The sequence below is a fragment of the Lolium perenne genome, chromosome 2, assembly GCF_019359855.2.
Source record: "Lolium perenne isolate Kyuss_39 chromosome 2, Kyuss_2.0, whole genome shotgun sequence".
In the NCBI taxonomy this organism is placed as follows: domain Eukaryota; kingdom Viridiplantae; phylum Streptophyta; class Magnoliopsida; order Poales; family Poaceae; genus Lolium; species Lolium perenne.
In genome coordinates, this window is record NC_067245.2 from 80,605,979 (window position 1) to 80,678,067 (window position 72,089).

Below are 72,089 nucleotides of genomic sequence, written 5' to 3' on the forward strand. Positions count from 1 at the left end.
GGATTTGCGACCCAATCGGTGTGGATAACTTCTATTACAAAACCTGCCTCTAGTAACTTAGCTAGTTCCATTCCTATGGCACGGCGCTTCTTATCTCCAAAGCGTCGCATAGCTTGCTTCACCGGTTTAGCCCCCGGATTTATGTTGAGGTAGTGCTCGGCGAGTTCCCTAGGTACTCTGGACATGTCAGAAGGTTGCCATGCGAAGATATCCATGTTAGCACGGAGGAACTCGACGAGCGCGTCTTCCTATTTGGGGTCCATGTTGGCTCCGACTGAAACCTGCTTAGAAGGGTCGCCTTTGATGAGGTCGTGCTTCTTGGTTTCTATCGCGGCCTTGAAGGAGGTCTTCTGTTCGGAGATCTGCTTCTTGGTGGTCTGCATCTCAGTCGGATCCACCGCGGCTCTGTAGCCTTGTAGCTCCTCTCCAGATATCACAGACTCTGCGAAGGCGGCTTCGCCTAACTCGCACTCATGAGCCTTTTTGTAGTCTCCGGATACGGTAATCATACCTTTAGGACCCGGAATCTTGAGCTTGTTGTAGATGTAGCACGCTCTTGCGTGGAACTTGTGGTAGGTGGGCCTGCCGAAGATGACGTGGTAGGAGCTCTTGAAGGGCACAACTTCAAACATGATCTTCTCTTCGCGGAAATTATGAACATCGCCAAAAGCCACGGGAAGTGTGATGCTGCCGAGGGAATTCGCCTTCTTACCCGGAACCACGCCATGAAACTCAGTGTTGCTGTGTTTGAGCTGTTCCTTGGTGAGGTTCATCCGCTCTAGAGTCTCCAGGTACATGATGTTCAAGCTGGCTCCACCATCCATGAGGCACTTGGAGAAGTCATACCCGTCTATGCGGGGACTTACAACCAAGGCGTAGCATTCTTTTGGCACAATGGCAGGGTGATCCTTCCTATCAAATGTGCACGGGATTTCCGACCACCTGACATATCATGCCACAGCGTAATCGTGGGCGTTCAGGATCCGGGTAGCTGACTTGGCAGCGCGGACTGTTGGGGTTCCGAGGAAAGTGTGGTAAGCCCCCACGCTCTTTTTCTCGAATGGGTTGGATTTACCTGCGGATCCTGCCTTGGGATCCGGCGAGTTATCATCCTCATCCATCGCCTCGGAACTATCTTCCTCTTTGTCCTTGTTCTTGCCCTTGCCTCCCTTGCCGCGTGGGTGGTGCTTCCGGGCTCGCTTGTATCCTGCCTCCGGGTCGTTCTTTAGATCATTGACCCACTTGCAGTTGCGGTTGGTGTGAGTTGACTTCCCTGTAACCGGATCCAGGTGGGCCAGACAGGGCATGTCTCTGTACTCCTCGTAGGTTTGCGGGGCGAGGGATCCGCCAGCTGTGACCTCAGTGGCATGCTGCTGACCCCTGCCGGCTCCGCCTCCACGGCCGCGTCCTCTTCCGCCTCCTGAACCTCTGCATTGAAACTCCATGGCGACCATCTCGGATCCGCCACTCTTCTGGTCATCAGGGTTCTTGCGCTTATGGCTGCTGCTGTTGCCGTTATCACGGTTCTTCTTTTGTTGATGTAGGGGGATTGCTGTAGCTGCGAGATCACCGCCTGCGTCATCATCGGCGGCAGTATGATCACTGGCAATGGAGATCATCTCATCCAAAGTCAGCTTGTTTGAGTTAGCCAAACGAGTGAGCGTATGCCTCAGCAATCCTCCCCTCTGCAGTCCACCAATGAAAGCGTACATGGCGGTGGTGTGGTCGACGTTTTCGCACTCGTTCCTGCATGCCAACCATCGTGTGAGGTAGTGTCTTGAGGTTTCTCCCTTCTTCTGGATGCAGGCTTGCAGGTCGCTTGCCGTGGCAGGTCTTTTGTAGGTGCCTCTGAAGTGTTTCTCGAAAGCGGTCTTCAGGTCGAACCAGCAAAAGATGGAGTTCTTCTCGAGGTCGCTGAGCCAGATCCGGGCTGGACCTACAAGGTACAACTGGAGCATGCGGCAGGCGATGTTAGGGGTTCCTCCGGCAAAGGTTACTGCATCATAGTAATCCTCAATCCAGGTATCCGGCCTTTCGGTGCCATCATAATGCTTCAGGTTTCCGGGTAGCTTGAGGTTCATCCTTGGCTTTGGTTCCTCTCGAATCATCCTGCCAAAGCACTTCGGGCCGATGTAGTCGGTTCTGTATTCGTTAAGGCGTTCCCGTGCGTCGCGCGGGCCGTGGCGAGGAGATTGTGAGCGAGAGCGAGATCTCCGGCCGTCGCCTCCGCCTCCACCTCCGCCGCCACCGCTAGGTGGTGGTGAGGGAGACCTGCGAGGTGGTCGGTCCGATTTCTTGCTTCCGCCGTCTGATTCTCCTCGGCCTTCCCGGTGCTGACTCTGGCTTCTGTGGCTGCCTTCGCCATGGCGCTGGCTGCCCTGGTCGTTCCGGCTCCGGCGAGGCTCCGGGTTGCGGCTCCAGCGAGGCTCTGGGTCGCGGCTCCGGCGAGGCTCCGGGTCGCGCTCCTCATTCCGACTCCTCCTAGGCTCGGGCTCACGAACATTGTTCTGGTTCCGGCGAGGTTCCGGCGAGCGCTCCCTGTTTCTGTTTCTTGGCAGCACGTTGTCGCGGATAACAATCCCACCATGCCCTGGGGGCCTGGTGTTTCCGGCTGGACTACGGCGGCGAGGGGGTCGCGGGTAACCATTAGGCGGAGGAGAGGGGTTGCGATATTTGTCTCGTCCAGAATACATTGCATCCTTTCCCTTTCTTGGATCTGACGAAGGCGTCTTTGACGGAACGGGGATCGGATTTGGGTGTTCCCTGGTTCTTCTTCTGCGCTCCGAGGATCCGGTGTGTGATTCATCATCGGGATGCCGATCGGCGCGGGCGTCCTTCTGCGCGGTAGATACACAGTTATCCGGATTGGATTCTAACCTGCGCGAAGTATCCGCCTTGCTTTGCTGCTGCATTGCTGAAGCGACAAGTTTGCGGAGGTAGTTGATATCAACCTCTTCATCCTTCTTCTTCAATAGCTCCGCAGCTTTTAGCATGTTGTCCTTTGGGGTTTCCAGCGGCTGCTGCTCTGCGGGCGTGGCGAAGTTGATTCTGCGAGGTGGAATTGCTTCTCTAACAATTCGATCGGCCTCCGCCTGCGCATAGGTCATCTTTACTTCCCACTCTTGCACCATGCTCTTGACATGCTCGAGTGTGGCAGCAATTTCGCGATCCTGTCTGTCGAATTGGTCCATCAAACCTGCAGCTTCTTCCCTTTCATCCCTTAATGCGGCTGCGGTACTGGCGAGCTTCTTGGCTGTGGCCAGCATTTCCTTCCTAGTGGCCTCTAGAGCCTCCGGATCTGTGGTGTCGCCCGAGGTTATAGGTTTGTTAAGAACTGCTCGTGCAACCATCTCTTCAGGTGACAGGAGTTCCTCCGAGGAAGAATCCCTGCGGGGTCGCTCCCGTGACATTGGAGATCCTTGGCGGGATGGCTGAGGGTCAGATTGGTTGGTTGCCTCTTCTGATCCAGGTTGTCCCAGCGCTGCTACGGTTGCGAGAACTTGCTTAGGCTAGGCGGGGTCGACTTCAGGCTGATCACCGAAACCATACTCCCCTAGCTTGCGGTTAAACTCATCAGTATCCATGGAGGGGGTATCTCCGGAAATTGGGCTCAGATTGCCCAAAATCGACTCTTCAGCCGGAGTTTCGCTTTCTCCGACAGGCTCAGCCTGATCCGGATCCGCGTCGTTTTTCGGTGCCTCTACCTGCTCAGGGCCAGCTCCGTCTTCTTGAGGGGCGGTTCCGGCGGTATGGGCCAAGAAGTGTACGAAGTGACACCTCTGCTTTTCTAACACCTGGGAGACCCAGGCGGATCTGCATTGGTCTTCCACCGTTGTTTCCTGCTCAGGGGCGGATTGGGTGGGCTTTGAAAATTCCAGATCCGAGGCGGAATCTTCCTTGGGAAGCTCCTGCATCTCAGATCGGATCTTCGCGACAGCGTCCAGCTCTGCGGCGGTCGCGTCTGCGTTACTTACCAGTGGGTTTCCGTCGGAATCGACGGTTTCCCCGATGAAGATGTGTATGCCGCCAATTGGGACGATGGAGAGCTTGACGGGGTTTGTCCTAGCCGGAATCCAACACTCATCCGGAGGGACGATTGGCAGACTTCCGGCGTAGAGGACGCGTCCCACAGCGATGGTGTCGTCGTAGCTTCCCACGGCGGAACCCTCCCGGTTCCGGCCTCCAGACGCCACAGGCCCCACGGTGGGCGCCAACTGTCGTTGCCTAATCGACGGTACCTCGGAGGAGGGATCCTCACGAGGGGGAGAAGAAGTAGGGGCCATAGGGCGGAGTGCTCTCGGGACGGTGGTACGCGAGTTACTTAGCTTCGGAACACCTGCACGATGACAGGGCCTACTGCTGCTTGTCTGGAATTATCTGGGCGCTTTCGCGTTGTTACAATGAGTTGTGGTTGTGCCTCTAGGGCTCCCGGGATCCGGCTTATATAGGCGCACAGATCTAGGGTTTACATGGAGAGTCCTAGCCAGAATACAAGTTGCCTAACTACGGTACAATGTCTTGCCGTGTACGTCAAGGATCCGCCTTCCTTCTCTGCCGTGCTGGATCCGGATACTTTATGGGCCTCCACGAATCCGGCCTCCTTCGTAGGCCGGTTAGGATCCGGCTCCTCGTTCCTGGGCTGGACTTCATCCTTCATGATCTACAGCAACTGGGCCACCCGATGGGCCACATGCCTCACCACCAACTATGGGCCACCCGGGCTTGCCGGATTTAGGCCCTGCCGTTGATATACCCATAAAGTATACCCACAATAGCCTACAAGTTGTAGACTAGGGTTTCGCGGAAAGTAGAGGGCAAGTAGATCTCGAAGGTTCAGCCGAAACATGTGCTCGACTATGAAAACTAGAGTTTGTGTTGACAATGATTCGATCATTTCTTTGTCCCTCGGCTCCCCTTTATATAGGAGGTGGAGCCGAGGGTTTTGTATCGCCCAAGTAACAAAGTTCGGGAGGTTACACGAGTCCTTCCCGTATTACAACAAGACTATTCCTAATATATCTATTTTCCATATCGATGCTTGTTGGGCTTCCGGGCTTCATAATCTTCGGATCGTGGGCCTCCAGCCATCCTCGGGTACCTTATTCGGCAGGCCCATTCGGGATGCCTATGTCAGCGTGTTTTGTACAATATAATTTATATTGGGCTACATCAAATTATTTGCAATTCAAATATACATTAGTGTGACAATTATGGCCTCATTTAGACAAACTATGTTTTGGGGAAGATGTTTTGCAAAGGGGTTTGAGTGGAAAACCATGCATCTTCATAGCTACTAGTGATTCTGAGAAGTGGTAATTTGTGGTAAAACTTGATGGGTTTTCTATTTCCGTGCCCTCGGGTCCTTAGTTGTACTCAGTTTTCCCCAGCTCCTTAGTTTTTCCTCAGTTTTCCCCAATCCCTTGTCTGAAACCCGAAGAAGGAGCTCGGACGGAGGATTTCCGTTTAGTTGACGTTGGTTGGTGCTGGCAAGTGGGGCCGCTGTTGGTGCCCCGCAATGGACACATCTCCACTTATCCAGATCATCGTGGGACCCACAACTTGTCCACATTAGCGCGCCAGACCCTGATGGCGCGTGATGCACACGTCCGTTGGGAACCCCAAGAGGAAGGTGTGATGCGCACAGCAGTAAGTTTTCCCTCAGAAAGAAACCAAGGTTATCGAACCAGTAGGAGATGAAGGCCACGTGAAGGTTGTTGGTGGAGGAGTGTAGTGCGGCGCAACACCAGGGATTCCGGCGCCAACGTGGAACCTGCACAACACAATCACAATACTTTGCCCCAACTTAACAGTGAGGTTGTCAATCTCACCGGCTTGCTGTAAAGAAAGGATTAAACGTATGGTGTGGAGAATGATGTTTGTTTGCGAAGAACAACAGAGAACAGAGATTGCAGTAGATTGTATTTCAGATGTAAAAGAATGGACCGGGGTCCACAGTTCACTAGTGGTGTCTCTCCAATAAGATGAATAGCATGTTGGGTGAACAAATTACAGTTGGGCAATTGACAAATAGAGAGGGCATAACAATGCACATACATATCATGATGACTGATACGTCTCCGACGTATCGATAATTTCTTATGTTCCATGCCACATTATTGATGTTATCTACATGTTTTATGCACACTTTATGTCATATTCGTGCATTTTCTGGAACTAACCTATTAATAAGATGCCGAAGTGCCAGTTGCTGTTTTCTGCTGTTTTTGGTTTCAGAAATCCTAGTAAGGAAATATTCTCGGAATTGGACGAAATCAAAGCCCAGGGGCCTATTTTTCCACGGAGCTTCCAGAAGACCGAAGAACACACGAAGTGGGGCCACGAGGTGGCGACACCACGTGGCGGCGCGGCCCAGGGGGGGCCCGCGCCGCCCTATGGTGTGGCCCCTCGTGCGGCCCCCCGACTCTGCCCTTCCGCCTACAAATAGCCTCCGTGACGAAAACCCCGATCGAGAACCACGATACGGAAAACCTTCCAGAGACGCCGCCGCCGCCGATCCCATCTCGGGGGATCCAGGAGATCGCCTCCGGCACCCTGCCGGAGAGGGGAATCATCTCCCGGAGGACTCTACGCCGCCATGGTCGCCTCCAGCGTGATGTGTGAGTAGTCTACCCCTGGACTATGGGTCCATAGCAGTAGCTAGATGGTTGTCTTCTCCCCATTGTGCTATCATTGTCGGATCTTGTGAGCTGCCTAACATGATCAAGATCATCTATCTGTAATCCTATATGTTGCGTTTGTTGGGATCCGATGAATAGAGAATACTTGTTATGTTGATTATCAAAGTTATGCTTATGTGTTGTTTATGATCTTGCATGCTCTCCGTTACTAGTAGATGCTCTGGCCAAGTAGATGCTTGTAACTCCAAGAGGGAGTACTTATGCTCGATAGTGGGTTCATGCCTGCATTGACACCTGGGACAGTGACAGAAAGTTCTAAGGTTGTGTTGTGCTGTTGCCACTAGGGATAAAACATTGATGCTATGTCTAAGGATGTAGTTGTTGATTACATTACGCACCATACTTAATGCAATTGTCTGTTGCTTGCAACTTAATACTGGAGGGGGTTCGGATGATAACCTGAAGGTGGACTTTTTAGGCATAGATGCAGTTGGATGGCGGTCTATGTACTTTGTCGTAATGCCCAATTAAATCTCACTATACTCATCATGATATGTATGTGCATGGTCATGCTCTCTTTATTTGTCAATTGCCCAACTGTAATTTGTTCACCCAACATGCTGTTCGTCTTATGGGAGAGACACCTCTAGTGAACTGTGGACCCCGGTCCAATTCTCTTACTGAAATACAATCTACTGCAATACTATTTTACTGTTTTCTGCAAACAATCATCTTCCACACAATACGGTTAATCCTTTGTTACAGCAAGCCGGTGAGATTGACAACCTCACTGTTTCGTTGGGGCAAAGTACTTTGGTTGTGTTGTGCAGGTTCCACGTTGGCGCCGGAATCCCTGGTGTTGCGCCGCACTACATCTCGCCGCCATCAACCTTCAACGTGCTTCTTGGCTCCTCCTGGTTCGATAAACCTTGGTTTCTTTCTGAGGGAAAACTTGCTGCTGTGCGCATCATACCTTCCTCTTGGGGTTGCCCAACGAACGTGTGAAATACACGCCATCAAGCTCTTTTTCTGGCGCCGTTGCCGGGGAGATCAAGACACGCTGCAAGGGGAGTCTCCACTTCTCAATCTCTTTACTTTGTTTTTGTCTTGCTTAGTTTTATTTACTACTTTGTTTGCTGCACTAAATCAAAATACAAAAAAATTAGTTGCTAGTTTTACTTTATTTGTTATCTTGTTTGCTATATCGAAAACACAAAAAAATTAGTTACTTGCATTTACTTTATCTAGTTTGCTTTATTTACTACTACTAAAATGAGTAATCCTGAAGTTGAAGTTCGTACGTTTAAGCAACGAGGGGGAGAATGTTTGAGAGATGCTTGGTATAGAATTAGCGATGCTCATAATAGATGCACTAAGAAGCACTCCACTATTATTTTACTCAGGAATTTTTATGTTGGTATCTCTAGTTGGAATAGATATGTTCTTGATAGTCTCGCAAAAGGTGACTTCTTAAGTACCCCTGCATTAGAAGCTAGTTGCATTATTGAGAGTTTATTTGGAATACCCTCTGTTGATAAAGTTAAAACTGAAATCTCTCTTGAAGATGTTATGAAAAAATTGGAAACCATAGAGAAAAATTTTCCAAGTATTGAAGCTAAATTGGAAATATTACTTGATAAAACTGATGAACTTGATAAATCCTTAGGAGGAATTGATGAAAGAATTAGTGTCCTAGGAACTAATGCTGTCCATGATGATCAAATCAATAGGATTGACGAACTTGAAAAAGCTATGGGAACCTTGGGTTCAACATTTTCTTCTCTTAAATATAAGGAGAAAGCTTATGTGGGTAAGGAGCAAAAGTTTATGTATGTCTCTAAAGTGCCTAGACCAAAGAAGTATTATTATAGGCCTAAAATTGACAAAGCCCTTAGTACCACTATGGATGGGGGAGCTCATGATAACGATGCACCACCCTTTGATAATACTTGATGCACACTTTCTGCGCCTAGCTGAAAGGCGTTAAAGAAAAGCGCTTATGGGAGACAACCCATGTTTTTACCTACAGTACTTTGTTTTTATTTTGTGTCTTGGAAGTTGTTTACTACTGTAGCAACCTCTCCTTATCTTAGTTTTGTGTTTTGTTGTGCCAAGTTAAGCCGTTGATAGAAAAGTAAGTACTAGATTTGGATTACTGCACAGTTCCAGATTTCTTTGCTGTCACGAATCTGGGTCCACCTCCCTGTAGGTAGCTCAGAAAATTAAGCCAATTTACGTGCATGATCCTCAGATATGTACGCAACTTTCATTCAATTTGAGCATTTTCATTTGAGCAAGTCTGGTGCCATTTTAAAATTCGTCAATACGAACTGTTCTGTTTTGACAGATTCTGCCTTTTATTTCGCATTGCCTCTTTCGCTATGTTGGATGAATTTCTTTGATCCACTAATGTCCAGTAGCATTATGCAATGTCCAGAAGTGTTAAGAATGATTGTGTCACCTCTGAATATGTCAATTTATAATGTGCACTAACCCTCTAATGAGTTGTTTCGAGTTTGGTGTGGAGGAAGTTTTCAAGGATCAAGAGAGGAGTATGATGCAACATGATCAAGGAGAGTGAAAGCTCTAAGCTTGGGGATGCACCCGGTGGTTCACCCCTGCATATATCAAGAAGACTCAAGCGTCTAAGCTTGGGGATGCCCAAGGCATCCCCTTCTTCATCGACAACATTATCAGGTTCCTCCCTGAAACTATATTTTTATTCCATCACATCTTATGTGCTTTTTCTTGGAGCGTCGGTTTGTTTTTGTTTTTGTTTTGTTTGAATAAAATGGATCCTAGCATTCACTTTATGGGAGAGAGACACGCTCCGCTGTAGCATATGGACAAGTATGTCCTTGGTTTCTACTCATAGTATTCATGGCGAAGTTTCTCCTTCGTTAAATTGTTATATGGTTGGAATTGGAAAATGATACATGTAGTAATTGCTATAAATGTCTTGGGTAATGTGATACTTGGCAATTGTTGTGCTCATGATTAAGCTCTTGCATCATATGCTTTGCACCCATTAATGAAGAAATACATAGAGCATGCTAAAATTTGGTTTGCATATTTGGTTTCTCTAAGGTCTAGATAATTTCTAGTATTGAGTTTGAACAACAAGGAAGATGGTGTAGAGTCTTATAATGTTTTCAATATGTCTTTTATGTGAGTTTTGCTGCACCGGTTCATCCTTGTGTTTGTTTCAAATAAGCCTTGCTAGCCTAAACCTTGTATCGAGAGGGAATACTTCTCATGCATCCAAAATACTTGAGCCAACCACTATGCCATTTGTGTCCACCATACCTACCTACTACATGGTATTTTCCAGCCATTCCAAAGTAAATTGCTTGAGTGCTACCTTTAAAATTCCATCATTCACCTTTGCAATATATAGCTCATGGGACAAATAGCTTAAAAACTATTGTGGTATTGAATATGTAATTATGCACTTTATCTCTTATTAAGTTGCTTGTTGTGCGATAACCATGTTTACTGGGGAACGCCATCAACTCATTGTTGAATTTCATGTGAGTTGCTATGCATGTTCGTCTTGTCTCAAGTAAGGGCGATCTACTCTGAGTTGAATGGTTTGAGCATGCATATTGTGAGAGAAGAACATTGGGCCGCTAACTAAAGCCATGTTCCATGGTGGAAGTTTCAGTTTTGGACAAACATCCTCAAATCTCTAATGAGAAAAGAATTAATTGTTGTTGAATGCTTAAAGCATTAAAAGAGGAGTCCATTATCTGTTGTCTATGTTGTCCCGGTATGGATGTCTAAGTTGAGAATAATCAAAAGCGAGAAATCCAAATGCGAGCTTTCTCCTTAGACCTTTGTACAGGCGGCATAGAGGTACCCCTTTGTGATACTTGGTTAAAGCATATGTATTGCGGTGATAATCCAGGTAGTCCAAGCTAATTAGGACAAGGTGCGGGCACTATTAGTACACTATGCATGAGGCTTGCAACTTATAAGATATAATTTACATGATGCATATGCTTTATTACTACCGTTGACAAAATTGTTTCATGTTTTCAAAATCAAAGCTCTAGCACAAATATAGCAATCGATGCTTTTCCTCTATGAGGACCATTCTTTTACTTTCAATGTTGAGTCAGTTCACCTATTTCTCTCCACCTCAAGAAGCAAACACTTGTGTGAACTGTGCATTGATTCCTACATACTTGCTTATTGCACTTATTATATTACTCTATGTTGACAATATCCATGAGATATACATGTTACAAGTTGAAAGCAACCGCTGAAACTTAATCTTCTTTTGTGTTGCTTCAATACCTTTACTTTGAATTATTGCTTTATGAGTTAACTCTTATGCAAGACTTATTGATGCTTGTCTTGAAGTGCTATTCATGAAAAGTCTTTGCTATATGATTCACTTGTTTACTCATGTCATACACATTGTTTTGATCGCTGCATTCACTACATATGCTTTACAAATAGTATGATCAAGATTATGATGGCATGTCACTCCGTAAATTATCCGTGTTATCGTTTTACCTCGGGACGAGCAGAACTAAGCTTGGGGATGCTGATACGTCTCCGACGTATCGATAATTTCTTATGTTCCATTCCACATTATTGATGTTATCTACATGTTTTATGCACACTTTATGTCATATTCGTGCATTTTCTGGAACTAACCTATTAACAAGATGCCGAAGTGCCAGTTGCTGTTTTCTGCTGTTTTTGGTTTCAGAAATCCTAGTAAGGAAATATTCTCGGAATTGGACGAAATCAAAGCCCAGGGGCCTATTTGTCCACGGAGCTTCCAGAAGACCGAAGAACACACGAAGTGGGGCCACGAGGTGGCGACACCACGTGGCGGCGCGCCCAGGGGGCCCGCCGCCCTATGGTGTGGCCCCTCGTCTGGCCCCGACTCTGCCCTTCCGCCTACAAATAGCCTCCGTGACGAAAACCCCAGTACCGAGAACCCCGATACGGAAAACCTTCCAGAGACGCCGCCGCCGCCGATCCCATCTCGGGGGATCCAGGAGATCGCCTCCGGCACCCTGCCGGAGAGGGGAATCATCTCCCGGAGGACTCTACGCCGCCATGGTCGCCTCCGGTGTGATGTGTGAGTAGTCTACCCCTGGACTATGGGTCCATAGCAGTAGCTAGATGGTTGTCTTCTCCCCATTGTGCTATCATTGTCGGATCTTGTGAGCTGCCTAACATGATCAAGATCATCTATCTGTAATCCTATATGTTGCGTTTGTTGGGATCCGATGAATAGAGAATACTTGTTATGTTGATTATCAAAGTTATGCTTATGTGTTGTTTATGATCTTGCATGCTCTCCGTTACTAGTAGATGCTCTGGCCAAGTAGATGCTTGTAACTCCAAGAGGGAGTACTTATGCTCGATAGTGGGTTCATGCCTGCATTGACACAGGACGATGTGAGAAAGTTCTAAGGTTGTGTTGTGCTGTTGCCACTAGGGATAAAACATTGATGCTATGTCTAAGGATGTAGTTGTTGATTACATTACGCACCATACTTAATGCAATTGTCTGTTGCTTGCAACTTAATACTGGAAGGGGTTCGGATGATAACCTGAAGGTGGACTTTTTAGGCATAGATGCAGTTGGATGGCGGTCTATGTACTTTGTCATAATGCCCAATTAAATCTCACTATACTCATCATGATATGTATGTGCATGGTCATGCTCTCTTTATTTGTCAATTGCCCAACTGTAATTTGTTCACCCAACATGCTGTTCGTCTTATGGGAGAGACACCTCTAGTGAACTGTGGACCCCGGTCCAATTCTCTTACTGAAATACAATCTCTTGCAATCTTTTACTGTTTTCTGCAAACAATCATCTTCCACACAATACGGTTAATCCTTTGTTACAGCAAGCCGGTGAGATTGACAACCTCACTGTTTCGTTGGGGCAAAGTACTTTGGTTGTGTTGTGCAGGTTCCACGTTGGCGCCGGAATCCCTGGTGTTGCGCCGCACTACATCTCGCCGCCATCAACCTTCAACGTGCTTCTTGGCTCCTCCTGGTTCGATAAACCTTGGTTTCTTTCTGAGGGAAAACTTGCTGCTGTGCGCATCATACCTTCCTCTTGGGGTTGCCCAACGAACGTGTGAAATACACGCCATCAATGACTACTATGAGATTTACTTAGGGCATTACGACAAAGAACATAGACCGCTATCCAGCATGCATCTATGCCTAAAAAGTCCACCTTCGGGTTAGCATCCGCACCCCTTCCAGTATTAAGTTGCAAACAACAGACAATTGCATTAAGTACTGTGCGTAATGTAATCAACACAAATATTCTTAGACAAAGCATTGATGTTTTATCCCTAGTGGCAACAGCACATCCACAACCTTAGAATTTTATGTCACTGTCCCAGATTCAATGGAGGCATGAACCCACTATCGAGCATAAATACTCCCTCTTGGAGTTACAAGTATCAACTTGGACAGAGCCTCTACTAGCAACGGAGAGCATGCAAGAACATAAACAACACATATATGATAGATCAATAATCAACTTGACATAGTATTCCATATTCATCGGATCCCAACAAACACAGCATGTAGCATTACAAATAGATGATCTTGATCATGATAGGCAGCTCACAAGATCTAAACATGATAGCACAAGAGGAGAAGACAACCATCTAGCTACTGCTATGGACCCATAGTCCAAGGATGAACTACTCACGCATCAATCCGGAGGCGGGCATGATGATGTAGAGTCCTCCGGTGATGATTCCCCTCTCCGGCAGGGTGCCGGAGGCGATCTCCCGAATCCCCCGAGATGGGATTGGCGGCGGCGGCGGCTCAGTATGTTTTCTCGTATCGTGGCTCTCGGTGATAGGGTTTTCACGACGGGGAGATTATATAGGCGAAGGGGCAGAGTCGGGGGACGCTCGAGGGGCCCTGTCAACACCCGGATTTTTAAGTCCAGATGCCTATTATGTCATTCATCGCAATCCCAGGATAATGTTGTTGTGAGGCATAATAGTCGAATATCACAGTCATTATTTATTACAAGCCATAATGTCATACAATCTTGAATCACATGATTCATCTTACATAAATAGTTGATCCTTCAATCAACATACATACACAAGTTCATACATCGCGGAAGCGTAACTATAGATGGACTCTCTAGTCCACAGGCCAACATCTGACGTCAGAAACCCCTAGTTGTCGTAGGCGTCCTGCTGGTCATCCTCGTGATAATTCTGTTCATCATCGTACTCTGGCCATTTGAATAGCCAGGGACAAAGCCGTAAGTACTTTAAGTACTTGCAAACTAATACTAGTGTAAAAATGCTCACTAAAGGTATTCAAGCTCTAGCTTAACTTGCATAAGCCAAATTTTAGTTCACAAGCTTGAATCATGTGCTAACTAACTCAAGTGGGAACATTAGTGTCATTCCCACATCATTGGTAATATTTCAACAAGTCACCACATCACCATTCACATTCACTAAGGTTTTCAAAATATCTGACACCGGAAACTGTATGGCCCTTCCAACCGTCCGTAACCGTGGACACGGCTATTCGAATAGATTTACACTCTGCAGAGGTTGCACACTTGTGCCACAACATTTGATTCCATCCGCCGGAATAACTCCGAGTCACCGTAACACAGTACGTGGATCATCAACCATAACCTTTCACTTACACATCCTAGTATGAGCACCTCTCCCCATGAGCTTGGCCTCCCAGTGAAAACCAACTGTTAACCTGGGAACTGCACAGGGCTTGGCCGTACAATTTCACCTCAATTCACATCATATCTTAACAACGGAGGCAGCCTCGGCATAACCCCTATGACGTGTGTTCAGAGGGAACTCATACGAAAATCTATAAACTTCCAGTTAAGCCCTACCCATAATCAGGTATTGTGGGGGTACTCCAAAAATTGGAAAGGTATCGCATTCAAACCAATATCAGGGTTTTATCAAAAATCACTATCTTCTCTTGTTCACCTTCAACTTCACATCATTCAATGGAATGCTTCACCATTCCAAGGTTTCAAATTCAACAAATCATATGTTCCCATCTAGAGTAGTCAAGTTTTAGTATTTTAGCACTAGCACTAATCATGAGGGGTGCTACATTGCTTTGCTAACTTTGCTACTCTAGTAGTTGTATTCACTATACCATTTGATATCAACTCTTTGAAAACACAACAAGTAAAACTGGTATGGTATAAATGTAGGATAGGATGGTATGAAGAAAGATAAGAATCATGGTGCCTTGCCCAAGGAGGGCTTTGCACTTTGCAAGAATATTAGCTTGCCTTGGTAGTTCTCTAGGTTTTCTTCTTCCTCTTCGGGGTAGAATTCTCCTTCCTCTTGGTAATCTCCGGTGCTAGCGTCTAAATTTGAATACGAGGTATAATCACTAAACAAGCTCAGAGGCTATGCTAAGTATATCATTACTTCACACAAACTATGCTAAGCACACACATAAAATAATTAGGTGCATTGGTTTTCTTTATTAAAGAAAAGTGATTTCCTTTCATGGCATAAGTAGTTAATAAATTTCCATTTAGTTCTTGAGGAAACTAATTTCCTCTCATTGAAATCTTCTTAAGATTTAACTTCTCAAATAACCATACTTGAATTCATATTGACCAAAGTCAACATTCATTATTAGTATTTGAGAAAATGATTTAAATGAGGTAGGTCACCTCATACCATTTTATAATTCTATAAATGATTTAAATCTCCAAATATTCATATAGGAGTGTTTGGACCAGGGGTACAAACATCACATGAATTCATTTGGGACAAGATTTAATTGAAGTAAAATACTTCATATGCATTACATAATAGTTTTGGACAATATCACTTAGCTAAACTAGCCATATATTCCATTAATTAATCTAGGGCATGATCATGCAAAGTGACCACACCATTTTCTTGCAGAAACAATTAGTGTAAGTCAAATGTGAGCTATTGGTGTTGGAATTAATTAAATATCTATTTTAGTTGATTTTTAATAATTATTTGAATATGAAAAATTCCCTGCCTTCTTCTTTTTATCATTTTATTTCTACAACAAATCTCGAGGTGAGACCAGTGGCATATTGTAGATCTTTTTGCTAGCTTTCCAAACATATAAAGTTTGTTAAATTTGGCCAAGCCAAACAGATTCTATGAATTTTCAAAGTTGGGTTCTGTATTGAATTCAAACTAAATTTATTAAACGAATTTTGAATTAAACGGGCTGGCGGGAAAACTACTGGGCTCAAATGTTTAAAAACGGCCCAAGGCCAGCCCACCACGCATCTGTGCACGCGCGGGCCGCCTGACAGTGGGCTCCACCCATCAGCGACACTTAACTGCCGAAGCGGTATGGATCAACGAGGCGCGTTGGATTAGAATAGGATCTAACGGCGCACAGACATCGCCGTCGACGGCGAGAGAGGGGCTCGCCGGCGGCGCAGGTAGGGGGTCGGAGGCTCACCGTGGCTCTAGCTAGGGTCAGGCAATGTGCGCGGTGAAGTTGTGGACGACGGCGAAGCTCCTGGTACCGGTGGCAGCTCCAGGGGCGGCGTCCTTCTCCGGCGATCGTCGGCTACTGTGGGCAGCGGCGATCTTGCAATTGGGAGCTTCTGGTGGCTAATCGAGCATGGTGAGGTGCTGAGGCGGTCGAGGAAGGAGAGGGGAGTGTGCTGGTGTGAAGAGATGGTCGAGGCGAGGCCTCCTTTTATAGGCGCGATGGTGGCTGTGGTGCTGCGGCGAGGTCGACAAGGGCGCGGCTTCTCCGGGGGTCTAGGGAGCTAGGCGGCGACGCGGTCATGTTCACGACGTCACCGCGGTCCTCGGAGCATCAACGGCGTGGTTAATGGTGGCGTACGGTGGTCGGGCGGGCGCGTGTACTGTCGCGGCCGTGGCAGGCGCGTTCGTCCTCTCCGGCGGCCGTGGTCGCCAAGGCATGACGTCGGTGTGTCTGGCGAGCTCCGCATGGCGAGAAGGGTACCACGGCGCGCGGATATGGTCGGGGTACGGCGAGATTTGGCGGGCGCCACGTGGCCGGGTCGCGCGCGTCCGTGCGCCAGTGACGTCGCCCATGCCGCTCGCGGCGTACCTGGGCGTACCTGGGCGCGTGCTGTCCGGGGCTTGTCAGCGTCCTCGCGATCGATGGTGAGTACGGGCGATCTCAGCAGGGCGTGGGCTACGTGGGGGACATGGTGGCCGTGGCGATGGTGAAGAGAAAAAGGGGGAGGCGTGTCGAGGGCGACGTGGCCGGCATGGCCATGGCTGGCCATGATCTGGTCGTGTCCATGGCGTGCTCTGGCATGGGCTAGGTAGAGGGATGTCCAGGGGACTTGGTTGAGCCAAGAAATGGTCAAGGGACAGCAAGGTTTGATCAACATTTGAAAATTGAGATTGTTGAATCTGTTTCAATGTCTCATCTTGGCATGCTTATATCTTGTGATTAAAAATGAATTTGGTATCATGATCTTTACAAAAGTTGTTCATCTTGTTGTGTACTTGGATGACATGCCAAGAGTTGGATTTGTTTAGTTTAGAAATTTTGAAATAGAGAGGCTCAAAGTGGTGACCAGACTATAAAAGTCAGAAATGACCATTATCATATGTGATCATATTTTCAAATTTGAATTTGGTTTAATTGGTATATCTTTGATTCTCAAAGTTGTAATCACTCTTTAATATCATATTACAACTATTGGTGAAGATCAAATGGGTCTAGGGTCAAATTTAATTAAATGACATAGACCATATGTTAGGGTTTTTAGGGTTTTTATAATATTTGATTTCTTTCTCTTTGTGATGGATTTGATTTATGATGATCACTTGATCACTCTAGGGTTTTGGAGTTCATTACATAAACAAAATAACAATCATCATGGCATATCACTCAAAATGCACAAGTCCTATGCAGGGTACTATATGCAAAGTAAAATTTTTTGTTGGTTCTGATTTTTGGATATTTGGAATTGTTCTTCTTCCTTTATTTGAAATTTGGGATGTTACAAACCCTTCCCCCTTACAAAAGATCTCGTCCCGAGATCTTAAAGAAAAATTTAGGTGCTAAAGAGATTTGGGTATTCCTTCTTCATGTCTTCCTCTCGCTCCCAAGTGGCTTCATCTTCGGTATGATTGCTCCACTGTATCTTCAGGAACTTGATGCTTCTGGTGCGAGTGGTTCTGTATGCCTCTTCCAAGATGCGAATCGGCACTTCGCGGTATGTCAGATCTTGGTTGATATCCACCGAACGGTGATCGATGTTCTTGAACACTTCGGTCTTCTCAGGAACTTCAAGGCACTTCCGAAGGAGTGAGATGTGAAACACGTCGTGTACAGCCGACATTTCTTCGGGCAACTCCAGTTGAAAGGATACTTCTCCTCGGCGACTCAGAACTTTGAAGGGTCCGACATATCGGGGTGCAAGTTTTCCTTTCAGCTGAAATCTCTGCATTCCTTTCAGGGGGGATACTTTGAGACAGACAAAATCTCCGATCTCAAAGGTCATCTCTCGGCGTCTCTTGTCAGCGTAACTCTTCTGCCTGGATTGCGCTGTCTTGAGGTACTCTCGAATCTTGTGTACCTTCTCTTCGGCTTCACAAAGTACATCAGGTCCAAAGACTTGACTTTCTCCGACTTCCGACCAATTCAGGGGGGTACGGCACTTTCTTCCGTACAGAGCTTCAAAGGGGGCCATCTGTAAACTGGCTTGGTAACTGTTGTTGTACGAAAACTCTGCATACGGCAAACAGTCTTCCCACTTAGATCCATATTCCAGTACACATGCTCTCAGCATGTCCTCCAAGATTTGGTTGACTCTCTCAGTCTGTCCATCGGTCTGAGGGTGATAGGCGGTGCTAAAATTTAGCCGAGTTCCGAGTCCTTCATGCACCTTCTGCCAGAATCTTGAGGTGAATTGTGATCCTCTATCTGACACTATCGACTTCGGGGTTCCGTGCAGGGCGACAATTCTGGAGATGTACAGCTCAGCTAACTTTGGGCCTTGGTAGGTGGTCTTGACAGCAATGAAATGGGCTACCTTGGTCAATCTATCGACAACTACCCATATGGAGTCATTTCCTTTGCTGGATTTGGGCAAACCGGTGATAAAGTTCATTCCTACAGAGTCCCACTTCCATTCTGGAATCTGTAGTGGTTGCAGCAGTCCTGCGGGTCGCTGATGTTCTGCCTTGACTCGCTGACAGATATCACACTTGGCGATGTAGCTTCCGATCTCCCTCTTCATGCCATGCCACCAGAACTGTTCCTTCAAGTCCTGATACATCTTGGTACCTCCGGGGTGAATAGAGTATAAGGTGTCATGGGCTTCCTTCAGAATAACTTGCTTCAACTCTGAGTCTGACGGTACACACAGGCGTCCGTTGTACCAAAGGACTCCTTCTTCATCTACGGTGAAACCCGGTGCTTTTCCGGCGGCTATCTGGGTCTTGATTCCTGATACGTCTCCGACGTATCGATAATTTCTTATGTTCCATGCCACATTATTGATGTTATCTACATGTTTTATGCACACTTTATGTCATATTCGTGCATTTTCTAGAACTAACCTATTAACAAGATGCCGAAGTGCCAGTTCCTGTTTTCTGCTGTTTTTGGTTTCAGAAATCCTAGTAACGAAATATTCTCGGAATCGGACGAAATCAACGCCCAGGTTCCTATTTTGCCCGGAAGCATCCAGAACACCCGAGAGCCGCCAGAGAGGGGGCACAGGCCCACCAAACCCTAGGCCGGCGCGGCCAGGGGGGCCCGCGCCACCCTATGGTGTGGGCACCCCTTCGACCCTCTGGCGCCGCCTCTTCGCCTATTTAAAGCCTCCGTTGCGAAAACCCTGATACGTTCGACGAAACCCACAGAAACCTTCCAGAGCCGCCGCCATCGCGAGGCCAAGATCTGGGGGACAGGAGTCTCTGTTCCGGCACGCCGCCGGAATGGGGAAGTGCCCCCGGAAGGCTTCTCCATCGACACCGCTGCCATCTCCACCGCCATCTTCATCACCGCTGCTGCTCCCATGAGGAGGGAGTAGTTCTCCATCGAGGCTCGGGGCTGTACCGGTAGCTATGTGGTTCATCTCTCTCCTATGTACTTCAATACAATAATCTCATGAGCTGCCTTACATGATTGAGATTCATATGATGATGCTTGTAATCTAGATGTCATTATGCTAGTCAAGTGAGTTTTACTTATGTGATCTCCAGAGACTCCTTGTCCCACGTGTGTAAAGGTGACACTGTGTGCACCGTGTGGGTCTCTTAAGCTATATTTCACAGAATACTTATTCACTGTTATGAATGGCATAGTGAAGTGCTTATTTATATCTCTTTATGATTGCAATGTGTTTTGTATCACAATTTATCTATGTGCTACTCTAGCAATGTTATTAAAGTAGTTTTATTCCTCCTGCACGGTGTAATGGTGACAGTGTGTGCATCCGTGTTAGTACTTGGTTTATGCTATGATCATGATCTCTTGTAGAATATGAAGTTAACTATTGCTATGATGGTATTGATGTGATCTATTCCTCCTACTTAGCATGAAGGTGACAGTGTGCATGCTACGTTAGTACTTGGTTTAGTCGAATTGATCTTTCATGCACTCTAAGGTTATTTAAATATGAACATTGAATTGTGGAGCTTGTTAACTCCGGCATTGAGGGTTCGTGTAATCCTACGCAATGTGTTCATCATCCAACAAGAGTGTAGAGTATGCATTTATCTATTCTGTTATGTGATCAATGTTGACAGTGTCCACTAGTGAAAGTCTAATCCCTAGGCCTTGTTCCTAAATACTGCTATCGCTGCTTGTTTACTGTTTTACTGCGTTACTACTGCTGCAATACTACCACCATCAACTACACGCCAGCAAGCTATTTTCTGGCACCGTTGCTACTGCTCATATATATTCATACCACCTGTATTTCACTATCTCTTCGCCGAACTAGTGCACCTATTAGGTGTGTTGGGGACACAAGAGACTTCTTGCTTTGTGGTTGCAGGGTTGCATGAGAGAGATATCTTTGACCTCTTCCTCCCTGAGTTCGATAAACCTTGGGTGATCCACTTAAGGGAAAACTTGCTGCTGTTCTACAAACCTCTGCTCTTGGAGGCCCAACACTGTCTACAGGAAAAGGAGGGGGAAGTAGACATCAAGCTATTTTCTGGCGCCGTTGCCGGGGAGGAAAGGTAAAAGGTACTCACACTCCGGATCTCGGCTACTAAGCTATTTTCCGGCGTCGTAAGTACTCAAAGCTATTTCCTTTAGATCCTGCAATTGCATCTTTTTGTTTCTTGTTTACACTAGTTTGGCATAATGGACAAGAATGAGCTTCTTATGCTATTTCCTGATTTAAAACATGGATTGTTTGATGCGAAAATTAAAAAACCTATGGAATCTTATTTGCATGCTGGTAGTAATATTAGTATGAACGCTTTGAACACCATTGTTGATAATAATATAGAAAGTTCTAAGCTTGGGGAAGCTGGTTTGCATGATATTTTTAGTCCCCCAAGCATTGAGGAGAAAATTTTATTTGATGATACTTTGCCTCCCATATATGATGATTATAATGATAGTGGTCTTTTGGTGCTGCCTACTATGGAGAGTAATATTTATGATGATAATACTATGCCTCCTACACTTGATGAGAATAATAATGATAGCTACTTTATTGAATTTGCTCCCACTACAACTAATAAAATTGATTATGCTTATGTGGAGAGTAATAATTTTATGCATGAGACTCATGATAAGAATGCTTTATGTGATAGTTATATTGTTGAGTTTGCTCATGTTGCTACTGAAAGTTATTATGAGAGAGGAAAATATGGTTGTAGAAATTTTCATGTTACTAAAATGCCTCTCTATGTGCTGAAATTTTTGAAGCTACACTTGTTTTATCTTCCTATGCTTGTTACTTTGCTCTTCATGAACTTGTTTATTTACAAGATTCCTTTGCATAGGAAGCATGTTAGACTTAAATGTATTTTGAATTTGCCTCTTGATGCTCTCTTTTGCTTCAAATACTATTTCTTGCGAGTGCATCATTAAAACTGCTGAGCCCATCTTAATGGCTATAAAGAAAGAACTTCTTGGGAGATAACCCATGTGTTATTTTGCTACAGTACTTTGTTTTATATTTGTGTCTTGGAAGTTTTTTACTACTGTAGCAACCTCTCCTTATCTTAGTTTTGTGTTTGGTTGTGCCAAGTGAAGCCTCTAATCGAAGGTTGATACTAGATTTGGATTTCTGCGCAGAAACAGATTTCTATCTGTCACGAATCTGGGCTGTTTTCTCTGTAGAAAAATCAGAAAAATATGCCAATTTACGTGCGTGTTCCTCAGATATGTACGCAACTTTCATTAGTTTTGAGTTTTCTGATCTGAGCAACGGAAGTATTTATTAAAAATTCGTCTTTACGGACTGTTCTGTTTTGACAGATTCTGCCTTTTATTTCGCATTGCTTCTTTCGCTGTGTTGGGTGGATTTCTTTGTTCCATTACCTTCCAGTAGCTTTGAGCAATGTCCAGAAGTGTTAAGAATGATTGTGTCACCTCTGAACATGTGAGTTTTTGATTATGTACTAACCCCTCTAATGAAGATTATGAGAAGTTTGGTGTGAAGGAAGTTTTCAAGGGTCAAGAGAGGAGGATGATATACTATGATCAAGAAGAGTGAAAAGTCTAAGCTTGGGGATGCCCCGGTGGTTCATCCCTGCATATTTCAAGAAGACTCAAGCATCTAAGCTTGGGGATGCCCAAGGCATCCCCTTCTTCATCGACAACATTATCAGGTTCCTCCCCTGAAACTATATTTTTATTCGGTCACATCTTATGTGTTTTACTTGGAGCGTCTGTATGCTTTTATTTTTGTTTGTGTTTGAATAAATTGGATTACATCATGCTTGTGTGGGAGAGAGACACGCTCCGCTGGTTCGTATGAACACATGTGTTCTTAGCTCATAATATTCATGGCGAAGTTTTCTTCTTCGTTAAATTGTTATATGGTTGGAATTGGAAAATGATACATGTAGTAATTTGCTATAATGTCTTGGGTAATGTGATACTTGGCAATTGTTGTGCTCATGTTTAAGCTCTTGCATCATATGCTTTGCACCCATTAATGAAGAAATACATAGAGCATGCTAAAATTTGGTTTGCATATTTGGTCTCTCTAAGGTCTAGATAATTTCTAGTATTGAGTTTGAACAACAAGGAAGACGGTGTAGAGTCTTATAATGTTTACAATATGTCTTTTATGTGAGTTTTGCTGCACCGGTTCATCCTTGTGTTTGTTTCAAATAACCTTGCTAGCCTAAACCTTGTATCGAGAGGGAATACCTCTCATGCATCCAAAATACTTGAGCCAAACAACACTATGCCATTTGTGTCCACCATACCTACCTACTACATGGTATTTCCTGCCATTCCAAAGTAAATTGCTTGAGTGCTACCTTTAAATAATTCAAAATTTATCACCTCTGATTTGTGTCAATGTTTTATAGCTCATGAGGAAGTATGTGGTGTTTATCTTTCAATCTTGTTGGGCAACTTTCACCAATGGACTAGTGGCTTCATCCGCTTATCCAATAATTTTGCAAAAAGAGCTGGCAATGGGATTCCCAGTCCCAAATTAATTAACAAAAATAGACACTCCTCCATGGTATGTGATTGTTGGACGGCACCCGAAGGATTCGGTTAGCCATGGCTTGTGTAAGCAAAGGTTGGGGGGAGTGTCGTCATCATAATAAAACTAAAATAAAAAGGCACTCCTTCATGGTATGAGATTGTTGGCAGGCACCCGAGGATTCGGTTAGCCATGGTTTGTGAAAGAAAGGTTGGAAGGAGTGCCATCCAAAAATAAAATAAAATGGGAGCCGCTCTTTGAAGGTTTGTCTGGCAAGGGGGTTAGAGTACCCGCTACCATTCGTTGACAACAACATACACCTCTCAAAACTTTATTTTTATGCTCTCTTTATGTTTTCAAAATCAAAGCTCTAGCACAAATATAGCAATCGATGCTTTCCTCTTTGAAGGACCATTCTTTTACTTTTATTGTTGAGTCAGTTCACCTATTTCTCTCCACCTCAAGAAGCAAACACTTGTATGAACTGTGCATTGATTCCTACATACTTGCATATTGCATTTGTTATATTACTCTATGTTGACAATATCCATGAGATACACATGTTATAAGTTGAAAGCAACCGCTGAAACTTAATCTTCCTTTGTGTTGCTTCAATACCTTTACTTTGATTCATTGCTTTATGAGTTAACTCTTATGCAAGACTTATTGATGCTTGTCTTTAAGTACTATTCATGAAAAGTCTTTGATGTATGATTCACTTGTTTACTCATGTCATATACATTGTTTTGATCGCTGCATTCATTACATATGTTTACAATATGATCAAGTTTATGATGGCATGTCACTCGAGAAATTATCTTTGTTATCATTTTACCTGCTCGGGACGAGCAGAACTAAGCTTGGGGATGCTGATACGTCTCCGACGTATCGATAATTTCTTATGTTCCATGCCACATTATTGATGTTATCTACATGTTTTATGCACACTTTATGTCATATTCGTGCATTTTCTGGAACTAACCTATTAACAAGATGCCGAAGTGCCAGTTCCTGTTTTCTGCTGTTTTTGGTTTCAGAAATCCTAGTAACGAAATATTCTCGGAATCGGACGAAATCAACGCCCAGGTTCCTATTTTGCCCGGAAGCATCCAGAACACCCGAGAGCCGCCAGAGAGGGGGCACAGGCCCACCAAACCCTAGGCCGGCGCGGCCAGGGGGGGCCCGCGCCACCCTATGGTGTGGGCACCCCTTCGACCCTCTGGCGCCACCTCTTCGCCTATTTAAAGCCTCCGTTGCGAAAACCCTGATACGTTCGACGAAACCCACAGAAACCTTCCAGAGCCGCCGCCATCGCGAGGCCAAGATCTGGGGGACAGGAGTCTCTGTTCCGGCATGCCGCCGGAACGGGGAAGTGCCCCCGGAAGGCTTCTCCATCGACACCGCTGCCATCTCCACCGCCATCTTCATCACCGCTGCTGCTCCCATGAGGAGGGAGTAGTTCTCCATCGAGGCTCGGGGCTGTACCGGTAGCTATGTGGTTCATCTCTCTCCTATGTACTTCAATACAATAATCTCATGAGCTGCCTTACATGATTGAGATTCATATGATGATGCTTGTAATCTAGATGTCATTATGCTAGTCAAGTGAGTTTTACTTATGTGATCTCCGGAGACTCCTTGTCCCACGTGTGTAAAGGTGACAGTGTGTGCACCGTGTGGGTCTCTTAGGCTATATTTCACAGAATACTTATTCACTGTTATGAATGGCATAGTGAAGTGCTTATTTATATCTCTTTATGATTGCAATGTGTTTTGTATCACAATTTATCTATGTGCTACTCTAGCAATGTTATTAAAGTAGTTTTATTCCTCCTGCACGGTGTAATGGTGACAGTGTGTGCATCCGTGTTAGTACTTGGTTTATGCTATGATCATGATCTCTTGTAGAATATGAAGTTAACTATTGCTATGATGGTATTGATGTGATCTATTCCTCCTACTTAGCATGAAGGTGACAGTGTGCATGCTACGTTAGTACTTGGTTTAGTCGAATTGATCTTTCATGCACTCTAAGGTTATTTAAATATGAACATTGAATTGTGGAGCTTGTTAACTCCGGCATTGAGGGTTCGTGTAATCCTACGCAATGTGTTCATCATCCAACAAGAGTGTAGAGTATGCATTTATCTATTCTGTTATGTGATCAATGTTGAGAGTGTCCACTAGTGAAAGTCTAATCCCTAGGCCTTGTTCCTAAATACTGCTATCGCTGCTTGTTTACTGTTTTACTGCGTTACTACTGCTGCAATACTACCACCAGCAAGCTATTTTCTGGCACCGTTGCTACTGCTCATATATATTCATACCACCTGTATTTCACTATCTCTTCGCCGAACTAGTGCACCTATTAGGTGTGTTGGGGACACAAGAGACTTCTTGCTTTGTGGTTGCAGGGTTGCATGAGAGGGATATCTTTGACCTCTTCCTCCCTGAGTTCGATAAACCTTGGGTGATCCACTTAAGGGAAAACTTGCTGCTGTTCTACAAACCTCTGCTCTTGGAGGCCCAACACTGTCTACAGGAAAAGGAGGGGGAAGTAGACATCAATTCCCTCAATGCTGGCATTTCCCTTTTGAGCTTCCTTGATCTGACCAATCAAGGTGGGTCGCAGCTCCATGCTGGCTAGGAATCCTTCACTGACTAACTCCATTCTAAACTGCTCAAACTCCTGGTATAGGCTGGGTTGTTCTTCTGCTATCATTGAGTTTAACCGACACGGCAGTCTACTCAACGCATCCGCTACCACATTGGCCTTGCCGGGGTGGTAGTGGATCTCCATATCATAATCTTTGATTAATTCTAACCATCTTCTTTGTCTCATGTTCAGCTCCTTCTGGGTAAAGATATACTTCAGGCTCTTGTGATCCGAATAGATCTCGCAGCGATTACCCATGAGGTAATGACGCCACACCTTCAGTGCTAAGACTACGGCTGCGAGTTCGAGGTCATGGGTTGGGTAGTTCTGCTCATGCTGCTTCAGTTGCCGGGACAGATAAGATATCACTTTGCCTTCTTGCATAAGCACACATCCGAGACCAATCTTGGATGCATCGCAGTAAACGTCAAAGGGCTTGGTGATGTCCGGCATGATCAGAATTGGGGCTGAGGTCAGTCTAAGCTTGAGTTGTTGGAAACTCTCCTCACATTTGTCAGTCCATTCGAACTTCTTGTCCTTCTTCAGCAGTTGGGTCATTGGTCGAGCGATACTCGAAAAGCCTTCTACAAATCTGCGGTAATATCCAGCTAGTCCAAGAAAAGCGCGGACCTCAGTCTGGGTGGTTGGGGCTTTCCATTCTGCAACAGTTTTGATCTTGGCGGGATCTACGGCAATTCCTCCTGCAGACAAAATATGTCCCAGGAATCCTACTTCCTTCAGCCAAAACTCACATTTGCTGAACTTAGCATACAGCTTATGCTCTCTAAGGGTCTCCAGGACAGCTTCTAGGTGTTGCTCATGTTCCTCCTCAGACTTGGAGTAGATGAGGATGTCATCGATGAAAACGACAACAAACTTATCCAGAAAGTTCATGAAGATCTTATTCATGAGATTCATGAAATAAGCGGGAGCATTGGTCAATCCAAATGACATGACATTGTACTCGTACAATCCATATCTGGTGGTAAAGGCAGTTTTGGGAATGTCTGATGCCCGAATCTTCAGCTGGTGGTATCCAGTCCTGAGGTCAATCTTTGAGAAAACTACGGCACCGGTCAACTGATCAAACAGGTCTTCTATCTTTGGCAAGGGGTATTTGTTCTTGATGGTGACATCGTTAAGCTTACGATAGTCCGTACATAAACGACTGGCACCATCCTTCTTGTCCACAAACAAAACTGGGGATCTCCAAGGGGACGCACTTGGTCGAATCAGACCTTTGGCTAACAGTTCATCCAATTGCTTCTTCAGCTCCACTAGCTCTGCTGGGTTCATGCTATAGGCTCTCTGGGCGATAGGTCCAGTTCCGGGAATTAACTCGATAATGAACTCGATATCCCGATCTGGGGGCATACCGGGTAAACCATCAGGAAACACATCAGGATATCGACAAACGACCCTGATTTGATCCAAGGTTGGCTTGGCTACACTCTGGTTGCAGGTAAATTTTCTGGGTAGCGATTCGAGAGACATGTTCTCTTTGTGATACCGGTGCTACTGGTCATGGTGATGGCTTTCTTGGCACAGTCAATCATTCCATGGTGTTTGGCCATCCAATCCATTCCCAGCACTATTTCCAAACCTTTGGTTCCCAGAATTATTAGATTGGCATAGAAATCCACTTCATGTATTCTGATGGGTACATTTTTACAAAATTTTCTGGCTTTAGTGGTTGATCCGGGAATTTGAACTATCATGACATGTTTCAAACTGAGAGGTTGAATTTTACTGGTTGATGCAAAGTCTTCGGTGACAAAAGAATGAGATGCTCCAGAATCAAACAACACTCTAGTAGGTACTGAGTTGACAGGAAACATACCCAGTACAACATCTGGTGCTTCCTGGGCTTCTTCGGCATTCATGTGGAAGAGACGACCGTTGCGGTTATTGGGATTGTTGGGGGCGAACTTCTTTCCGGTGGAGACGCGGCGTTGCTGCTGAACAGGTGCAGCGGTGTTGCCAGCGAGCTTGGCGAGTCTCTTGGGGCACTCGTTGGAGTAGTGTCCCACTACACCGCACTCATAGCAGGTGATGGTGGACTTGTCCTTGGTGGCGACAGGAATGGCGTTACTCCCAGTCCTTGGAGCGGTGTTGGTGTTGTTGTTGTTGGTGTTGGGGGTTCTCATTGGGGCACGGTTGAAGTTGTTGGTGTTGTTCTGGTAGTTGTGGTTGTGGTTGGGATGGCTTCCTGGCCTGGAGTTTCCTCCACTCCGGTTCTGGAAACCGGGGCGTGAAGTCTGCATCGGAGGTTTATTGTTTCTGGGGGCAAAACCTCCGCTTGAGCTGGGGCGATACTTGGGAGTATTCCTGGGCCCACTCTGGTGCATCATGCGGCGTTTGCGGTTCTCATTGGCTTGGTTCAACTTGCCCTCCATCTGAATGGCGGAGTCAACAAGGGCTTCAAGGTCGGCAAAGGGGATGTTGACTAGGACAGTTTGCATCTCATCATGCAGTCCGTTCAGGAATCTCTCCTGCCTCTTCTCCGTGGTGTCAGTCTCATCGGGGGCGTACCTTGACAGTGTAAGGAACCTGTCGCGGTATTCTACCACCGTCATCCGTCCTTGCTTCAGTTCGCGGAATTCATCTCGCATCTTCTTGATAAGACCCGGGGGCACATGGTACTTGCTGAACTTGAGCTTGAAATCTGCCCAAGTCATGACTTGACCTCCGTTCATGGCACGGGTGCTAGTCCACCAGGCTCGGGCTGGTCCGGCGAGATAGTGGGTTGCAAACAGGACCTTCTCATTGGCTTCAACTCCGGCGACCTCCAAGTTATTCTCCATAGTCTGGAGCCAGTCGTCAGCGTCGAGGGGTTCTTCAGTCTTGCTGAACACCGGAGGGTTGGTATTCTGGAAGTTCTTGAGTTTGGATCCGGGATGATCATGATTCCCATGGCCTTGGTTAGCAAGGTTTTGCAGGGCTGCGATGTTGGCTTGTCGTTCAACCCTTTCAGTCTCCCTGTCTTGAAGCAGGGTTTGCAGCAGTTGCATCATGGCATCGTTGTTGTTGCGATTGGGAGGGGCCATCTGAATATACAGGAGATTATAAGATAAGAGGGAAATTCTATGGTTTATTTTGAATTGAGTTCAAAAACTTGTAAAAACTTGAATGCTTTGGATGACACACACAAACATTCATTCATTCATTCCACATCACATATTACAAACTAGTAGTTCAACACTCCAATGGTTTTAAGAACCATTTCACATGCTACGATACAACCGACGGGATACAACTCATGCCTACATCAGTGCTCAGGTGTGGCTGCCCTCATCCTCAATGTCGATGTGAACGACATCATCAGGTCCTGGCTCCAGGAACGCGTAATCCTCCTCCTCAGTGAACTCGTCATCCTCGAAGTCATCATAGTCACTCAGGAAGGCACCTCCTCCCTGAATATCGATACCGGCTTCGTCTTCCTCCATCTCCTGCAGCTGCTCCTCCTGGGCCTTCACTGTGGTCTCAAGTGACGCTATCTGAGCGCGAAGGCGCGTGATAGTGACATCCTTCTTCGCACACCGTAGGCGAAGCTTGTTGCGGTCCCGAGACAGCATCTTGATAGCGTCGCCATGGGTGGCCAGGGCGAGGTGAGTCTGGTTCGCGTACATCCTAGCGTTATCCAGGTCCTGCTGAGTATGGTACAGCATGAAGTCTAGATGCTCGGCGTGATGCCTCAGCTCAGGGTGAGACTGCAGAGCCACGGGTACTCCTGCGGCATCACGTTTCACTAGGTGAGCGAAACGGGACGCAAGCAGGCGCACCGCGTTCTGTCCAAAGAGGCGTGCCAGTGCCTCCTGCAGGCCGCGTGCAAGGCCATCGAGCCAGTTGCTCTCACGAAAAGAGAACAGGATTCTCTCCGCGGTAGGAGACTCCATGTTTCCCCTCAGATCTACAGTAATGATCCATTGCATCTCGCCGCCAGGCTGATCGTTTACTTGGATCCCATGGAACTCGGGCTGGAGGCGCCCCAGAAAGTTCGAGACCGCAGTGAGATCATGCTCGAAAATCAAGCTGCCTCCATTACCAAGTTGGTAAAACTTGGTGTTGACGGGTGCGTTGGGCTCCATCTGAAAGTGAATTGGGAGAGTAAGTTAGAGATTTGAACAAGTGTGGCAAAATTTTAAGTAGACATAGTAAGAAAGAGCATGATTTAACCATTTTCGAAAAATCCTCCAAGACAAGAGTACGAATAAGTTTTTCATAAATATTCTTTTCATTTTGATTTCAAAGTTAGGTTTTTATGAACGCCCATTCTAACTAAGGTTTTCTAAGGTCAAATAATGGCTCTGATACCAACTTGTCAACACCCGGATTTTTAAGTCCAGATGCCTATTATGTCATTCATCGCAATCCCAGGATAATGTTGTTGCGAGGCATAATAGTCGAATATCACAGTCATTATTTATTACAAGCCATAATGTCATACAATCTTGAATCACATGATTCATCTTACATAAATAGTTGATCCTTCAATCAACATACATACACAAGTTCATACATCGCGGAAGCGTAACTATAGATGGACTCTCTAGTCCACAGGCCAACATCTGACGTCAGAAACCCCTAGTTGTCGTAGGCGTCCTGCTGGTCATCCTCGTGATAATTCTTTTCATCATCGTACTCTGGCCATTTGAATAGCCAGGGACAAAGCCGTAAGTACTTTAATTACTTGCAAACTAATACTAGTGTAAAAATGCTCACTAAAGGTATTCAAGCTCTAGCTTAACTTGCATAAGCCAAATTTTAGTTCACAAGCTTGAATCATGTGCTAACTAACTCAAGTGGGAACATTAGTGTCATTCCCACATCATTGGTAATATTTCAACAAGTCACCACATCACCATTCACATTCACTAAGGTTTTCAAAATATCTGACACCGGAAACTGTATGGCCCTTCCAACCGCCCGTAACCGTGGACACGGCTATTCGAATAGATTTACACTCTGCAGAGGTTGCACACTTGTGCCACAACATTTGATTCCATCCGTCGGAATAACTCCGAGTCACCGTAACACAGTACGCGGATCATCAACCATAACCTTTCACTTACACATCCTAGTATGAGCACCTCTCCCCATGAGCTTGGCCTCCCAGTGAAAACCAACTGTTAACACAGGAGCGCACAGGGCTTGGCCGTACAATTTCACCTCAATTCACATCATATCTTAACAACGGAGGCAGCCTCGGCATAACCCCTATGACGTGTGTTCAGAGGGAACTCATACTAAAATCTATAAACTTCCTGTTAAGCCCTACCCATAATCAGGTATTGTGGGGGTACTCCAAAAATTGGAAAGGTATCGCATTCAAACCAATATCAGGGTTTTATCAAAAATCACTATCTTCTCTTGTTCACCTTCAACTTCACATCATTCAATGGAATGCTTCACCATTCCAAGGTTTCAAATTCAACAAATCATATGTTCCCATCTAGAGTAGTCAAGTTTTAGTATTTTAGCACTAGCACTAATCATGAGGGGTGCTACATTGCTTTGCTAACTTTGCTACTCTAGTAGTTGTATTCACTATACCATTTGATATCAACTCTTTGAAAACACAACAAGTAAAACTGGTATGGTATAAATGTAGGATAGGATGGTATGAAGAAAGATAAGAATCATGGTGCCTTGCCCAAGGAGGGCTTTGCACTTTGCAAGAATATTAGCTTGCCTTGGTAGTTCTCTAGGTTTTCTTCTTCCTCTTCGGGGTAGAATTCTCCTTCCTCTTGGTAATCTCCGGTGTTAGCGTCTAAATTTGAATACGAGGTATAATCACTAAACAAGCTCAGAGGCTATGCTAAGTATATCATTACTTCACACAAACTATGCTAAGCACACACATAAAATAATTAGGTGCATTGGTTTTCTTTATTAAAGAAAAGTGATTTCCTTTCATGGCATAAGTAGTTAATAAATTTCCATTTAGTTCTTGAGGAAACTAATTTCCTCTCATTGAAATCTTCTTAAGATTTAACTTCTCAAATAACCATACTTGAATTCATATTGACCAAAGTCAACATTCATTATTAGTATTTGAGAAAATGATTTAAATGAGGTAGGTCACCTCATACCATTTTATAATTCTATAAATGATTTAAATCTCCAAATATTCATATAGGAGTGTTTGGACCAGGGGTACAAACATCACATGAATTCATTTGGGACAAGATTTAATTGAAGTAAAATACTTCATATGCTTTACATAATAGTTTTGGACAATATCACTTAGCTAAACTAGCCATATATTCCATTAATTAATCTAGGGCATGATCATGCAAAGTGACCACACCATTTTCTTGCAGAAACAATTAGTGTAAGTCAAATGTGAGCTATTGGTGTTGAAATTAATTAAATATCTATTTTAGTTGATTTTTAATAATTATTTGAATATGAAAAATTCCCTGCCTTCTTCTTTTTATCATTTTATTTCTACAACAAATCTCGAGGTGAGACCAGTGGCATATTATAGATCTTTTTTCTAGCTATCCAAATATATAAAGTTTGTTAAATTTGGCCAAGCCAAACAGATTCTATGAATTTTCAAAGTTGGGTTCTGTATTGAATTCAAACTAAATTTATTAAACGAATTTTGAATTAAACGGGCTGGCGGGAAAACTACTGGGCTCAAATGTTTAAAAACGGCCCAAGGCCAGCCCACCACGCATATGTGCACGCGCGGGCCGCCTGACAGTGGGCTCCACCCGTCAGCGACACTTAACTGCCGAAGCGGTATGGATCAACGAGGCGCGTTGGATTAGAATAGGATCTAACGGCGCACAGACATCGTCGTCGACGGCGAGAGAGGGGCTCGCCGGCGGCGCAGGTAGGGGGTCGGAGGCTCACCGTGGCTCCAGCTAGGGTCAGGCAATGTGCGCGGTGAAGTTGTGGATGACGGCGACGCTCCTGGTACCGGTGGCAGCTCCAGGGGCGGCGTCCTTCTCCGGCGATCGTCGGCTACTGTGGGCGGCGGCGATCTTGCAATTGGGAGCTTCTGGTGGCTAATCGAGCATGGTGAGGTGCTGAGGCGGTCGAGGAAGGAGTGGGGAGTGTGCTGGTGTGAAGAGATGGTCGAGGCGAGGCCTCCTTTTATAGGCGCGATGGTGGTTGTGGTGCTGCGGCGAGGTCGACAAGGGCGCGGCTTCTCCGGGGGTCTAGGGAGCTAGGCGGCGACGCGGTCGTGTTCACGACGTCACCGCGGTCCTCGGAGCGTCAACGGCGTGGTTAATGGTGGCGTACGGTGGTCGGGCGGGCGCGTGTACTGTCGCGGCCGTGGCGGGCGCGTTCGTCCTCTCCGGCGGCCGTGGTCGCCAAGGCATGACGTCGGTGTGTCCGGCGAGCTCCGCATGGCGAGAAGGGTACCACGGCGCGCGGATATGGTCGGGGTACGGCGAGATTTGGCGGGCGCCGCGTGGCTGGGTCGCGCGCGTCCGTGCGCCAGTGACGTCGCCCATGCCGCTCGCGGCGTACCTGGGCGCGCGTTGTCCGGGGCTTGTCGGCGTCCTCGCGATCGATGGTGAGTACGGGCGATCTCAGCAGGGCGTGGGCTACGTGGGGGACATGGTGGCCGTGGCGATGGTGAAGAGAAAAAGGGGGAGGCGTGTCGAGGGCGACGTGGCCGGCATGGCCATGGCTGGCCATGATCTGGTCGTGTCCATGGCGTGCTCTGGCATGGGCTAGGTAGAGGGATGTCCAGGGGACTTGGTTGAGCCAAGAAATGGTCAAGGGACAGCAAGGTTTGATCAACATTTGAAAATTGAGATTGTTGAATCTGTTTCAATGTCTCATCTTGGCATGCTTATATCTTGTGATTAAAAATGAATTTGGTATCATGATCTTTACAAAAGTTGTTCATCTTGTTGTGTACTTGGATGACACGCCAAGAGTTGGATTTGTTTAGTTTAGAAATTTTGAAATAGAGAGGCTCAAAGTGGTGACCAGACTATAAAAGTCAGAAATGACCATTATCATATGTGATCATATTTTCAAATTTGAATTTGGTTTAATTGGTATATCTTTGATTCTCAAAGTTGTAATCATTCTTTAATATCATATTACAACTATTGGTGAAGATCAAATGGGTCTAGGGTCAAATTTACAAAAATGACATAGACCATATGTTAAGGTTTTTAGGGTTTTTATAATATTTGATTTCTTTCTCTTTGTGATGGATTTGATTTATGATGATCACTTGATCACTCTAGGGTTTTGGAGTTCATTACATAAACAAAATAACAATCATCATGGCATATCACTCAAAATGCACAAGTCCTATGCAGGGTACTATATGCAAAGTAAAAGTTTTTGTTGGTTCTGATTTTTGGATATTTGGAATTGTTCTTCTTCCTTTATTTGAAATTTGGGATGTTACAGGCCCACCCCATAGGGCGGCACGCCCAGAGGTGGGGCCGCGCCCCCCTAGGGTGTGGCCACCTCATCGCCCCTCTTCGTCTCCTCTTCGGACTTCTGGAAGGCTCCGTGCAAAATAAGACCGTGGGCTTTTGTTTCGTCCAATTCCGAGAATATTTCCTGTGTAGGATTTCTGAAACCAAAAACAGCAGAAAACAGGAATTGGCGCTTCGGCATCTTGTTAATAGGTTAGTGCCGGAAAATGCATCAAAATGATGTAAAGTGTATATAAAACATGTAAGTATTGTCATATAACTAGCATGGAACATAAGAAATTATAGATACGTTTGAGACGTATCAAGCATCCCCAAGCTTAGTTCCTACTCGCCCTCGAGTAGGTAAATGATAACAAGGATAATTTCTGAAGTGACATGCTACTATCATAATCTTGATCAATACTATTGTAAAGCATATGAGATGAATGAAGTGATTCAAAGCAATGGTAAAGATAATGACTAAACAACTGAATCATATAGCAAAGACTTTTCATGAATAGTACTTTCAAGACAAGCATCAATAAGTCTTGCATAAGAATTAACTCATAAAGCAATAGATTCTTAATAGAAGGTTTTGAAGCAACACAAAGGAAGATATAAGTTTCAGCAGTTGCTTTCAACTTGTAACATGTATATCTCATGGATAGTTGTCAACATAAAGCAATATAACAAGTGCAATAGGTAAACATGTAAGAATCAATGCACACAGTTGACACAAGTGTTTGCTTCTAAGATAGAAAGAAGTAGGTAAACTGACTCAACATAAAGTAAAAGAAAGGCCCTTCCCAGAGGGAAGCATGGATTACTCATGTGCTAGAGCTTTTTATTTTGAAAACATGGAAACAATTTTGTCAACGGTAGTAATAATTCATATGTGTTATGCATAAAACATCCTATAAGTTGCAAGCCTCATGCATCGAATACCAATACTGCTCGCACCTTGTCCTAATTAGCTCAGATTTCCATGGATTATCATTGCATTACATATGTTTCAACCAAGTGTCACAAAGGGGTACCTCTATGCCACCTGTACAAAGGTCCAAGGAGATAGATCGCATTTGATTTTTCAGTTTTGATAGATCTCAACTTAAGGACATCCATACCGGGACAACATAGAAAACAGATAATGGACTCCTCTTTAATGCTTAAGCATTCAACAACAGATAATATTCTCATAAGAGATTGAGGATTGATGTCCAAGCTGAAACTTCCAGCATGATACATGGCTTTGGTTGGCGGCTCAATGTTCTTCTCTAACAATATGCATACTCAAACCATTTAATCATGATAAATCACCCTTACTTCAGACAAGACGAACATGCATAGCAACTCACATGATATTCAACAAAGGTGTAACAGTTGATGGCGTCCCCAGAAACATGGTTACCGCTCAACAAGCAACTTATAAGAAATAAGATACATAAGCGACATATTCAATACCACAATAGTTTTTAAGCTATTTTCCCATGAGCTATGTATTGCAAAGACAAGGAATGAAATTTTAAAGGTAGCACGCAAGCAATTTACTTGGAATGGTAGAGAAATACCACATAGTAGGTAGTTATGGTGGACACAAATGGCATGAGTTTGGCTCAAGATTTTTGGATGCACGAGAAGCATTCCCTCTCAGTACAAGGATTTGGCTAGCAAGGTTGTTTGAAGCAAACACAAGTATGAACCGGTACAGCAAAACTTACATAAGAACATATTGCAAGCATTATAAGACTCTACACTGTCTCCTTGTTGCTCAAACACTTTTACCAGAAAATATCTAGACTTTTAGAGAGACCAATCATGCAAACCAAATTTCAACAAGCTCTACGGTAGTTCTCCACTAATAGGTTTAAACTACATGATGCAAAAGCTTAAACATGATCTAATTGAGAGCTCAAAACAATTTCCAAGTATCAAATTATTCAAGACCATATACCAATTACCACATGAAGCATTTTCTGTTTCCAACCAAATAGCAATGAACGAAGCGGTTTTCAACCTTCGCCATGAACATTAAAGTAAAGCTAAGAACACCAGTGTTCATATGAAAAAGCGGAGCGTGTCTTTCTCCAACACAAGGATTGCTAGGATCCGAATTTATTCAAACAAAAACAAAAAACAAAAACAGACGCTCCAAGTAAAGAACATAAGATGTGACGGAATAAAAATATAGTTTCACTAGAGGTGACCTGATAAGTTGTCGATGAAGAAGGGGATGCCTTGGGCATCCCCAAGCTTAGATTCTTGAGTCTTCTTGAAATATGCAGGGATGAACCACGGGGGCATCCCCAAGCTTAGACTTTTCACTCTTCTTGATCATATATCATCCTCCTCTCTTGACCCTTGAAAACTTCCTTCACACCAAACTCAAAACAAACTCATTAGAGGGTTAGTGCATAATCAAAAATTCACATGTTCAGAGAGGACACAATCATTCTTAACACTTCTGGATATTACCCAAAGCTACTGAAAGTTAATGGAACAAAGAAATCCACTCAACACAGTAAAAGAGGCAATGCGAAATAAAAGGCAGAATCTGTCAAAACAGAACAGTCTGTAAAGACGATTTTTTTAGGGGCACTTAACTTGCTCAGATGAAAAAACTCAAAACTAATGAAAGTTGCGTACATATCTGGTGATCACGTATGGATTTTTTCAGCATTTTACGAGTTTCCTACAGAGAGATCTACTCAAATTCGTGACAGGTAAAAATCTGTTTCTGCGCAGGAATCCAAATCTAGTATCAACTTTACTATCAAAGACTTTGCTTCGCACAACAACATGATAAGGAGAGGTTGCTACAGTAGTAACAGCTTCCAAGACACAACAAAACAGTAGCAAAATAAAAACAACATGGGTTATCTCCCAAGAAGTGCTTTTCTTTAACGTCTTTCAGCTAGGCGCAGAAAGTGCAAATCAAGTATTATCAAGAGATGAAGCATCAACATCATAATTTGTTCTAATAATAGAATCAAAAGGCAACTTCATTCTCTTTCTAGGCAAGTGTTCCATACCTTTCTTGAGAGGGAATTGATACTTAATATTTCCTTCTTTCATATCAATAATAGCGCCAACAGTTCGAAGAAAGGGTCTTCCCAAAATAATAGGACAAGATGCATTGCATTCAATATCCAAGACAACAAAATCAACGGGGACAAGGTTATTGTTAACCGTAATGTGAATATTATCAATCCTCCCCAAAGGTTTCTTTATAGAATTATCAGCAAGATTAACATCCAAATAACAATTTTTCAATGGTGGCAAGTCAAGCATATCATAGAGTTTCTTAGGCATAACAGAAATACTTGGACCAAGATCACATAAAGCATTACAATCAAAATCATTGACCTTCATTTTAATGATGGGCTCCCAACCATCTTCCAATTTCCTAGGAATAGAAGTTTCAAGTTTTAATTTCTCTTTTCTAGCTTTAATGAGAGCATTTGTAATATGTTTTGTAAAGGCCAAATTTATAGCACTAGCATTAGGACTTCTAGCAAGTTTTTGCAAGAACTTAATAACTTCAGAGATATGACAATTATCAAAATCTAAACCATTATGATCTAAAGCAATGGGATCATTGTCCCCAATACTCTGAAAAATTTCAGCACTTTTATCACAAACAGTTTCAGTAGTTTCAGGCAATTTTGCACGCTTTGTACTAGGAGTAGAAACATTGCCAACACCAATTATTTTACCATTGATAGTAGGAGGTTTCGCAACATGTGAAGCATTAACATTACTAGTGGTGGTAATAGTCCAAACTTTAGCTACATTATTCTCTTTTGCAAGTTTTTCTTCTCTTTCCCACCTAGCATGCAATTCAGCCATCAATCCAATATTGTCATTAATTCGAACTTGGATAGCGTTTGCTATAGCAAATGACTTAATATCTTTATCTTCATTAGGCATAACTTTAAATTTTGAAAGATCAACATCAGCAGCAAGACTATCAACCTTAGAAGCAAGAACATCAATTTTACCAAGCTTTTCTTCAACAGATTTGTTAAAAGCAGTTTGTGTACTAATAAATTATTTAAGCATGACTTCAAGACCAGAGGGTGCACTCCTACTATTGTTGTAAGAATTGCCATAAGAATTAACATAACCATTACCATTATTAGGAGGATATGGCCTATAGTTGTTACCAAAATTATTCCTATAAGCATTGTTGTTGAAATTATTATTTTTAATGAAGTTCACATCAACATGCTCTTCTTGAGCAACCAATGAAGCTAAAGGAACATTATTAGGATCAACATTAGATCTACCATTAACAAGCATAGACATAATAACATCGATCTTATCACTCAAAGAAGAGGTTTCTTCAACAGAATTTACCTTCTTACCTTGAGGAGGGGTCCTTTCAGTGTGCCATTCAGAGTAATTGATCATCATAACATCAAGAAGCTTTGTTGCAGCACCCAAAGTGATGGACATAAAAGTACCTCCAGCAGCTGAATCCAATAGGTTCCTCGAAGAAAAATTCAATCCTGCATAAAAGGTTTGGATGATCATCCAAGTAGTTAGTCCATGGGTAGGGCAATTCTTTACCAAAGATTTCATTCTTTCCCATGCTTGGGCAACATGTTCATTATCCAATTGCTTAAAATTCATTATGCTTCTTCTCAAAGATATAATTTTAGCAGCAGGATAATATCTACCAATGAAAGCATCTTTACATCTAGTCCATGAATCAATACTATTCTTAGGCAAAGATAGCAACCAATCTTTAGCTCTTCCTCTTAAGGAGAAAGGAAACAATTTCAGTTTAATAAAGTCTCCATCTACATCCTTATACTTTTGTATTTCACGAAGTTCAACAAAATTATTAAGATGGGCAGCAGCATCATCAGAACTAACACCAGAAAATTGCTCTCTCATAACAAGATTTAGTAAAGCAGGTTTAATTTCATAAAATTCTGCTGTAGTAGCAGGTGGAGCAAAAGGAGTGCATATAAAATCATTATTATTGGTGCTAGTGAAATCACACAACTTAGTGTTCTCAGGAGTATTCATTTTAACAGTAATAAAAATAAGTAAAGCAAACTAAATTAAGTAAAGTAAAACAAGTAACTAATTTTTTGTGTGTTTTTGATAAAGAAAGCAAACAAGACAGAAAATAAAATAAAGTAAAGCAAGACAATAAACAAAGTAAAGAGATTGGATGTGAGAGACTCCCCTTGCAGCGTGTCTTGATCTCCCCGGCAACGGCGCCAGAAAACAGTATTGATGGCGCGTGATGCACACGTCCGTTGGGAACCCCAAGAGGAAGGTGTGATGCGCACAGCAGTAAGTTTTCCCTCAGAAAGAAACCAAGGTTATCGAACCAGTAGGAGATGAAGGCCACGTGAAGGTTGTTGGTGGAGGAGTGTAGTGCGGCGCAACACCAGGGATTCCGGCGCCAACGTGGAACCTGCACAACACAATCACAATACTTTGCCTCAACTTAACAGTGAGGTTGTCAATCTCACCGGCTTGCTGTAAAGAAAGGATTAAACGTATGGTGTGGAGAATGATGTTTGTTTGCGAAGAACAATAGAGAACAGAGATTGAAGTAGATTGTATTTCAGATGTAAAAGAATGGACTGGGGTCCACAGTTCACTAGTGGTGTCTCTCCAATAAGATAAATAGCATGTTGGGTGAACAAATTACAGTTGGGCAATTGACAAATAGAGAGGGCATCACAATGCACATACATATCATGATGACTACTATGAGATTTACTTAGGGCATTACGACAAAGAACATAGACCGCTATCCAGCATGCATCTATGCCTAAAAAGTCCACCTTCGGGTTAGCATCCGCACCCCTTCCAGCATTAAATTGCAAACAACAGACAATTGCATTAAGTACTGTGCGTAATGTAATCAACACAAATATCCTTAGACAAAGCATTGATTTTTTATCCCTAGTGGCAACAGCACATCCACAACCTTAGAACTTTCTGTCACTGTCCCAGATTCAATGGAGGCATGAACCCACTATCGAGCATAAATACTCCCTCTTGGAGTTACAAGTATCAACATGGCCAGAGCCTCTACTAGCAACAGAGAGCATGCAAGAACATAAAAAACACATATATGATAGATCAATAATGAACTTGACATAGTATTCCATATTCATCGGATCCCAACAAACACAACATGTAGCATTACAAGTAGATGATCTTGATCATGATAGGCAGCTCACAAGATCTAAACATGATAGCACAAGAGGTGAAGACAACCATCTAGCTACTGCTATGGACCCATAGTCCAAGGATGAACTACTCACGCATCAATTCGGATGCGGGCATGATGATGTAGAGTCCTCCGGTGATGATTCCCCTCTCCGGCAGGGTGCCGGAGGCGATCTCCTGAATCCCCCGAGATGGGATTTGCGGCGGCGGCGTCTCAGTATGTTTTCTCATATCGTGGCTCTCGGTGATAGGGTTTTCGCGACGGAGAGATTATATAGGCGAAGGGGCAGAGTCGGGGGACGCTCGAGGGGCCCACCCCATAGGGCGGCGCGCCCAGAGGTGGGGTCGTGCCCCCCTAGGGTGTGGCCACCTCGTCGCCCCTCTTCGTCTCCTCTTCGGACTTCTGGAAGGCTCCGTGAAAAATAAGACCGTGGGCTTTTGTTTCATCCAATTCCGAGAATATTTCCTGTGTAGGATTTCTGAAACCAAAAACAGCAGAAAACAGGAATTGGCGCTTCGGCATCTTGTTAATAGGTTAGTGCCAGAAAATGCATCAAAATGATGTAAAGTGTATATAAAACATGTAAGTATTGTCATATAGCTAGCATGGAACATAAGAAATTATAAATACGTTTGAGACGTATCAGACCCACAGCTTACCCAGGTGACCGTTGCAAAAAGGGAGCCCGAGCCAGCCCCGCGCCCGTGCTCGTGCCATTGCTTCCCCTTTCTTTCCCCGGCCCGTGCCCGTGCCATTGCTTCCCCTTTCTTTCCCGCTCCCCATTGTTCTTCTTCTCTGCCAGCGGCAGCCCTTCTCCGGCAGGAGGGTGATGTCTAGTTTCTCTTCAACCTCCCGTTCTTCATGGCCGCAGTATGGACCCGTGCCTTTGACAAGATGCCCTGACTGCCCACGCCAGGAGCCTCTAAAGCGGTCGATCTGTAAGATGGACTACAATGGAAATTGTGGACGTGAGTTCCTTGCATGCAAGAGCTTGCCATATAGAGAGGGGGTAAGGTTAGATCTCGCTCCAATTTCTCTGTTTTCTCTCGATTTTCTTATTATTCCCTCGAATTTGGGATTTAGGGTTCACGTTGTTATTTTCAGATCCTGAAGAAATGCAGGCATTTCGAGTGGATCGATGTGTACCTTCAGAGGGTTCATTTGCAGGAATCAATTGGCGCTATTGGGGAGCGCAATTTGGGAGGGGGTACTTGCTATAGAGAATGCGGCGGAGAGAGGAGCCGTTCCGATTATGCCTAATGCTTCCAATGCAGGACTGGTGGAAGTGAAGGGAGAACTGAAGAAAATGAACAAGCAGTTAAGGCAGCCGATCGAGTTGAAGAAGCAAGCTAATCTGATGGCTGGTTGTTTTTTCTGTTGAATAATTGCGATTGGATTCTTTTCATTGCTCACCAGGCGCTAGAAGTTGTTACAAGGGATACCTTGTTACAAATCCATTATTCAGTTACATGTACTTGTAGTTGTTTTCATAGTTAGTGTGTGCATTCACCGAAATTACCAAGTATATTGGAATGCTAAAGAAAGTTGATAATTGTTAGAGGGGTGACAAATAATCCATTCACCGAAATCCCCCAAATATGCCAAAACTATATCCCCTAAAAGAAAACGAAAGCTAAAGATAGTTGATAATTGTTAGAGGGGTGACAATAATGCATTCACCGAAATCTGCAAATATGTATGCCTCATATTTATACCAAAGTTATACCACTTTTGGGCCATTTCAAATTACCAAAACTATATCCCAAACTATATTCCCTAAAAGAAAAGGAAAGCTAAAGATAGTTGATAATTGTTAGAGGGGTGACAATAATGAATTCACCGAAATCTGCAAATATGTATGCCTCATGTTTATACCAAAATTATACCACTTTTGGGCCGTTTCAAATTAGCAAAACTATATCCCAAACTATATTCCCTAAAAGAAAAGGAAATCTAAAGATAGTTGATAATTGTTAGAGGGGTGACAATAATGCATTCACCGAAATCCGCAAATATGTAGGCCTCATGTTTATACCAAAATTATACCACTTTTGGGCCGTTTCAAATTACCAAAACTATATCCCAAACTATATTCCCTAAAAGAAAAGGAAAGCTGAAGATAGTTGATAATTGTTAGAGGGGTGGCAATAATGCATTCACCGAAATCCGCAAATATGTATTCCTCATGTTTATACCAAAATTATACCACTTTTGGGCCATTTCAAATAACCAAAACTATATCCCAAACTATATTCCCTAAAAGAAAAGGAAAGCTAAAGATAGTTGATAATTGTTAGAGGGGTGACACTCTCCACCGACAGAGAGAGAGAGGGGTGGCCACGAAGAGAGAGAGAGGGGTGGCCACGAAGAGATGGAGAGGGGTATACTGCCCATTAGATCAGTTGATCAACGGTTCGTGGAGTCGATTCGTGTGACAACGGCTCAACCAATCAGGATAAGTTTGGGCTTCTGAGAGCATTTGTGACAGAACTTGAGGGCAAAACTGAGTAGTACTAAGAATCCAAGGGCACGTAAATAGTAAATAGACTAAGGGATTCAAACAAAAGAATTACAAAATGAAAAATGCGTGTTTTGTACAATATAATTCATATTGGGCTACATCAAATTATTTGCAATTCAAATATACATGAGTGTGACAATTATGGCATCATTTAGACAAACTATGTTTTTGGGGAAGATGTTTTGCAAAGGGGTTTGAGTGGAAAACCATGCATCTTCATAGCTACACTAGTGATTCTGAGAAGTGGCAATTTGTGGTAAAACTTGATTTATATATGTTTGTTAAGGTTTTCTAGGTGGCAGGTTGCGTAGGAAGACTCCATGTGACGTGGGCATTACTCTTCGGGTAACCAATGTTGTCCTATCCTATATTTCTTAGTTGGAGGCCCATGAAAGCACTTGGAGGCAAGGCGGCCCAACCGGATGGCACACCAGAAGATTCCTTGGCAAGCAAGGTAGATAAGCAGCCGAACAAGGAAAGTTTAGATCTAAAATTATTGTAAACCTAGTCGTACTCGGTTGGACCTCTTGAGACCTGGCCTCCTATATAAAGGCCAGGAGAGGGGCTGCCGAGGGACGATCAATCTTAGCGATCTTAGCCAACAGAAGCTTAAAGCTAGGTCACCTTAGCGCTTAGCCATCTCGACGAGATCTCAGCCGAACTATTCGGCACCCCATTGTAACCCATTATCATCATAATCAAGAACAGACAGGCAGGACGTAAGGGTTTTACCTCATCGAGGGCCCCGAACCTGGGGTAAATCGCTCTCCCCGCTTGTCTGTGAACCGATGTCTCGTGTCAGCTTGCAGGATTCCATCAACCCTAAGCCCCTATCGGAGGGCATTGCCGAGGAGCACCCTCGACAATTGGCGCCGTCTGTGGGAACCCTGTCGGCACAGGGCGGGTCATCGGCAATACCAGTCACATCTGCGGCGTTCGTACTCGAGTCACCAACGCCACCAGATCCAAAAGACCCGATCCGCTGCGGATCCTTTGAGTTCGTACCACATCTTGAGCCGCCGCACTCGGTCTCTGCAGAGACGCGCGACGGCATGACCACAACTTTCGGAGGCGTTCACTTCATCATCGACTCCGGAGGCTTTCTTCGCCTCCCTAGGGCAGGAACATCTGGCTCGAAGGCTTCAGTCTCGACAGATAACGATCCAGCAGCAACCTTGGAAATCCCGCCCAGAAACGCGCAAGGAGGTATCCGAAGAAGTTTCGACCTCACAACAGGACGAAGGAAGAGACGAAGGGATTCGAACCGTGGAGAGGAAGAATGTACAGCGACTCACCCCCGCCAGTCCGAACGAGGGCAGCAGGACATGCAACCGATCCATGGCCGCACCCGTTCGCCGTATTTATCGGCTACGGAGCAACTCGAAGCACCATGCTACCTCCACTCTTACATTGATCCGAAGGATGGTTGAGAGAAATCCAGTCACCTGTTAAGGAACTGCCGACACTTCCTAGAGATTCGACAGTTCTGTGATGATCTTAGAGCCGAAGCCATATCAAGAGTTCACATAATGGAGAAGAGGGCAAGGTCTTACAGCTATCCGCCAGAACCATATGTACCGGAGCCGTACGAACCAATGGAAAAAGACAAGTATATACCAGTCGAAGCATTCCCAGAGCCGTGCGGGCAGGTCAACATGATCCATAAAACCAGCTTTTCAAAAAGGGAAGTCAAGAAATTCTCGCGTGAAGTAAAGTATGCGGAAGTTGCTATGGTTGATACACCCGAATTCATCGACTGGTCGGAGCAAAGCATCTCCTTCGACAGGACAGACCACCCGAAAGCCGTCCCTAGACCAGGTCACGCAGTCCTTGTCCTTGAGGCGCAGATCGGAGGGTACAATATGAGCAAAGTATTCATGGATGGAGGGAGCGGCTTGAACCTACTATTCGCCAGCACAATGAGAGCAATGGGTTTAACAGTCGATATGCTAAGAGAGTCTGACACAGGGTTCCATGGCATTATACCGACTAGACCCGCTTATTCTCTCGGCAAAACATCATTGGATGTAGTCTTTGGTACACCCAACAATTTCAGGAAGGAGAAGATCGAGTTCGAAGTAGTCGACTGGGAGTCTCAATATCACGCCATCTTCGGCAGGCCCGCGTTTGCCAAATTCATGGCCGTACCTCATTATGCGTACCTAAAACTGAAGATGCCAGGCAACAACGGGACCCCAATAACCGTTCATGGGAGCTTTGCTCGATCAGACACCTGCGATAGGGAGTTCCAGAAGATCGCCTTGAAGTTCGGTGCCAAGGAAGAACTCAATGCAATCGACGCTGCCACAGATCATACGCAACCACCAGCTGACAATCGAAACGTAAGATCCGATGAATTTGATGCTACAAAGGAAGCCAAGAAGCTGCAGGTGCATCCCACTGACCTGAAGAAAACGGTCAATACGTCGGCTGACCTTACGGTCGCATAGGAAGGCGCGCTCATCGAGTTCCTCCGTGAGCGCTGGGAGATATTTGCATGGGAACCATCCGACATGCCAGGTATCCCCAGGGAACTCGCTGAGCACGCCCTTAATGTTGACCCGATAGCCAAACCAGTGCAGCAGTCAATGCGCCAATTTTCCGAACCTAAGAGGAGAGCAATCGGCGAGGAAGTCAATCGACTCCGTAAAGCAGGATTCATCCGAGAGCTCAAGGAATCTGAGTGGGTGGCCAACCCTGTCATGGTGCCCAAAAAGGACACCACCGCTCTGTGTATGTGTATCGATTACACCGGCCTCAACAAACACTGTCCCAAAGACCACTTCCCGCTGCCTCGTATTGATCAGATAGTCGACTCCACAGCCGGATGCGACCGCCTCTCCTTCCTTGATGCATACTCAGGATATAATCAGATCAAGCTGAAGAAAGAAGACCAGGAGCTAACCGCGTTCATCACCCCACACGGCGTTTTCTGTTACAACGTCATGACCTTCGGGTTGAAAAACACATGAGCAACTTATCAACGTTGCATGCAGGCTTGCCTTGGAGAGCAGATTGGGAGGAACATCGAAGTCTACATCGACGATATCGTGGTGAAGACAAAGCACGCTTCTACTCTCATCGATGACTTGCGGGAAACTTTCGACAACTTAGACAAGTATAAAATCAAGTTGAATCCCAAAAAAATGTTTCTTTGGAGTGCCAGGAGGACAAGTACTCGGGTACTTCATCTCAGCCAGGGGGATTGAAGCCAACCCTTTGAAGATCAAAGCTATACTTGATATGGAGCCGCCAAAGAATCTGCACCAAGTGCAGCAACTGGCATGACGATTAGCAGCGCTCAGCAGGTTCATCGCCAAGCTAGGGGAAAAAGCTTTCCCTTCTACAATTTGATGAAAAAATCAGAAAAGTTCGAGTGGACAAAGGAGGCGCAGGAATCCTTCGACAATCTGAAGAAAATCCTGTCGACATCTCCAGTCCTTGTAACCCCCCGTGAGAAGGAAACACTGCTCATGTATATAGCTGCAACAGCCCAAGTCTTTAGCAGCGTCTTGGTCGTCGAACGAGAAGAAGCTGGGAGAGTTCATGGCGTGCAGAGGCCCGTTTACTACCTCAGTGAAGTGCTCACACCCGCAAGACAGAGGTACCCCCATCATCAGAAGCTCGCATACGCAGTGTGGAGGTCAGCTCGCAAGTTGCGGCACTACCTCACAGAGCACCCGATCATCGTCGTGAGCGAAGCGCCACTAAAAAGCATAATGACTAATCCGGAGGCCACAGGTCGAGTGTCCCAATGGGCTATCGAGATAGCACCACACAACATAACTTACATCAATCGAACAACGATAAAATCCCAAATCCTCCCAGATTTCGTGGCAGATTGGATCCAATCACAGACGCCAGCAGCACCCGACATGTCGGGGTCATGGGTAATGTACTTCGACGGGTCGAAATGGAGTACGGGTGCAGGAGCAGGAGTGGTGTTGATATCATCGCAGGGAGATAAGATGAAGTATATACTACGTATGAACTTCTCCCTGCCAACGAACAACGAAGCAGAATACGAAGCGCTGCTGCACGGAATGAAGATGGCAAAGGCGTGTGGGGCAACTCGTCTAGAAATCTACGGAGACTCAAACTTGGTGGTGCAGCAGTCAATGAACCTGTGCGACGCGGTCAGCGACAACATGATCGCCTATCGGCAACTGTATCAAAATATGGAAGCAAAATTTGAAGGATGTGAGCTCAAACATATCGGCAGAGCCAGCAACGAGGAAGCCGACACTTTGGCAAACATCGGGTCCATGTGCTCCCCCATTCCAGACGGAGTGTTTTACGAGGTGATCACTCAGCGATCAATAAAAGAGAAGACGTCGGCACCTCCAAAACCGTCGGCTGACGAATTGGAGATGAGCTTGCAGCGAGCTGCCGAAGAATCTCCAACTCCTCCCGCTGAACAAGTCCTCCTCCTCGAGCCACTATGGACCAAGCCGTTCCTAGCGTACCAAACAAAGCAGGAGTTACCAGAAGATCCAAAAGAAGCAAGACGAATCGTTAGACGATCGAAAGCCTTCACCATAGTAAACGGTGAACTTTACAAACGCAGCATTTCTGGTATTTTCCAAAGATGTATCGCCATCGACGATGGAAGAGCACTGTTGCGCGAGATACATGAAGGAACCTGTGGACATCACGCGGGAAGCAGGGCCCTCGTGGCGAAGGCCTTCAGGGCGGGATTTTACTGGCCAACAACGGCATCGGATGCTCGAGACCTGGTCATGAAGTGCGACCCCTGCCAACGGTTTTCACCAAAACCGCACGCCCCTGCGACAGATTTGATGACGATACCGCTGGCATGGCCCTTTGCTCAATGGGGACTCGACCAAGTTGGACCATTGCCAAGGTCGTCACCTGGAGGACACACGTACTTACTGGTCGCAGTCGACAAGTTCACCAAGTGGATCGAGGCAGTACCTGTACGAAATCAAAAAGCTAAAACAGCAGTTCAATTCTTCAAAGGAATAACCTGTCGATTTGGTATGCCTCACAGTATCGTCACAGACAACGGAACCAACTTTGACTCCAAAGAGTTTCGGAAATTTTGCGATGACGGAGGAATCAAACTAAAGTTTGCATCAGTAGCCCATCCACAGACCAATGGCCAGGTGGAAAGGATCAACGGTCTCATAGGGGATGGCCTCAAGAAACGCCTTACAGGTGCAGCTGGAGCCTGGGTCGAGGAGTTACCATCCGTACTCTAGAGTTTGCGTACTACACCTAACAGGTCGACTCAGTACACCCGTTCTTCTTGGTGCATGGAGCCGAGGCAGTCCTGCCAGCCGACGTTCGGTTTGAAGCACCTCGAGTGACAGCGTACACGGAAACCTCTTCCAATATCGCGCTACAGGACGCTGTGGACCTCCTCGATGTAGCACGAGACATTGCCTTGGCAAGAACGATGGTATACCAGCAGGCGTTGAGAAATTATCACAGCCGACGAATACGCAGTCGAAGCTTTAATGTAGGGGATATGGTACTTCGGCTGAAGCAAGAGAGACCCTTGAAACTTGAATCCCCATGGGAAGGACCATACATCGTCACTGAAGTGATACCAGGAGGAGCCTATCGACTCAAAAACCCAGCTTCAGGAAAAGACGTTGAGAATCCATGGAACATCGCACATTTGCGACGGTTCTATACATAGGATACGATTGTTTTTAATTACTCGACAGCCCTTAAGGTTGCTTTTGCATTATGAATAAAAGTTCTAATCAGGTTTTCTACCTTTTTTATTGCTCCAGGCCTTATCACCCGAACATACCGTATGGGGCCCTGCCATTGGCTCTTACTCCCATCGGGAGCGCTGGCCTAAAAAATACGCTTACACAGTGTCATTAATTAAAGGGATTTCTATTTTCGTGCCCTCGGGTCCTTAGTTGTGCTCAGTTTTCCCCAGCTCCTTAGTTTTTCCTCAGTTTTACCCAAGCCTTTGTCTGAAACCATCACACGTGATGTAACGGCCGGTTGCCCGACGGTTAACCGTTATCTTCTGACTAGTGGGGCCATGTAGAGCCCGCAAAGACACGTCAGACCATCCATCTTTGTTTGACCGTAAGCATCGGTGTATCCCTGACCAAAACGCGCACGAGTGGGGCTTCGGTATATCGAATGACAAGTGGGCCATGGCGCTGATACAATGGGCAATACACGGGTAGGAATAGATTTTTAAACGGAGCTCTACAGCGATGGCACGGAGGAGGTGGCCTGCGGGGTGCCGAGATGAGATCGACGTCCACAAAGAACTGCATGAGGCGAGACCAGACGCATTAGATAGATATGAACTAGACGCGTTTAACCATGCAAAGAAGAGAAGAAATGGTCGACGACATCGATGACTACCTCAAAACTTTGACTGACCGTGTCCGACACGAACGCGAGCAATGTAGAGAAAACTAGTGTCTCTCCTTTCTGGCGTGTATAGATGGGTGCTAGAAGAGTGTGGTGGCGAAGGGAAAGACCTCGCGGTGGTCTGTGGCGTCCAGCATAGCGGGGCAGCGTGGCCGTGCCCACAGCGGTGTGCATGCATGTTCGGCACTGGCATCAGCATGTACGTTCGGCATTGTCCTCGGCGGTATCTCTGGTGTGTCAGTGATCGAATGAGGGGACGGGATTGACGGTGCATCCCGACGGTGACCTAGCAGTGGCGGCGAGCATAGTCGTTCTGACCATGCCGATATCGGCATCAGCATCGTTTGGAGGCTGTGGTGCTCGAATCAAGGTGGGATTTGTTTCTTGTACGCCAAAAGTGATTTGAAACAAGTTTCGTGTTGAAGGTTAGGCAACGAAAGTTTGTAACTAAGCCCAAAATTATACTAGCGCCATGGTGAGGTTCTTTTTGATAGAGCTATACGGTTGGGCAAACTTTTTTGATACTTTTTAGATAGGGTTCCTTGTTGTTACACGTATGGCATCATGTATGGCAAATTTGGGGTCATTTGGAGATGTTCAAAAAAATCACTTTGCTTAAACGCATGCCATTTCGTCTCACTGAAACCAGCTTTTCTAACAAGGTGATTTTTTCTACATTCTCTAAATGACCTCAAATTTCATACAGCTGATCTTCTATACATAGATAGATAGATGGTTTCGTTTTTACATTTTTCGAACTTTTTATTTCCCTTTATAATACCCAATTGATTTTCAGATTTTGTAACAAGTTATGGCATCATGTATGGCATCATTTTCGCCCTAAATTTCAAATTTTGTGAAACTTTCCCTTTTAGATATTCCTTGTTGTTATAGATATGGCATCATGTATGCCAAATTTTGTTAGGTCTCACTGAAACAAGCTTTTGTAACAAGTTAGGTTTTTTCGACCTTCTCAAAGGGATTTTTTTTCTACCTTCTCTAAATGACCTAAAAAATCATACAGACGATCTTCTATACAAAGATAGGTAGATTTTTTGCGTGAAAAGTAATGGCTACAACAAATCGGTGATGGTTTATCATTTTTTCGTGAAAATTAATGGCTACAACAAATCGGTGATGGTTTATCATTTTTTGCGTGAAAATTAATGGCTACAACAAATCGGTGATGGTTTATCATTTTTTGCGTGAAAATTAATGGCTACAACAAATCGGTGATGGTTTATCATTTTTTGCATGAAAAGTAATGGCTACAACAAATCAGTGATGGTTTATCATTTTTTGCGTGAAAAGTAATGCCTAAAAGAGTTTATAATTTTTAGCGCGTGAAAATGAATACAGAAAACCGCCCTTTAGCATACTTAGAGAGTGGAAGGTAACCGCCGACAGAGAGAGAGGGGTTATCCTGCCCGTTAGATCATACGATCAACGGTCGGCGGGCACGATCCGCGTGACCTAGGCTAGACCAATCAGGGCAATGTTGCACGTCTGCGAGAATTTGTGGAGGGAGAGGGCAAAACTGAGTAGTATCAAGAAACCAAGGGCACCTGTGTAATAAACAGACTAAGGGATTCAAATATGAGATTTAAAAAATGGAAAATGTGTGTTTTGTACAATGAAACCCATCTTGGCCTACCTCAAACTATTTGCAATACAAATATACATGAGTGTGAGAATTGTGGCCTCATTTAGACAAAGTATGTTTTGGGGAAAGCTGTTTTGGGAAGGGCTTATTGTGGAAAACCATGCACCTTCATAGCTACTAGGTGATTTGAGAAGGCCTTTGAGAAGTGGCAATTTGTGGTAAAACTTGATTTATCTATGACTTATCTATGTTTTGAGAACTGGAAATTTGTGGTAAAGACTCCATGAGTATGTGCCACTATTTTTCGGAATTTTTTGCACATTAAATGACTCATTTAACTAGTTAATCCCATTTGTTGACTGTCTGTTGACCAGCCACTTGAGGGTAAAACTGAGCATATTGCACTAGCCAGTATTAGCACTCAAGGGGAAAACTGAGCACACAAAAAATGCTAGTATATGACTCGAGGTTATATCTGAGTATATCTAAATTTCCAGGGTTAGACTCGAGGACGCGTGTTGCGGTGCAGAAATGGAAGACGTGCAATTGTTGACGCGTAGACGCGGGTCGCGGTGCAGAAGTCGAAGACGTGCAATCGTGGACGCATGTTGCATTGCAGAAGTCCAAGACGTGCAGATGTGCAGCGGTGGACGCGTAGGACGCGGGTCGCATTAACCACCCCTCGCCTTTATAGACGCCTCCTCCCACTATCTCTGTCACTCTCACTCGCCCACGCAACGACGCCTCTCTCACGTCCCATCATCTTCTCCAAAGCAAAAAACCCTCTCCCTCTCCCTCTCCTCTGCCGGCGAGATGGACAAGGAGAATGCCAATCCCATCGTCCACGGCCCGTCGGCTCCAAGCGCGACGCCTCCCTCTTCGACGCCGTCCCCTCAACGGACGTCGCCGCCGCCTCCGCCGGTGCATCGGAGGCTGCTGCCGCCGGTGGCGGTCAGATCCCACCGGGATATGACCCCTATGAGCCGGTGCCGTACGTCCTGCCCCCGAACCCCTACGACACCTTCCTGGAGGACCCATGGAGCAAGGTAACTACGGTTTGCTTCCTTTTTTGTTCCCCATTCCTTTTTGAACCCTATTTTTCCTGGTGTAGATGGATCTGTAGATGGATGAGCATTGGGCTAATATTTGCGCCGTTTTTATTCCATTTTGTTTTGATCACTTCTTGATTTCCTTTAAGATTTGGGGTTCGGCCGTTCGGTTAATTTATGCAAGTAATAATTGAATCTCAATCAGTTAATTTATGCAAGTAATCATGGGATCTCAATCAGTTATTTTATGCACTAATCGAAAGATATCAACCGTTTAATTTTGCAAATAATCTGGAATGTGTTCAAGTTCAGATCTGGAATCTGTTTCTTTGCCTATGATGAATCGTTGGGCACAAATTTTTACAGGGAGGGTTCAGCGAACCATTGCTGTGTACAAATCTGTTGTGCATGAGCTTTGGTTCGCTTACACCTTCCCTGTAGATATATAATCGTGCCCACTCTAACTGATGCAGACTCTGGTTTTCCTAACTTTGTTATCATGCACGTTCGTCATCGTTGCAACTCATTCACTCATAGTTTCTGTTTGATATGGATCAGATGTCTGGCAGCGACGTCGGCAGCGACGACGAGGAGGAGGACGTCAAGACTCGCCAGGTGCTGCGGAGGCTGCAGGTCGGCCAGCACATCTCCTACTTCGCCAAGGGTGTCTACAGGTGCCCCTTCTGCACTAGGAGACTCGGCGGCACTGACTTCAACTGCCTCGTCACGCATGCTGAGAAGATCAGCAACACCTTCCCCAAGGTCGGCATGACGGTGAACGTCTACTCCTTCCGCGCCAAGCACAGGGCGCTCGGCATGCACCTCCGCAGCATGCAGCGGGTGGAGATCTCCGCCGGGCGCATGCCTCCGCTCAAGCCCAAGGCTCCCAAGGGGAGCAGCAGCAACAAGTGGAGGGAGAGCCAGATGGGGTAGGCGGAGTCCTGGACGTGTGCTGCTGCTGCCTCCCATTTTGTTGTTGGGATCCCTTTGTTGTTAGTTAGGGATCCCTTGTTGTTATGTTGTTTGTATGATGGTGCTGTGAAGAACCTAGAACCCGTTACTATGTTGGCTGCTGTGTATGCAGCTTATTATCTAGGGAGGGATCCCTATTATCTATCCCTGTTCTACTATATTTTGTTGGCCCTACTTTGTTTTCTCGATTTACTATGACTGTGAATTTATCGTACATTACCCTGGATCCCTACTAGATTTGCTGCCATATTGGGCAAACAACGAGGGCCAAAAGGCACAAATAATTGAAGAAAGACAGAAATGCAAACTTCTCTAGATTTGATACTTATTTGGTGAAAAGGACAGAGAGAAAAGAGGGGAAAAAGGTGCTCTTAATAATGCCAATTTGGGGCCGAGAGAGACAGAACCCAGCTCCTGCTCACGTGCGCAACCAAACGCGGTCTCGTCCTGTCCCACGCGGTCCCTTTCTACCGGCCCCACACGACGCGGCCCCACACGTGACATAACGGTCAACTAAACGGGAATCTGATGTCTACGGGTGCTTCTATTCTTGTAGACAGTGTTGGGCCTCCAAGAGCAGAGGTTTGTAGAACAGCAGCAAGTTTCCCTTAAGTGGATCACCCAAGGTTTATCGAACTCAGGGAGGAAGAGGTCAAAGATATCCCTCTCATGAAACCCTGCAACCACAAAGCAAGAAATCTCTTGTGTCCCCAACACACCTAATAGGTGCACTAGTTCGGCGAAGAGATAGTGAAATACAAGTGGTATGAATGAATATGAGCAGTAGTAACGGTGCCAGAAAAGTGCTTGCTGGCGTGCAGTTGATGGTAGTAATATTGCAGGAAGTAAACAAGCAAAAAAACGATAAACAAGCAGCGATAGCAGTATTTAGGAACAAGGCCTAGGGATCATACTTTCACTAGTGGACACTCTCAACATTGATCACATAACAGAATAAATAAATAGATGCTAGACTCTACACCCTCTTGTTGGATGATGAACACCACTAACTGTGTAGGATTACACGAACCCTCAATGCCGGAGTTAACAAGCTCCACAATATTCAATGTTCATATTTAAATAACCTTAGAGTGCATATCAGATCAACATAACCAAACCAAGTACTAACATAGCATGCACACTGTCACCTTCACACTACGAAAGGAGGAATAGATCACATCAATACTATCATAGCAATAGTTAACTTCATAATCTACAAGAGATCACAATCATAGCCTACGCCAAGTACTACACGATGCACACACTGTCACCATTACACCGTGCAGGAGGAATAAAGTACTTTAATAACATCACTAGAGTAGCACGCAGATATATTGTGATACAAAACACATTGCAATCATAAAGAGATATAAATAAGCACTTCACTATGCCATTCATAACAGTGAATAAGTATTCTGTAAAATATAGCCTAAGAGACCCACACGGTGCACACACTGTCACCTTTACACACGTGGGACAAGGAGTCTCCGGAGATCACATAAGTAAAATCCACTTGACTAGCACAATGACATCTAGATTACAAGCATCATCATATGAATCTCAATCATGTAAGGCAGCTCATGAGATTATTGTATTGAAGCACATAGGAGAGAGATGAACCACATAGCTACCGGTACAGCCCCGAGCCTCGATGGAGAACTACTCCCTCCTCATGGGAGACAGCAGCGTTGATGAAGATGGCGGTGGTGTTGATGGAGAAGCCTTCCGGGGGCACTTCCCCGTCCCGGCGGCGTGCCGGAACAGAGACTCCTATCCCCCAGATCTTGGTTTCGCGATGGCGGCGGCTCTGGAAGGTTTTCTCTGGTTTCGTCGAACGTGGTAGGGTTTTCGCGATGGAGACTTTAAGTAGGCGGAAGGGCAGGTCAGGGGGCCACACGAGGGCCCCACACACCAGGGCCGCGCGGCCAAGACCTGGGCCGCGCCGCCCTATTGTGGCGGCGCCTCGTGGCCCCACTTCCTTTCCCCCTCGGTCTTCTGGAAGCTTCGTGCAAAAATAGGACCCTGGGCGTTGATTTCGTCCAATTCCGAGAATATTTCTTTACTAGGATTTCTGAAACCAAAAACAGCAGAAAACAGCAACTGGCTCTTCGGCATCTCATTAATAGTTTAGTGCCAGAAAATGCATAAATACGACATAAAGTATGCATAAAACATGTAGATATCATCAATAATGTGGCATGGAACATAAGAAATTATCGATACGTCGGAGACGTATCAGCATCCCCAAGGGCCCGAGCAGGTAAACGATAACAAAGATAATTTCTGGAGTGACATGCCATCATAACCTTGATCATACTATTGTAAGCATATGTAATGAATGCAGCGATCAAAACAATGGTAATGACATGAGTAAACAAATGAATCATAAAGCAAAGACTTTTCATGAATAGTACTTCAAGACAAGCATCAATAAGTCTTGCATAAGAGTTAACTCATAAAGCAATAAATCAAAGTAAAGGTATTGAAGCAACACAGAGGAAGATTAAGTTTCAGCGGTTGCTTTCAACTTATAACATGTATATCTCATGGATAATTGTCAACATAGAGTAATATAACAAGTGCATTATGCAAGTATGTAGGAATCAATGCACAGTTCACACAAGTGTTTGCTTCTTGAGGTGGAGAGAGATAGGTGAACTGACTCAACATAAAAGTAAAAGAATGGTCCTTCAAAGAGGAAAGCATCGATTGCTATATTTGTGCTAGAGCTTTTATTTTGAAAACATGGAACAATTTTGTCAACGGTAGTACTAAAGCATATGTATCATGTAACTTATATCTTACAAGTTGCAAGCCTCATGCATAGTGTACTAATAGTGTCCGCACCTTGTCCTAATTAGCTTGGGTTAACACTGATTATCATTGCATAACATATGTTTCAACCAAGTGTCACAAAGGGGTACCTCTATGCCGCCTGTACAAGGGTCTAAGGAGAAAGTTCGCATTAGATTTCTCACTTTTGATCATTCTTCAACTTAGACACCCATACCGGGACAACATAGACAACAGATAATGGCTCCTCTTTTAATGCTTAAGCATTCAACAACAGTTAATATTCTCATAAGAGATTGAGGTTTTATGTCCAAACTGAAACTTCCACCATGATTCATGGCTTTAGTTAGCGGCCCAATGTTCTTCTCTAACAGTATGCATACTCAAACCATTTGATTGTGAAAACCGCCCTTACTTCAGACAAGACGAACATGCATAGCAACTCACATGATATTCAACAAAGAGTTGATGGCGTCCCCAGGAACATGGTTATCGCACAACAAGCAACTTAATAAGAGATAAAGTGCATAAGTACATATTCAATACCACAATAGTTTTTAAGGCAATTTTGTCCCATGAGCTATATATTGCAAAGGCGAATGATGGAAATTTAAAGGTAGCACTCAAGCAATTTACTTTGGAATGGCGGAGAAATACCATGTAGTAGGTAGGTATGGTGGACACAAATGGCATAGTGGTTGGCTCAAGGATTTTGGATGCATGAGAAGTATTCCCTCTCGATACAAGGTTTAGGCTAGCAAGGTTATTTGAAACAAACACAAGGATGAACCGGTGCAGCAATACTCACATAAAAGACATATTGTAAACATTATAAGACTCTACACCGTCTTCCTTGTTGTTCAAACTCTTTACTAGAAATTATCTAGACCTTAGAGAGACCAATTATGCAAACCAAATTTTAGCAAGCTCTATGTATTTCTTCATTAATAGGTGCAAAGTATATGATGCAAGAGCTTAAACATGAGCACAACAATTGCCAAGTATCAAATTATCCAAGACATTTTATCAATTACTACATGTAGCATTTCCCGTTTCCAACCATATAACAATTAACGAAGCAGTTTCAACCTCCGCCATGAACATTAAAAGCTAAGAACACATGTGTTGATACGAACCAGCGGAGCGTGTCTCTCTCCCACACAAGCATTTATTAAAACAAAAACAAAAACAAAAACAAACAGACGCTCCAAGTAAAGTACATAAGATATGACCGAATAAAAATATAGTTTCAAGGGAGGAACCTGATAAATTTGTCGATGAAGAAGGGGATGCCTTGGGCATCCCCAAGCTTAGACGCTTGAGTCTTCTTGAAATATGCAGGGATGAACCACGGGGGCATCCCCAAGCTTAGACTTTTCACTCTTCTTGATCATAGTATATCATCCTCCTCTCTTGACCCTTGAAAACTTCCTCCACACCAAACTCGAAACAAACTCATTAGAGGGTTAGTGCATAATAAAAAATTCACATGTTCATATGTGACACAATCATTCTTAAAACTTCTGGACATTGCACAAAGCTACTGGAAGTCAATGGAACAAAGAAATCCATCCAACACAGCAAAAGAGGCAATGCGAAATAAAAGGCAGAATCTATCAAAACAGAACAGTCCGTAAAGACGAATTTTAAAGTGGCACCAGACTTGCTCAGATGAAAATGCCCAAATTTAATGAAAGTTGTGTACATATCTGAGGATCACGCATGTAAATTGGCAGATTTTTCTGAGTTACCTACAGAGAATTCTGCCCAGATTCGTGACAGACAGAAATCTGTTTCTGCGCAGTAATCCAAATCTAGTATCAACCCTACTATCAAAGACTTTACTTGGCACAACAATGCAATAAAATAAGATAAGGAGAGGTTGCTACAGTAGTAAACAACTTCCAAGACTCAAATATAAAACAAAAGTACTGTAGTAAAATAAACACATGGGTTATCTCCCAAGAAAGTTCTTTCTTTATAGCCATTAAGATGGGCTCAGCAGTTTTAATGACGCACTCGCAAGAAGTAGTATTTGAAGCAAAAGAGAGCATCAAGAGGCAAATTCAAAACAAATTTAAGCCTAACATGCTTCCTATGAAAAGGAATCTTGTACACAAATGAATTCATGAAGAACAAAGTAACAAGCATAGGAAGATAAAACAAGAGTAACTTCAAAAATTTCAGCATATAGAGAGGTGTTTTAGTAACATGAAAATTTCTACAACCATATTTTCCTCTCTCATAATAACTTTCAGAGGCATCATGAACAAACTCAACAATATAAGTATCACATAAAGCATTCTTATCATGAGTCTCATGCATAAAATTATTACTCTCCACATAAGCATAATCAATTTTATTAGTTGTAGTGGGAGCAAATTCAACAAAGTAGCTATCATTACTATTCTCATCATCAAATATAGGAGGCATATTGTAATCATAATCAAATTTATCCTCCATAACAGGCGGTACTAAAAGACCAATATCATTATAATCATCATAAATAGGAGGCAAAGTATCATCAAAGTAAATTTTCTCCTCAATGCTTGGGGGACTAAAAATATCATGCTCATCAAAGCCAGCTTCCCCAAGCTTAGAATTTTCCATATCATTAGCAACAATGGTGTTCAAAGCGTTCATACTAATATGTTCCATAGGTTTTTTAAGTTTCGTATCAAACCATCCATGTCTTAAATCAGGAAATAGAATAAGAAGCTCATTGTTGTCCATTATGCCTAACTAGTGTAAACAAGAAACAAAAAGATGCAATTGCAGGATCTAAAGGAAATAGCTTCGAGCACACACACAACGGCAACAGAAAAGTACTTAGTTACCTGGGACCGGAGTATGAATGCCTTTTACCTTTCCTCCCCGGCAACGGCGCCAGAAAAGTGCTTGATGTCTACGGGTGCTTCTATTCTTGTAGACAGTGTTGGGCCTCCAAGAGCAGAGGTTTGTAGAACAGCAGCAAGTTTCCCTTAAGTGGATCACCCAAGGTTTATCGAACTCAGGGAGGAAGAGGTCAAAGATATCCCTCTCATGCAACCCTGCAACCACAAAGCAAGAAATCTCTTGTGTCCCCAACACACCTAATAGGTGCACTAGTTCGGCGAAGAGATAGTGAAATACAAGTGGTATGAATGAATATGAGCAGTAGTAACGGTGCGTAAAAGTGCTTGTCAAGCGTGCAGTTGATGGTAGTAATATTGCAGGAAGTAAACAAGCAGTAAAACAGTAAACAAGCAGCGATAGCAGTATTTAGGAACAAGGCCTAGGGATCATACTTTCACTAGTGGACACTCTCAACATTGATCACATAACAGAATAAATAAATAGATGCTAGACTCTACACCCTCTTGTTGGATGATGAACACCACTAACTGTGTAGGATTACACGAACCCTCAATGCCGGATTTAACAAGCTCCACAATATTCAATGTTCATATTTAAATAACCTTAGAGTGCATAACAGATCAACATAACCAAACCAAGTACTAACATAGCATGCACACTGTCACCTTCACACTACGAAAGGAGGAATAGATCACATCAATACTATCATAGCAATAGTTAACTTCATAATCTACAAGAGATCACAATCATAGCCTACGCCAAGTACTACACGATGCACACACTGTCACCATTACACCGTGCAGGAGGAATAAACTACTTTAATAACATCACTAGAGTAGCACGCAGATATATTGTGATACAAAACACATTGCAATCATAAAGAGATATAAATAAGCACTTCACTATGCCATTCATAACAGTGAATAAGTATTCTGTGAAATATAGCCTAAGAGACCCACACGGTGCACACACTGTCACCTTTACACACGTGGGACAAGGAGTCTCCGGAGATCACATAAGTAAAATCCACTTGACTAGCACAATGACATCTAGATTACAAGCATCATCATATGAATCTCAATCATGTAAGGCAGCTCATGAGATTATTGTATTGAAGCACATAGGAGAGAGATGAACCACATAGCTACCGGTACAGCCCGAGCCTCGATGGAGAACTACTCCCTCCTCATGGGAGACAGCAGCGTTGATGAAGATGGCGGTGGTGTTGATGGAGAAGCCTTCCGGGGGCACTTCCCCGTCCCGGCGGCGTGCCGGAACAGAGACTCCTGTCCCCCAGATCTTGGTTTCGTGATGGCGGCGGCTCTGGAAGGTTTTCTCTGGTTTCGTCGAACGTGGTAGGGTTTTCGCGACGGAGACTTTAAGTAGGCGGAAGGGCAGGTCAGGGGGCCACACGAGGGCCCCACACACCAGGGCCGCGCGGCCAAGACCTGGGCCGCGCCGCCCTGTTGTGATGGCGCCTCGTGGCCCCACTTCCTTTACCCCTCGGTCTTCTGGAAGCTTCGTGCAAAAATAGGACCCTGGGCGTTGATTTCGTCCAATTTCGAGAATATTTCTTTACTAGGATTTCTGAAACCAAAAACAGCAGAAAACAACAACTGGCTCTTCGGCATCTCGTTAATAGGTTAGTGCCGGAAAATGCATAAATACGACATAAAGTATGCATAAAACATGTAGATATCATCAATAATGTGGCATGGAACATAAGAAATTATCGATACGTCGGAGACGTATCAGAATCCTGCCGTCTGAGCTGCTTCTGCGGGTTTCAAACAAGGGCTTGGAGAAAACTGAGGAAAAACTAAGGAGCTGGGGAAAACTGAGTACAACTAAGGACCTGAGGGCACGAAAATAGAAATCCCTTAATTAAATACTCTCAACGGGAGCTAAGATTAATGATGCACAAAAACAACCAATCCAAGCCTCGAGAAAATACACGAGTACTGCAGTCGATGGTTACATTATCACAAAATAAGGCTCAAACCGGTGCACCGCGTGACGAAGCCAAGCGTCTAATTCCCTCGACTAAGTCGATGGGTCTCGCTCTTACAAAACTTACATATAGGCTTCACAATAACATTGCATAAATCAACGAAGTCGTCGAGAGAGCAGGTTGAAGTGATCACTCAGCCGCCCTCGACAATAAAATATCAATCAAACTAACATAGCATGCAACGTACGCAGTAAATTTGTACAAAACAATCTTATGCAGGTATAAGGTTATTACATTCATGATCGGGTTCCCCGGTCCCAGTGGGCCTTCAGATCCTTCTCAAAGCATGACTCCATCCGAGAAACAATGGTGTAAGCAGGACCTCTAGCAACATCATAATATTGGCCTAAACTCCTCTTAGTGTTTGCTACGGCTCCCAAGTCTAAAAACGGATAGCACGCCAATATCGAAGCAAAGGCAAGCTCAGCACCAGCCAGGAGTTCTTTCCGCACCAACTGTCGAATCCTTTCGGGAGACTTGAATCGGGTGAACAGGGCAGATAAAGTTTCGGGTGCTTAGTCCAGAGGGAACAAGGTGTTCCAAACCATCGTGAGATGAGTGTGGAACTTATCAAAGTAATAATGTGCCTTCTCCACCCGGTACTTAAACTTCGCCATGATAACAGCCTTCGGACGATGCAGCCATAAATCATGCTTCGGGTGCACAACGTCAGTCATCGCCTCGACCTTTTCATGGATCTTCTTGTTCTCCTCAGTTGCATCTGAAGCTACGACTGAAAAGGAGTGAATATCAGTTCAAAGAACATTCAAGCTATGTCAGGAATCAGAAGATGGGCTAATACTTACAGCCCAAACTTTCGGTAGCAATATGAAGACCATCGAGAGCGTATTGTTCGATAGCAGTCGCTATCTCCCCCTTTTTATTCACCAAGGCTACCATCGCGCAAACAGAAGTGATGTCTTTATTTAGACAAGACACTTGGTCACGTAAGCGACAAACAAGGTCTGATTCATCATTACTCGAAGGGTTTGGAAAAAGCTCGGCACGGGAAGAAGATGAAGGAATCTGCAGTACTGTCCCCAGTTCAGCATTAACATAGAAACTCCCATCGGGAGCACTTGGCATATATGATACATTCAAAAGGATGTTCGAATTAGCAACAGAGCCGAAATAAAACAGGACTAAGTCAAATTACGATTAATCTTATTTACAATAAGTCAAGCAAGAGTTCAAGGGTTCGCCGATGATGAGCCAGGGGCAGATTCAGGAATAGGCTTGGCTTGTGCTTCGTCTACCAGCTTCAGGAGTTGATTGGCACAGGTTACTGCCGAACTTTCGAAAGGCTCAAGGTCGACTAAATGGTTGTCATCATCGACAAGCAATGCCTTAGATAACTTCTCCAATTCAGACCCCATCCCATGACCCATTAGCAGCTGGAAAGTAAGAACCGCCCCAAACAAGCGGGAGCAGCGTTTCAGTACCTCCACAGGCTCGGAAGGATCAACAAGGAAAGCATCCGCCATCTCGTCGAGAGTCTTGTCCTGCTTCATCTTCGGGAAAATCATCGAGTATAGCCTCGACAATGCTCCTTTGGTCTTTTGCAGAAGTCCAAGGACTTGGACATTAGACTCAGCGGCAAGCGACAAGGCATCGGCTGTAGAGTCCTCCCGAAGCTGATGACGTCGAGTGACAGTTATGTCGGTGGCCTCTGAAAGAAAGACAGATCAATAACCAATGAAGAAACACCAAGAAAGAAACTTTGTGCCATGGATCTTACCTAATAAATCCTTGACGCCTTCCTTCCTGTCGGCTGCAACCGCTGCCGCACGCCTGGCATCTTGTTCATCCTTCATCTGCCGCTTCAGCTTCTTCACCTCCTCCTTCAGCAAGGCATTTTCATTCTTGGCGTCGGTGGCAAGCCTGTTGGCTTCAAGCACCTGATCAGCCGAAGATCTGATAGTCTTTCGAAGTTGGGAATTTTCAGCCTCTAGTCGGGTGAATTGCTCAGCGAAATCCACCACAGCATCGACTGTGACGTAAATCGGCTGCAGCAAGAAAAATCAAGAAGACTCAGTCGATAGAAACTCGGCGAAGCAAGGAAGATTGAATACTTACATGATCGCGACCAGCCGATGAAGTGGGAGCATCGCTAGGAGGAATAACTTTCGACACTAGAATCTTCTCTACAACCGTTCGCGAGGGAGGTGTCGATTTGGCGGGAGAGGGATTCGATTCCTTAGCTGATGCCGCCCTCCCAGAGGTTAATTTGGCCCTCTTCGCGAGAGGAACTTCATCATCATCATCATCAGAGCTACTTAAGTGCAGTACACGGTTAGCATACGAAACGATAGGAAATAAATCAGGAAAAGAGTATAGATGCTCACAGGTCCAGATCATCTTCGCCTGCGAAGAAACTTGAACTCTTCTTAGCAGGAGGAGGCAAAGCAGTTTCATCGGCATCATTATCTTCTCCGCTGGGGCTTGATTCAGCCGTTGTAATGAAATCATCGTGTATCTCCTTGCGGCGCCTGCTCCTGATGAAGGCATCATCCTCGGCAGCTTCTTCCTCTTGGACATTGCTGTCTTCGAGGGCATGCTGGGCGTCCTCGGTCCCCTCAGAATCATCATCATCATCCTATAGTTCCACACCGCTTTCGGGTGTAGGAGGATAGCATTGAGCAACGACGGGGGCCTGTCGAAGAAAAGAAATTTGTGAAACACAACGGAAAAAGGAGCAACAACAGCAAGCGAAAAACAACGGAGGATTACCTCAGTCGGAAGATGGTCAAAATCATAAGGAGGACGAGCCGATGTCAGGACGATGTTGTACTTCATACTAAGGCACGTCAAGCGGCGGACTTCATCTCGGAGGTCTTCGGCCGAAAGGTCGGCAGAGCTGACCCTAGACCTATCGTCCTTGCCCGTGTAAAGCCACAGTTGATGGGGTCGAGACATTAACGGTTGCACTCGACGTTGTAAGAACACTGAGACCACCTCAGTGCCGCACATCGTCAAGCCTCCCGTATTCTTCAGGATGACAACTTGGTCGAATAGCTTGTCGGCTGTCGCTCTCTCTTCGGGAGAAAGGGCGTTTTGCCAGGACTTCTTCGGCTTAGCTATCAGTTTATCTTCAAAAGGAGGTAGATTCGAGCGCCGTCTAGGCACCAAAGGGTCTCGCAGATAAAACCATTTGTTGCGCCAGCCTTGGACGGATTCCTTCATTGGGTAATCATGATAGTCGACTTCCTTCCTAACAACAAAGCCGACGCCGCCTACGACGGGAGGACCATTGCTGTCGTTGTGATGCTTTACATAGAAGATCTTCCTCCAAAGACCCCAGTGGGGGTCAATGCCAAGGAAGGCTTCGCAAACAGTGATAAAGATAGAGAGATGGAGAATCGAATTAGGGGTCAGCTGCCAGAGTTGAATCCCGTAGAAGAAAAGAAGAGAACGTAGAAACTCGTGGGCAGGAAGAGAGAGTCCACGGAATAAGAAAGCAGTGAACATAACGGTGAAGCCCTTCGGAGGCCTTGGGCGAGAAACGGCACCTGGTAGACGGATGTCATCCTCAGATGAGGAGATGAGGCCAAGGGCTCGCAGCTTGTTCACATCTCGGTTGGAAATGGCGGAGGCGCTCCAGTCACGGCTGACCTTGGTTGAGTCGGAGGCGCTGGCACCCTTCTTCTTGCCCATGGCGTCTGAAGCTTTTGAGGGAAGAACAAAGGAAGCAGGAAAGGACGGACGAAGAAGATGAGCAGTGGGAGGCGTAAAAAGTAAAAGCAAGAAGGCCCCCTATTTATGTCATAAAAATTGAGGCGAGATCGTGGCCATAACTCAACAAACGTCGTGGGAGGTGGAGCAGATCTGGCTGTACACGTGGCGCTTAAAGAAGGAACGGAACCGGCGGCCCATTATTCCCACGTTCGCGCGAAAATCGAGGAGACGCCTCGGTCGCTGCGCATGCACTGGTCAATTCCTAGGAACTGCCCGCGCAGAACTAGGGCGGGCCCATTAGGTCAAGTCTTGTCAATCAGGCCACGGCAGTAGCACGTCATCAATGACATCATGGATGCTGTCAAAGGCAGTCGAAGGAATAAAAAGGTATCGGATGGTGAACTTTAGTCTACGCACGGATTGCAAGCATCCGCACCTAGACTCGGGGGCTACTCCCATCGGGAGCGCTGGACGCGCACCCGATAGAATGAAGACTCGAAGAAATAAGCTTTTGCTGGAAGAGATAATTGCTCGACTCGAGTCTGCACTCGGTTGCAAGCACCCGTGCCCAGACTCGGGGGCTACTCCCATCGGGAGCGCTGGACGTGCACCCGACAGAAACTTTTTTGCACTCCAGGATCATGTCCGGGGACTTGATTCTGTGTAGGGTAACATTGTTTTGCCATCGGCAGTTAACCAGCAAAAGTTGGGCATGTTACTCATTATCCCTTGCATGAGGAAAATATATCGGATGAACTATGAAGACTTACGAAAAAAACTTCGGCAGAGCAAAGTGTTCGAGTGGTACAACTTGAGTCTACGCACGGATTACAAGCATCCGTACCTAGACTCGGGGGCTACTCCCATCGGGAGCGCTGACGCGCACCCGACAGAAGAAGATGATTGATACGTCTCTGACGTATCGATAATTTCTTATGTTCCATGCCACATTATTGATGATATCTTCATGTTTTATGCATACTTTATGTCATTATTATGCGTTTTCCGGAACTAACCTATTGACGAGATGCCGAAGGGCCAGTTGTTGTTTTCTGCTGATTTTGGTTTCAGAAATCCTAGTAAGGAAATATTCTCGGAATCGGACGAAATCAACGCCCAGGGTCCTATTTTTCCACGAAGCTTCCAGAAGTCCGAAGGGGAAACGAAGTGGGGCCACGAGGTGGGGACACAGTAGGGCGGCGCGGCCCAAGCCCTGGCCGCGCCGGCCTAGTGTGTGGCCCCACCAGGACTCCACCGACCTTGCCCTTCCGCCTACTTAAAGTCTCCATCGCGAAAACCCTACCACGTTCGACGAAACCACAGAAAACCTTCCAGAGCCGCCGCCATCGCGAAGCCAAGATCTGGGGGACAGGAGTCTCTGTTCCGGCACGCTGCCGGGACGGGGAAGTGCCCCCGGAAGGCTTCTCCATCAACACCACCGCCATCTTCATCAACGCTACTGTCTCCCATGAGGAGGGAGTAGTTCTCCATCGAGGCTCGGGGCTGTACCGGTAGCTATGTGGTTCATCTCTCTCCTATGTACTTCAATACAATAATCTCATGAGCTGCCTTACATGATTGAGATTCATATGATGATGCTTGTAATCTAGATGTCATTATGCTAGTCAAGTGGATTTTACTTATGTGATCTCCGGAGACTCCTTGTCCCACGTGTGTAAAGGTGACAGTGTGTGCACCGTGTGGGTCTCTTAGGCTATATTTCACAGAATACTTATTCGCTGTTATGAATGGCATAGTGAAGTGCTTATTTATATCTCTTTATGATTGCAATGTGTTTTGTATCACAATTTATCTGTGTGCTACCCTAGTGATGTTATTAAAGAAGTTTATTCCTCCTGCACGGTGTAATGGTGACAGTGTGTGCATCGTGTAGTACTTGGCGTATGCTATGATTGTGATCTCTTGTAGATTATGAAGTTAACTATTGCTATGATAGTATTGATGTGATCTATTCCTCCTTTCGTAGTGTGAAGGTGACAGTGTGCATGCTATGTTAGTACTTGGTTTGGTTATGTTGATCTGTTATGCACTCTAAGGTTATTTAAACATGAACATTGAATATTGTGGAGCTTGTTAACTCCGGCATTGAGGGTTCGTGTAATCCTACACAGTTAGTGGTGTTCATCATCCAACAAGAGGGTGTAGAGTCTAGCATCTATCTATTTATTCTGTTATGTGATCAATGTTGAGAGTGTCCACTAGTGAAAGTATGATCCCTAGGCCTTGTTCCTAAATACTGCTATCGCTGCTTGTTTACTGTTTTACTGCATTTATACTGCCTGCAATATTACTACCATCAACTGCACGTCAGCAAGCACTTTTCTGGCGCCGTACTACTGCTCATATTCATTCATACCACTTGTATTTCACTATCTCTTCGCCGAACTAGTGCACCTATTAGGTGTGTTGGGGACACAAGAGACTTCTTGCTTTGTGGTTGCAGGGTTGCATGAGAGGGATATCTTTGACCTCTTCCTCCCTGAGTTCGATAAACCTTGGGTGATCCACTTAAGGGAAACTTGCTGCTGTTCTACAAACCTCTGCTCTTGGAGGCCCAACACTGTCTACAAGAATAGAAGCACCCGTAGACATCAATGATGCAGATTCAGGAAGAACATTCGGTGAAGGCATGCTTTAGTCTCTACCCAAACTATCTTCGGCTAGACACTCGGGGGCTACTGACGTGGGCATTACCCTTCGGGTAACCAATGTTGCCCTATCCTGTATTTCCTAGTTGGAGGCCCATGAAAGCACTTGGAGGCAAGGCGGCCCAACCGGTTGGCACACCAGAAGATTCCTTGGCAAGCAAGGTAGATAAGCAGCCGAACAAGAAAAGTTTAGATCTAAAATTACTGTAAACCTAGTCGTACTCGGTTGGACCTCTTGAGACCTGGCCTCCTATATAAAGGCCAGGAGAGGGGCTGCCGAAGGACGATCAATCTTAGCGATCTTAGCCAACAGAAGCTTAAAGCTAGGTCACCTTAGCGCTTAGCCATCTCGACGAGATCTCAGCCGAACTATTCGGCACCCCATTGTAACCCATTATCATCATAATCAAGAACAGACAGGCAGGACGTAAGGGTTTTACCTCATCGAGGGCCCCGAACCTGGGTAAATCGCTCCCCCCGCTTGTCTGTGAACCGATGTCTCGTGTCAGCTTGCAGGATTCCATCAACCCTAAGCCCCTATCGGAGGGCATTGCCGAGGAGCACCCTCGACACCATGAGTAGGTGCTCTATGTTTTTATTTTTTTGGATTTTTTTGCACATGAAATGACTCAGTTAGATATGTTAATCTCATTTGTTGACTCTCTGTTGACCAACTACTTAAGGGTAAAACTGAGTATATTGCACTTGCCAGTCTAAGTACTCGAGGGGAAAACTGAGTACAGATAAAATTTCTGTATAAGGCCCGAGGTTATAACTGAGTACACCAAACGTCCCAGGGTTAGACTCGTGTCGCGGTGCACGCTGCAGCCGTGCATAGCGGACGCGTGATGCGGTACACGCCACCTTTGTCTTTATAGAGCCCTTTTTCTCTCCCTCGACGCACGTTCTCACTGCAACCGCCTCTCCTGTCCCATCATCTTCTCCACAATCGAAGAAAAAACCCCAAACAAAACTGCCGGCGATGGAGAAGAATGAGATGCCCATTGTCGGCGCATCGGCCGCTGCCCCCATCCAGGCCCATGTCGCTGCTTCCAACGTAGCAGTCGGCGTATCAGCCGCCGGCGCATCGGCCGCCACCACCGTCCAGGCCCCCGTCGCTTAGAACCCGTACGAACCAGTGCCGTACGTCGCGCCGGAGAACCCCTACGACACCAGCATCGTCGACGACGAGCCGGAGGTAACCCTTTGCTCCCTTGTTCTTATCCCATTTTAATCCTTTTGTGTAAGATCTAGCATTATTAGGGTTCGTCTGTTCCTAGTTCAATCCATTTGTGTTAGATCTTGCGTTATTAGGGTTCGTCTATTTCTAGTTCAATCCTTTTGTGTTAGATCTTGCATTATTAGTGTTTGTGATTTGCTTTTGTTTAAGATTTGTGCCGATGATGATGAATATTTGGGCACAAATTGATTCAGGGTTTGGTCAGTAAACAATTGGTGTGTACAAATTTGTTGTGCATGATCTTTGGTTTACTGACTCAAATCCTGGATATAAGTGTGTCCAATGTAACTGAGGCTACCTCTTTTTTTTGAGCCCATATTATCATGTATGATCTTTGTTCACTCTCTGTTCCATCATCGTGGCAATTGACTCCGTGTTTTTTGCACGATCTTTGGTGCTACGTGACAGGTGCAGAGCAGCGACGTCGACAATGATGACGAGTCCTTCCACACCAATACTCGTCACGTCCTCAGGAGGCTGCAGTCTGGCCATTACGATGGCCCCTTTGCTCGAGGCATTTACAAGTGCCCCTTCTGCAACAGGAAGCTCCGCGCCACCGACTTCAACTGCCTGGTGAACCATGCTGAATCCATTGGCAGATGCGGCGCTAGAGTTGGAACGACCGTGAACGTGCATGCGTTCATGGCCAAACACAAAGCACTTGGGATTCACCTGCGCAACCTCCAAGCGAGTCACATGCGCTACCTGGAGGCGTTGAACATGCCTACTGCACTCTCTGTATGTGACTGCTCTATCTGTAGAGCAGCTTAAATTCATGTAAAATGTAGCTTACTGTTGGATCTGTTGTGAATATATCTATGCTATGTTGGCTTCTGTATGCAGCTTATCCTATATTTTCTCTGGATTTGTGCCCTAGATTTCCTACCTGATTGGGTAAAAACGAAGGCATAAAGAAATGAATGGCGTTAAAAAACAGAAGGAGAAGCTGCTCTAGATTTGCTACCAATTTGGGCTATCAAATATGAATGAGATCGAGCAAGAGAGAGGAAAACGATACATTGAAAACTGCTAATCTGGGCGAAAGAGACAGAAACCACTCATGCCCACGTCCCGGACCCACACGGCTCCACACGCTACGGCCCGACGTGCTACGGCCACACAAACACGGTCTCGTCTTGTCCCACGTGGTCCCTTCCTACTAGCCCCACACGACGCGGCCCCACACGACGCGGCCCCACAAACGACACGACCCCACTCGTCAGCACGGAACGGTCAACTTAACGGATTCCTTCCGTCCGAGCTCCTTTTGCGGGTTTCAGACAAGGACTTGGGGAAAACTGAAGAAAAACTAAGGAGCTGGGGAAAACTGAGTACAACTAAGGACCTGAGGGTACGGAAATAGAAAACCCAAACTTGATTTATCTATGTTTGTTAAGGTTTTCCTAGGTGGCAGGTTGCGTAGGAAGACTCCATGAGTAGGTGCCACTATGTTTTTTTGGATTTTTGCGCATTAAATGACTCAATTAACTATGTTAATCTCATTTGTTGACTCTTTGTTGACCAGCTACTTGAGGGTAAAACTGAGCATATTTCACTTGCAAGTCTAAGTACTCGAGGGGAAAACGGAGTACAGATAAAATTTATGTATAAGGCGCGAGGTTATAACTGAGTACACCAAACGTCCCAGGGTTAACCTCGTGTCGCGGTGCGCGCTGCAGCCGTGCATAGCGGACGCGTGTTGCGGTACACGCCACCTTCGTCTTTATAGAGCCCCTCTTTCTCTCCCTCGACGCTCGCCCACTCTCTCATTCTCACTGCAACCGAGTCTCCTATTCCATCATCTTCTCCACAACCGAAGAAAAAACCCCGAAGAAAACCGCCGGTGATGGAGAAGAATGAGATGCCCATTGTCGGCGCTTCCGACGTAGCCGTTGGCGCATCAGCTGCTGGCGCATCGGCCGCCGCCCCCGTCCAGGCCCTCGTCGCTGCTTCCAACGTAGCCGCCACCGCCGTCCAGGCCCCCATCGCTTGGGACCCGTACGAACCAGTGTCGTACGTCGCGCCAGAGAACCCCTACGACACCAACATCGTCGACGACGAGCCAGAGGTAACTCTTTGTTCCCTTGTTCTTATCCCATTTCAGTCCTTTTATGTTAGATCTAGCGTTATTAGGGTTCGTCTGTTCCTAGTTCAATCCTTTTGTGTTAGATCTTGCGTTATTAGGGTTCGGCTGTTCCTAGTTCAATCATTTTGTGTTAGATCTTGCGTTATTATGGTTCATCTGTTCCTAGTTCTAGATCTTGCGTTATTAGTGTTTGTAATTTGTTTTTGTTTAAGATTCGGTTAACTTATGTGAGTAATCAATCCCATCCGGTTAATTTGTGACGATGATGATGAATATTTGGGCACACATTGATTCAGGGTTTGTTCAGTGAAGAATTGGTGTGTACAAATTTGTTATGCATGATCTTTGGTTCACTGACTCAAATCCTGGATATAAGTGTGTCCAATGTAACTGAGGCTACCTCTTTTTTTCGTGCCCATATTATCATGCATGATCTTTTGTTCACTCTCTGTTCCATCATCATTGCAATTGACTCCGTGTTTTTTGCACGATCTTTGGTGCTAGGTGACAGGTGCAGAGCAGCGACGTCAACAGCGACGACGAGTCCTTCCACACCAAGACTCGTCACGTCCTCAGGAGGCTGCAGTCCGGCCATTACGATGGCCACTTTGCTCGAGGCGTTTACAGGTGCCCCTTCTGCAACAGGAAGCTCCACGCCACAGACTTCAACTTCCTGGTGAACCATGCTGAATCCATTGGCAGATGCGGCGCTAGATTTGGAACGACCGTGAACGTGCATGCGTTCATGACCCAACACAAAGCACTTGGGATTCACCTGCGCAACCTCCAAGCGAGTCACATGCGCTACCTGGAGGCGTTGAACGTGCCTACTGCACTCTCTGTATGTGACTGCTGTTTCTGTATAGCAGCTTAAATTTATGTAAAATGTAGCTTATGTTGGATCTATCGGTAGTACTGTTGGATCTGTCGTGAATATATCTATGCTATGTTGGCTGTTGTATGCAGCTTATCCTATATTTTCTCTGGATTTGTGCCCTAGATTTCCTACATGATTGGGTAAAAACGAAGACATAAAGAAATGAATAGCGTTAAAAAAAGAAGGAGAAGCTGCTCTAGATTTGCTACCAATTTGGGCAATCAAGAATGAATGAGATCGAGCGAGCCAGAGGAAAAAGGTGCATTGAAAACTGCTAATCAGGGCGAAAGAGACATAAACCACTCGTGCCCACTGAAAGGACACGGATGCCGCCTAAAGGGGGTGACTAGGCGGTTTAAAACTTTTGCGAATATGGCTTAACAAATGTGGAATAAAACTAGCGTTTAATTTGTCAAGCACAAAACCTATATAACTAGGGTTCACCTATGTGCACCAACGACTTATGCTAAGCAATTCAAGCAACTATGTGATAGCAAGATATATAACTTCAAGCACGAAGGCAATCACAAAGTAAAGTGCATAAGTAAAGAGCTCGGGTATTGGAATAACCGAAGTGACGCGGAGACGACGATGTATCCCGAAGTTCACACTCTTGCGAGTGCTACTCTCCGTTGGAGCGGTGTGGAGGACAAGTCACTCCAAATGCTCGAAGGCCACCGTATTCTCCTTGAGAATTCCCACCAAAAGGGATGTCCTCGATCCACTATGGAACCTTAGGGTGGTCACCGAACCCGCACAAAACATGGGGCTATCTCCACAACTTAATTGGAGGCTCCCAATAAATCGCCACAAAGGCCTTGCCCTTGAAGAATCTCC